The sequence below is a fragment of the Cheilinus undulatus genome, linkage group 19 (genome assembly GCF_018320785.1).
Source record: "Cheilinus undulatus linkage group 19, ASM1832078v1, whole genome shotgun sequence".
NCBI classification, from domain to species: Eukaryota; Metazoa; Chordata; class Actinopteri; order Labriformes; family Labridae; genus Cheilinus; species Cheilinus undulatus.
Genome location: NC_054883.1, coordinates 32638045 through 32692124, shown reverse-complemented (window position 1 = coordinate 32692124; position 54080 = coordinate 32638045). Strand labels below are relative to the sequence as shown.

The 54080-nt window shown below is 38.7% G+C and overlaps 2 protein-coding genes across 3 annotated transcripts in view; one reads left to right on the top strand and one right to left on the bottom strand.

Annotated features, from left to right (window-relative positions):
- The first annotated feature begins 4135 nt into the window (after nt 1-4135).
- Nucleotides 4136-43807, top strand: LOC121527211 (cullin-1). Its single transcript, XM_041814060.1, has 22 exons — nt 4136-4291; nt 24757-25168; nt 30683-30857; nt 30941-31108; nt 31347-31397; nt 31610-31700; nt 33547-33710; nt 33822-33984; nt 34206-34336; nt 34577-34684; nt 34802-34908; nt 36941-36989; nt 37527-37658; nt 37770-37887; nt 38085-38161; nt 39601-39719; nt 40907-41012; nt 41163-41210; nt 41783-41865; nt 41969-42074; nt 42219-42332; nt 42973-43807. The coding sequence occupies exons 2-22, from the start codon at nt 25029-25031 to the stop codon at nt 43051-43053; spliced, it is 2331 nt and encodes a 776-aa protein (XP_041669994.1). The 5' UTR covers nt 4136-4291; nt 24757-25028; the 3' UTR covers nt 43054-43807.
- Nucleotides 43808-50412: 6605 nt separating this feature from the next.
- ezh2 (enhancer of zeste 2 polycomb repressive complex 2 subunit) overlaps nt 50413-54080 on the bottom strand; it is a 17067-nt gene continuing 13399 nt past the window's right edge. For both annotated transcript variants that reach the window (XM_041814079.1, XM_041814080.1), the window contains exons 17-19: nt 53992-54072; nt 53819-53903; nt 50413-53466 (exon numbers count right to left, since the gene is read on the bottom strand). In XM_041814079.1, the coding sequence (XP_041670013.1) occupies nt 53406-53466; nt 53819-53903; nt 53992-54072 (227 nt within the window). In that variant the 3' untranslated portion in view covers nt 50413-53405. The remainder of the gene's footprint in view (nt 53467-53818; nt 53904-53991; nt 54073-54080) is intronic.

Below are 54080 nucleotides of genomic sequence, written 5' to 3'. Positions count from 1 at the left end.
TCAGCCTGCCAAAATGACTCAGTGCATGGATGACTCATCCAGGAGGTCCCAAAAGAACCCAGAACAACATATAAAGACCTGCAGGCCTCACTTTACTTAGTTAAGTTCAGTGGACATGATTCAAGAATAAGACTGGCAAAAATAGCATCATGGGAGAATTCCAAGACCATCATTTCAAAACTGTTTTTACTTGGGTTATCTTTGTCTAATAACAAAATTTGTCTTGGGGATCATCAGGATGCTTTTAGTCAAATGTGATATCTTGTTGTAGAATAATGAACACTGTCCTGAACTGAGTCAGGTGAGGACTGCGGGTCTTTAGAAGATGTTCTGGGTACCTTTGGGACCTCCTGGATGAATTGTGCCCTCTTGCACTCCTGGGAAGTTTCACCACTGTTCCAAGTTTTCTCCTTTAGTGGATAATGGCTATTGTCGTGGTTTGCTGGAGTCCCAAAACCTTAGAAATGGCTTTGTTGATGTATTATGCCAGGATCCTGCATGTGCCAGTACTTTTATTTCAATTTATGAATGTGGAACATTTTCCCTTGAGGGATTAATGAAGGATATTAAGTAGACAGTTTGAATTGACTGAAATATTTTTAAATATCGTCAGAATTTATCTTCGTAACAAATGATGGCTACAGGTAAGGGATGGTTAAATATCATTGAAACAATTAGAGACTATTCTTTCTTCTACTGCTGTGTTTGTTTCTGTGATTACCTTTTCCACCAGCAGAGGTCGTTGTCTGTCTGTTCTAGAGGCTGTGTAGGTGCACAGGGTGGGATAGTGATGATAAAAACAGCAGATTGTTTATAATGATGATGACAGCTATGTGTTTTGACAACATTTGGTTCCCTCTAAAGCTAGCTAATTTTAAGAATATGAATATCAGAGAGAGTATAGAACCTTTGGTGCACGGCAGTGAGATGAGGTCACATCCAAACATAAGGAACCATTTCTCTGCTGCATAAAAACATCTTTGTTTTCCTTCAAATCTCCTCATCTAATGTCTAGACAATCTTTGCATGATACAGCTACACAGATTATGAGACAGAGGGCTAAATGTCATCAGTATCGTGTGCCTGGATCGGCCATGCATAAATAAAAATGTCATATTAGGTGACTGAAACTGACAAATGCGCATGCGTGGTAGAGATTGCAATATCTACAGCAGGAGCAGCTGCAATTGTTTTGGACTGCCATGATTGTAGTCCAACAGAGGCGCCATTCGGTGACGCTCATGGCGCGTTCAATGGCTCTCTGTAAACCACAGACTTCTCAGAAGGCGTAATTTTGATGCATTCTCTTTTTAACAATTATTGTTGTGCATCTGTTAAGAGTTATAAAAACATGTAAGCGGAATGTTAAAAAAAATCTTAACTGAAGTATTTTATCATATAACATGAACCAAAGTATTTTATCATATAAAAAAACAGAATCTCGATTAATCTCACCTTTTGTTGCCTTTTGAAAATTCCACTTTATTCTTTATAAAACTGTGGTTCATTTGGGTTTTTGTACAATCTCAAACTATGTGTAACTGACTTCTTGGTTGGATTCAGACCTGCTTTTATTCTGAAAGAAAATAAGTAGCTTCAGGTAGACAGAAGATTATGACATTGTGTATACGTTAAAAGTGACTAAACTTACTTAAACATGAATTTAACAACAGAAAAAGGAACTCGTCATGGGTGGAAATGATATAATTGAAGGGTAAAAAGGTAAATGTTTGATAAAACAGAGGCCAGATGACTTCTAACTTGCCCACTACGCTTCCTGTGAGTATTCTAGAGTTTAGTGAGAAATTAAGGAGCAGTGGTGGACTTATTTTACATCACTGTGTCTGCAGGGAGATGCTGCAGCAGCTGCACCAAAGTGTGCTGGAACTGACAATAAAGCATGAGATTTAACATGATTTAAATAAAAAATAATACTTGTGTGCTGACAGGCATAGTTGAAAAATTTACCAGAAGAGTTTAGAATGCTGTATGCCTTTTCTGATGGAAAAAAACACTGTAAAAAGATCAAACACATAACATTTCACAATAGGAAACTTTTTAGGAGATGTTTTGTAGACTAGCATAGCTTGGTTTACTCCTGATAAACAAATACAATGTTACTGATAATATTAAACATGATAATGCTTGTAATATGGTAGAAAATCATCCCAAAAATATGCACGTGTGTCTTCAAACAAAGAGAGCCAAACAGTGTTAAGATAAAATTAGAAATACATTAATAGCAAAGGTTATTGACAATGTTTAAATAGCCAACAATGAGGAAAAACATAATAATTATGGGAAGGGCTGTCAGAGTTAATGCATTGATTGTGATTAATGAAGGACCATAATTTGTGTATTCTCTTTTCTAAATTCATTTGATCACATGCTTTATTGTCCCTTTCAGCACACTGGTTAATCCATGTCAGAATCTACCTGCAGCCACAGTGATTTAAAAATAATTCCACCACTGATCCTTTTAAAAACTCACAGGCAGCTCAGTAGACAAACCAGAAGTCATCTACACCTTGTGTTGTCATGATTAATATTTTTACTTTTCATTTATTTCCTTTACAGTCTATAACAAGTTAATTTTTCTTTGGTCAAATTTATGTCATAATCTATGCAATTCAGTTCAATTTATTGAACCTGACTGGCATGGAATTATGTTGGCATTGACAAAACACTGCACAAATTGATTATTACGTGTTTTCTAAAATAACAGAAACATAAAAATGCTTGTAGTTTTCCATGTTGTCATAATCTTTTATCGACTAAGAATCCCTTATCTTTTGTCAAAACAAAAGAAAGCCTTAATCCAAACAGGAGGTCAATGAGTCTTAGATAGTATGAAAAAACAAAACTGATCAAAAACACTTTTAAAGGCAAAATAATGACATTTCAAAAAGCTGCGACAAGTGGAGATTCATTTTGATTAATGACGAAAATTCTGAGATTAAAAGCAGCTTCAAAATATTGTTTGACAGCCCTTTAATATATAAATTATCAGTTTTTTATTAAAGAAATTGAGCACTGTAAAAACACTTTTGAATGAGTTTAACCATTTTTTCTATCAGAATATACATTGGTATATAAATTGTAGAATTTCTATATATTTTTGATTTAATTTTTAACATTTTTAATTTTACTCTCTAATCTGTAGATACTTTAAGTGAAAAACTTCATTTTCAGTCTGATTTTAATGTTGAGCCTATTTATAAAAAATATGTTGACCAATAATAATAATGAAGTCCTTGTTTTCTTTGATTTTATAGAATATGTCATTTGTAAATGTATTTGTACGCTGCTTTGGCAATGCTTTCACTTGTTTTCTATGCAAGTAAAGCTCACTAAATTAAAATGAATGTATAAACTAAGCATATTTTGATAATATTTACTGGATGTTGCATTTTACTAACAAGAAATAACTGTTATTAATTTAAAGAGTATATAGATAAACAATTTAAAAAAAAATCTTTAAATGATGAAAGAAAACATGACTTTGTTGTTGGCTTGTCAATGTACAACAAAACATATTGATACCTACTTTTATATCAAGGCAACACAATTAGAAGAAGATATATTTTAACAATTTCAGAGGGGATTTTTGAAATGTATTACCTACTGCTTTCCACACATGCTGCATACACATAGCAAAGCAATAAACACATATGGACAAACAGGACCCTATGGACATGCACTAATGGAGAGATGTCACAGTGAGGGCTGACTAGTTCAAGGACATCTCAGCTGTGCTTGGAAAGTTCTAGCACCTCTCCAGTAACCACACCAATTTCATGCTTTGGACTCAAACTGGCAACCCTCTGGTTTCCAACCCCAGCCCCTATTGAATCAACACCTGTCAACTTAATAGTTGCTACAATAGCAGTCCAAGACAGCCAATATTGAGTCATTATTGTGTACGTTTGGTTTTGTTTTGTGGAGGAAATAACGAATTAAGACATTATTCCCGCAAAAAAGTGAGTTTCTGTAGTAAAATTGATCTTATGGGTAGATACTTTGTGAAATTCCCAATTACAGTCTTATATTTATCACGCCATATTTTTGTGCCTGTGCACTTTTCGGTGAAGCTTCCAGTTTTCCGACGGCCGTGAACGCAGCGTGGTTCGGTGGCTGCTGAGCTGATCTTTGTGCGAACGAAGCAGAGCGGTCGCAGTTAGCAACGGACAGCAAACACTCCGAGGGACGAAAGACGGCGAAGGGGACAGCTTCTGTGTCATAAAATCTACACACATTACGATTATACAGCGACAGAGACGGCCTTAAAATGGTAAGAATACATCTCAGAGTTGTAATTGTTAGATGGAGGCGCTATTTTCTTCTGACAACCAATCTAGCCCAAAGCTAGCTAATGCTAACGCTAGCTGTTAGCGAGCTGTTTTCCTGACTCATTATTGAGCAGCCCGAGAAGCTAGGCTGCCATTTTACACCAACAACACAGCCAGCTGCTCCGTCCTGAACACTGCGGTTAACTCGACCATTGCAGATTTTATCTGAAACCTATCCTAACAATTACATATGAATATACATGAATATAGATATCAAACCAAACATAGACTTGATGTTGATTTTACTCTAGTCCACCAAAGCTAACGTAACCTAGGAGCTAAGTGGCTAATGAGGCTGAGAAGCTAATGATAGCTAGCAGTGTTGCGTAGCAGAGTCTGACACCATTCACTGCCGAGTGTAGGATAATCTCAACAAATATGTTCAAAAGCGGTCAGTGCTCAGCTTAAGTGTTTAAGTGGAAAGCCAACACAGTCTTTATGCTGTCAAAAAGTACTACAGCTCCTGAATAAACTGATCAGATCGGCCCTCTGCTTGTTCGGAGTGAGGGATAGTGATTTGAACCTGACACGGGAGGACTCCTGGATTACCTGGTGAAGACATGGGCCCTGTTATTATAGGTTAACTTGTCAGATTGATATTAACTTAAAAGGAACATGAAAGGAGAGATTTGTCTTGGGCTTTTCACCTATACTGCGGCCTTTGATAGACAACATCCAGCACCATTCACACTAAACACTGAATACTATCAAACAATGTCAATGGTCTAAGGAAAGAACATAAATCTGATTTCTTATAAATGAGAGCTAAAACGAAACATGAAATCTATGTCAAAACGTGACTAAAAAATATATTTTGTCCATATAATGCCGAATGATGATACATGATATGTATGTCGATATTTTCTCTGTAAATGGATAGCAAACGACTGTCAGAATAGCAGAATTGAAAACTTGTATATATTTTTAATTAAAATCGAATAATTATAAAGCCTGTTTGATTCCATGGCAACAAAATTAGATGTCTTAAACACCCAGTAATGGTCATTTTTTGTTTTTAATTTGGAAAAATGCAGAGAATAGCCTATATTTTGACACATATTCTCAAAATTAAAAAAAAAGCCAGTACACAGAAGTGTTTTCAATGTTTAAGTACTTAAAACACCATGTGTTTAAGCATACAATACCCATGTCTTTGTGACTGGTGGTATCAAAAGTAAAGAAAGTCAATGATCGTCATACATATTTTCCACCAAAATGGAGAGAAAAATGGAATAGGTGAGCAGCCCTTGCTCCCAGTCATGCCGCCAGCTGCCAAAATATAGTTGATCAGTTCAGACTGGGGATGTGTCAGTTTTACATCTGCTTAGGGAGTTTGTCCTGTCGACAAACATCAGTCTTTGGCCAAACTTTGTGACATAAACAAGTATTATGTGTCAATGTTTATCTGTTGTGTTTAATTAATTTTATGCTGGAATCTGGTATATTTAGCTGCTAAATGAAAACGAATGCCCAATATCTTTGTAGTCTGCGTGGTCAAAAGTACAGAAAGTTAAGGATCTTGGATCATATTTTTAGCCAAAAGAGAGAGAGACTGTCTAAATTGCACAAATATGTTGGCAAAATTTGTTGAAGTGGGTGGAACTAGTGAGCAGCCCTCGCTCCCAGGCATGCCACCAGCTGCCAACATATTTGAACCATCTAGACTAGGGATTTACAGATGCATCAGTTTTACATCTGTGTCAGTTGTTTGTCCTGTTGACAAATGTCATCCTTCGCCAAAATTATGTGGCATGTACACATGTCAGCTATCAGTGTTAATCTGTTGTGTCTAATCAATGTAATTCTGGCATCTGGTCTATCTAGCTGCTGAATCAAAATTATAAAATCTCATATTACTGATGTTAATGATCTTCAGTCATATTTGTTGCCAAAAGAGAGTGCGCTGTATAAATTGCACATCTATGTTGGCAAAATTTGTAAATGTGGGTGGAACTGGTGCGTAGCCCTTGCTCCCAGCTATGCGACCAGCTGCCAACGTATATGTGCAATTTAGACTAGAGATGCATCAGTTTTATGTCTGAATCAGCTGTTTGTCCTGTTGACAAACATCAGCCTCTGGCCAAATTATCAGTTATCAGTGTTATTTGTTGTGTCTGATTAATCTTATGATGGCCTCTGCCAGATCTACCTGCTGAGTAAAAAAAAACAAAAAAAAAACCAACTAAAATCTCCATTACTTTTGTCATCAGTGGGATCAAAAGTGCATGTGCAGTGATGTTGATGATCTTCATTCACATTCTTTGCCTAAAGAGAGAGAGCAGTCTAAATTGTAAGAATATGTCTGCATAAAATTGTAGAAGTGGGTGGAACTGTTAGTAGCCCTCCCTCCTGACCGTTTCCACCAGTTGACAACATTTATGTGCGATTTAGACTAGAGATGCACTGATGCATCAGTTTTACACCTCAATCAGCTGATGTTTATCTTGTTGACCAACACCGGCCTTCGCCCAAATTTTGTGGCATGAACACAAATCAGTAATCAATGTTAATCTGTTTTGTTCCATCAATTTTATGCTGGCATCTGGTGTAGCTGCTGAATAAAATATAGATTTTGTACAGAAACTGTGACCTGTTGGATAAACTCTGATCTGTTTTCATGGTCAAACATGAAAGAAATTGTTGGCTATAGCAGGAGTGTTGCACAATAATTACCTCCGCCAAGAAGGTTATGTGACCGGCAGGGTTTGTTAGTTTGTTTGTTAGCAACATAACTCAAAAAGTTATGGACGGATTTTGATGAAATTTTCAGGAAATGTCAGAAATGGCACAAGGAAGAACTGATTAGATTTTGGGAGTGATCCAGATCACCGTCTGGATCCACAAATTTTTTGAAGGATTCTGTACTATTGGGAGATAGGGCTAATGGCGGAGGTCTGTGCTCTCCAAGTGCTTTTCTAGTTAATACAAGAAAACATTGGCTTGCCATTGGTATGGTCCTAATTTTTATGTTAAACATTGTATTATAATTATTATAATCTAGTTTTTTTATTTAAACATCGACTCATTAGTCAACAGTTTAGTGTCTAGTTTTAGTATCGGCTCAGCTCGGTTAGAGCAAGGTACAATTCCTGATGGAAGATGGATCATGGAGGCCTATAACATTCAGTAAGGTCAAGAAGTGTTTGACTGTTATGAGATGAAAATAAAAATTGAAATCACAGTTTTTAATTTGATATTCATATACATTTTGTAGATTATGTCCTGGTAACATTTTTTTTATCAGCCCATGATTTCTTTTTTAATGAGTCATTTACAATTTGACAAAGCACAAAATATAACCAAATATTTACAGTGAATACCCCATGGTTCAAATGTTATTTTTTTCTGACAATGTTCAGCTTAGTATTACATTTTCCCTTGAAAGAGGAAAATAAAAATACATTTGCATAGTTACTAGCATTTCTTTGTTGGTAAGGTGTAGATGCCCTATTGTACATTGAAAATATTTGTATTTTTTATTACTGAGATATTGTTGATAACATATATTCTGTACATGTTCAAACAGAGGGTTCGGAGTTATTACTGAGTGTATTTGAGTATATAGTGTTTTTTTTTAGTAGTAGTCAGACCAAATCATGGATCTTTCCATGCTGTGATGCCGTTGAAGACAAACAGAATTTAACATATTTTACACAAACCTTTGTGTGGACTAGAACATTTTTAAAGAATACAGAGTCTGTTTTATGGAATAAATATAATTGTTTATTTTGTGTCCAGTATAACTTGTTGAAGTTAAAGTCTTCATATTTTTATATGCCCCCTTTTAAATCGATGCTTGGAAACTATTGATCAGACTTTAACTTTATGTCAGCCTTGAGTTTTTGAACTGTAGTTCCTTTTATGCTCATGTTGTGGTATTGTTAAAATACTGCCCTTGAGATAGCATCCAGTTTTTCTATTAGGTGTTATGAGCTGCCGTGTCTAGTTTCCTCTTTTCAAATGGTTATATTCCAGTGTTTCTATGGAGCGATAAGGTCTAACTAACTGTTCATGTGCAGACACGTCTTTCCCCCTCAGAATCAACCTGTTAGAGTGGGTGGATCTGCATGTGTTTGTACAGACCATAGGGTGGGTGTATGTTGGTATTCAGAACATCTGTAGGATGATAATTTTGCACGGAGCGGCCACAGACTGATCCATTCTAACATACATGGTTATTCAAAGGCCAGTACCCAGTAGCAAAAAAGCAGCCAAGGAAGTGTTCATACCCTCGCTTAAATCTAACACACATTGTGGAATTTAACATGCTGTAAATAGTCATTTCCTGGATGTTTCATTATGTTTTGAAAATGTTGCTGTGTTTCATTCATTAATTTCACATATTAACTTGGTTTACAAACTGTAAATCCAAAATACAAGTCTCTCTGGTATGCAAGGGGTTTATTCTGACTAGGCATTATCAGGGAGTAATGATCCATTTTGGGCATTCAGATGCAGTTTAGTACATGTCCTCACTATGCAGTAATGGTACATATTCTGTGACAACCTGATATCAAAACTCACTTGCCAGCTTCTTCTGCAAACAACAGCCCATACATCACTTCCATGGCTGTCTTACCATGGCTTGGTGTCCCTACATGCAGTGTGCAGTTAAACTGCTAGTCATAAGAATGAATGGATTAATGAATTAGCCACAAGCTAAGAGGCAACTGGGTACTCTTTAACATCCTTTCTCCCTTATGTTGACATAAAAAATCTTTCAAAGGACACAGAGATGTACTGTTTAGCAATAAACCTTGTCGGTTGACTGGTTAAGTTAAAATGACACCTCAAACAGGAATTACATGTTGTAATTGAGAAGTCTGTTCCATCAGATCAGTCCTCTACAAGGTTTATTTCCTGAACATTATGCCACTGTGTTCATTTAATGCAGGATTATGAACTAATGAGGGAGAAAAGATGTTAAAAAGCAGTGCCCTCAGCCTGTTCTGTGTGACTTTGTATCCCATAAATCTTGAGCAGGGAAAAAAGGCTGCTTCCAATACAAAATAAATGGAGGCGAATTTTCAATGGCATCAGGTCAATACATTTGATTTGATTTTCTGTAATGACTGATTATATCTCAACATTTTATGCTGTTACATTTGTCACATAGGACACAGCCAACTTTTTAGATAAAAAATAGGTATTAAAAGTTGGTCTGTACACTGGATTTTACAGTATTCAGTCTAATGGATTTTATCTATTTAAGGAGTTTTCCCGAGTGACTTTGTACTACATGGAGCACATGTCGCACCTGACCTGCCCTTTCACAACAGCTCTCTCACACATGCTGAGTTTTGCAGACTGATCCTCTCTGCTCACCATCATGTTGGCATGCATGACTGAAATCAGTCTCCATCAATGTTTGGAAGCAGAAAATGACTCATACTTCTTCTATGGCAGCAATATTTGGCAAATCAGCAAAACGTAAACATTAAGGGTGTCAGTGTCAACTTTCTAAATAGGAAAATTAATCCAAGTAAGCTTTCATTATCAATCATCAACCTCAAAAGTATTCCCTCCCCTCATTCCCCTCATGTACATTTTGTAAGAAAACAAAGAAAATAAATCAAAGATGACACAAGGTAGATCTGTTAGCCAGCAGCAGCACCCCAGGATACATGATGGTCACTACCAGGGCTGCATCTAACAGAAAAACAAAGTTTTGACACAGGGTAGTAATGCGCTCAGAGTTTAATGCTCACAGTATTTTTCAGAAAGTACTATACTTAATTGTTTGCATTTTCTGTTGTTCTCTTTCTGCTGTGAGTGGTTTTCTATCTGTTCGAAATAAAGATAAATTCAAACTTAAAAGAAAATACTTCATGATGTTCCTGTTAGGGATGCGCACGGTGAATCGGTGAAACGGTTAAAATCGTTTACCAAATTAGCCGGCACGGGATTTACTAGTCGGTTAAACTAATTACCTATCATTTTTTATGAACGCAGGCTTGAAATCCCGCTCTATAATGCTCTTTTAAACTGTGATGAACCTACTGCCACTAGAGGCCGCAGTAGCTTCAGTTAATGGCCGCTGCCTTCCTCTCTGTCACTGCACTGGATATAAACATGAGAAGCTCAGCGGTGGCTTAGCGTGTTGTAGGAGGACTGCAGTACGACAGTTTTTCTAAAGTGGTATGTAGGCTGTCGAGGGTTGAACTCATGTATCACTACTCACCCAAAGTGCAGAGGCCAAATATCAAAGCACACTATTAATCTGCAAAGAGGAACAAAGACAGGTGGGGCTAGCTTTTAATGCTAGCCATGCTGTAAAGAGTGTATCAGGCTAACATCACACCTGCTGACACAATGACCCTGTGAGGAATTTGACTGTTTTCTAAGGGTTTTCTCCTCTTTAGACTAGTCAGTTAAACGAAATGTAAATGAGCGTTTAGCCTAATAGGGAAATGATCCTTAGGAACATCCTTGGTTCCTGTTCACATCCAAGTATACACACTAATTTATCAAAACCTTGTAACTTTTGGCTTTTTCTTGTTTACACACAGAAAAATAACTGAAAAAGCAAGAGGCCGCGTAACACAAACTTCCTCAAAAATCCCAGTTAGACACAATTCAGTTTTTTTTTTTACAAATGTTCAAAATCTTAAAAACGGGGCTATTGAGGGTTCGACTTGACGCCACAGCAGCATGAGTCTCTGCCATCTCAGCCACTGAGTGGTAAGAGGATGTGCTGGTGACAGAACTCAGTAGGTAGTGAACAGTATGCAGAGTTATTATTTCAGCTTTTTAATAACTACATCTTTAAGATGTCACCATGGTCAGTGCACACCCTCAGCGGATGGAATATGTTTATGAAAATGTTTGGAGCCGTAACGTATGTTGATAAAGACACAAGATGAAGCTGGACAGTAGCTTGGCCACAACAAGCATACAGACAGTGATGAATATTAGCTTAAACTCGCTCCATTTCCCTTCTTCTTATCTTTAAGGAAAATTAAGACCAAAATAATATCAAAGATAACAAAGCTTGTAATAAGAGCACATTATGTCTTCTAGCTGTATACATAGTCATGTCCGATTGACACGGCTGGTTTTCTAGGGAAAGACCGAAACGGGTTGCCTAGTCATGGGTATTCATCACAGATTAAATGAAGGATGAAACTAGACACTCTGCTGCTATTGTGCATGTGTGCTAGGGCTAAACGATTTGGGAAAATAATCTAATTGGGATTTTGTTTAATCAATATTGCGATTGCGATTTAATATGCAATTAATTCTTAAGTTCCTCATGTCATGCATTTTACAACAAAAATGAGCAATAATTTATTCTTTACTATATAACAACACAATACTCAATTAAACTAGGCAGAACAATTTTTAAAAAATATTGAAATTAGATTTTTTTTTACTCATTTTGCAAATTTGATATGAACTATTGTATTAAAGGGAATGGCATTTTTTATATATTTTTCATATTTAATAAGAAAAAAATACAAAAATGAAGAAAATTACTTTTTTGTACACTATTTTAAAAATTTGTCACCAGAATGATTGCATGGTATGTTATGGATAACATCTCTGCTGCAAAAAACATTCCAAACTGGTATTTAGACACAAATTTCAGGTTAAAGAAATATTGCACCTTCTGCGATTTGAAAATTGCAGCAGGCCATATTGCGATTTAATCTAATTTGCAATTAATTGCCCAGCCCTAATTTGTGCAATATTTGATTGCTTTCTGTTATTGAATTAGTGCAGAATAGTCCATGCCCACATGGTGATGCATTGTTGGAATGACTGATATAAACCCACCTTTAAGATTGTATAACTCAAATCATAACTTGGAAATGAGGTTCAATTAAAGGAAGCTTTCTGTGCTTTTGATAAAACTCAGGTTAAAATGGTATCTGTCTCAACAGTCTATCCTAACCCATCTTTTACCTGGTCTGACCCATTCAGATCTGTATGTTTAACATGTTAAAGATGCTGTGAAGTGATGGCGCAGACAGCAGTCACTGTAAAGTCAATCCAAAGGGACTGAAAGTCTGCTTGGCTGCTCCTCTGAATGCTGAGCAGAGCAGGAGAAATCAAAAGCTGCTTACGCTAATGAAATGTCCTCCCCCGCTGCCCAACCCGGCACATGATGGGTTTGCGTCCACACAAACACATGTGTCAGTGTCCAAGAAGAAGAAGTGCTCGTCGCTGTGATTCATAATCAGCAGAAGCTTCAGAGCTCCTCATGACTCACAGTCAGAGTTTTTGTTTTGGTCAACAAAATTTAGGTAGGAGATAAAACACTGAAATCAAAGCAATGGGTGTGTTTTGGTGTTGTGACTGTGTGTTCTGTGAAAATGCAGAAGTGATAAGTTTCTCTTTGTGTATTTAACTTTGGTTTGTATTGTTTGTGTTTTTAAATGTAGGGTATTAGGTTGTTGAGTCTGGTCAGGACACACACTTGACACACTCTGGTTACAGAGTTGTGGTAACACTGTACTACATACAGCAGGGAAGACTTCTGTAGCATCTACCAGCTAAATGCAGCTCTCTCTCTCTCTCTTCTCTCTCTCTCTCTCTCTCTCTCTCTCTCTCCAAGAAATCCTGCTGGGATTTTGGAGGCATGGTGCAGCAGAGAGCAGGGTAAGAGCTTCATTTTTGGGTCATTTATTCAAAGTTCAAAAAGAGCACTCCCAGTCAGAAATTTTTAGGAATGATTTAAGAAGTTTGCACATGCTGCAAGCTACCTGCCAGTTTGTTGGCATCTTTGTCCCCTTTTTATTCTCAGTTCGTCTCTTCCATCTCTCCATGGGCAGTTATTTTAATGATGCTGGTTGTTTTTGGTGGCGCCAGTAATCGGTAGGCCCCAGGCTGTGTAATCAGTCATATCAGGAATTCCTTTCTTCTCCTACAACACAGTTTAAAAATGCACTAATGTTGTGGCATATGACATTAGTTGACAAAATAAAGCTTTTCATGATTTCAGTATTTGGTTGGAAAACGGAATACAAGAACAATAACTGCACTTTGAGGTGCACACACTTTTGTTTTTTTTTTTTCTAAATGCAGATTGTGATACATAAATTTTGGCTTGTTGTTTCCACTTGTCTGCAGTGCTCGCTCAGGGCCTGTGTCTATAGCTGCTGTTTTTTGTGCTGGCTGTGCTTATTTTCAATACTAAACTGATGAAGCCCCAGAATTTGAGTTAGGGCTATCGTTTATAAATTCAGACTCAAATTCTTGGTCACACAACATCCTGAGCGCAAAAACGGCCCACCTGTCAGCTGTTTTTTTTGCTGCACTCACAGCACTCTGACTTGATAACTGTTCAACTTTCGGAACACTTCACACTCACACCAATCAAAATCAAGTTTGGGCAAGACTTGTAACACCATCTGTATCAACATTGATGTCAAAGGAGAAATTGATCTGACTTGTCTTTTTGAAGGTACAGTTTCTAGGTGTACAGCTGCTGCAAAAGCCTGGGCAGAATATCCTGAAATGGTTTTCATATGGTGCATTTCCACGAAAGTTGTAACAATAGACAGGCTGAGGGCAGGATTTAGCTGATTTTGAGTCTGCTCAGCCATGACTGGTGATCTTCTGGTCTTCTTTGTCACTGATCCCAGATGCAAGCACATGAACCGTTTCATGCCATGCACACAGTGGACAAACAGCTCCCAAGTGTGCAGCACGGATAAAGTTGTACAGACAGGCCCTCTCTTTCCACTAAACTTAATGGGAGCGCATCTCACCAGTTTAGTTATTAGAGACATCACTTTTCCTGCTCACAGCTGACTTCCTGCATGTGTAACAGACAGCTTTTAATATGACTGTGGTGTTTACTATAGCTGCTGTAAAGCAGTTGTTATTGCTGCAATCCAGCTTGCTGTGCAAATAAAGCCAAAGCCATGGCTGTATGTTTCTATTTTTACTTCTCATTAAGTATATTCAGTTTTGTAAACCCAGAAAATTTGGTTAAACATGTAACTCTAAATGAATGAAACTATAGTAACCTAAAACGATCTGTGCATAGTGCCTAAGCAATGAAATATTACTCAAGTTAGGACTTACACAAAGACTACTCGTGTACCCCAATACTAAAGCCCATCCCTAAAGGTTCAGGTCTCACCAAACTAATAGAATATATGCCCTAACAGTCTCAGAGTTTCAGCTTTGACCCTTAATAGTGCTCATAATTTTCAGACTAAATATAGTGTTGAGGAGTAAAGTGGCTAAGTGACAGCATCATAAATGCAAACAGGCCCACTAGACTGTCAACAGCACTATAGGGCAGACACTTCAAGGCTTGTTGTACCCTGAAAAGAACATGCTCCCTGAAACCAGTTGTGATCTTTGACCTTTGCTGCTTTCCCGCCACGTGTGAATGGGGAACGTGGCATCCACAGCACCGCTGTTGGCGACCTGGCATAGGATTCTAGTTTTAAAACAGACTCTCTAGAAACTGTTGCCACTCAACAAGCGGTCCACATCCTGCTACTCCTGGTTGCACAGCAGTCGAGCTGATTCCAGGTCAGATACTATAGAGCGGCAAACATCTGATGCCTTCTAGTGTGGGAATCTGAAATCTGATTCCGGAACTGCTGTAGAGGCCACCTTTCTTTATTGCTATTGAATAGATGCACAGGAGAGAATAAATACTAACCTCTGTTGTCAAATGGCCACTCTTGAGGTATTGTCTGCCTCAGTTGCCATGGCAACTGCAGGAACACCTCAGGTAGGGCTTCCTGTCTGACTTAAGCAAGGATCTGCCAAACAGCAGTGGAAGGTGGAACAGGTCTAGAGTTCAAGCAGAGCTGTGTGAGCTCTCTGCCGACAGATCAAACCCTGCATCTGACAGTCATCTTACTAACAGGCATCCTCATCCTGAGAGCTGCTGATGGTGAACACCTAAGAGAGAGCTGGGGACTGGCTATTGGAAGATGTTTTTGAGTGTTTTTACTCCAGCACTGGGTTTCAACCTTATGTGATGCTTATGAGTCATCTTAACAAGACACATCTGTCCTGTACTTTTAATTTTTTTCCTTTTACTGGTTTGTCACTTTTGGAGATCAACTCTAAATGCCACATGTGTAATTGTTGTATACATCAGATAGAAACAAGCTGTAAAGTTGGGAATAGAAGTTGCACTGGTATACCAGACATGGCTTATGTTTTGGTCTTACAGAGCAGAAGGTCTTTATGCACAGTGATGTCCATTGTGTTTTCAGCATGCAGTTTTTGTGTACCTCTAAAATGTGATGAGTTTGCAATCCTGCTGGCTCCAGGTATGATTGTGGGGTTCTCAGTCCACAGTGATTGCCTGGGAGTGGCTGTGCTCACCTCCTCTGGGTATGTTGTCTTTAATTGTGGAGTCTTTTAATCAAACCAGTACTCAACAAGGTACCTTAAAATCTGTAGAAATAAATCACCCTGGTGTACAGGTACATCTCAAAAAATTAGAATATCATGAAGAAGTTCAATATTTTTTGTCACTCATTTCAGAAACTGAAACCCATATATTACATACACTCATTACACATAGAGTGAAATATTTCACGCCTTTATTTCTTGAAATGTTGATGATTATGGCTTACAAATAATGAAACCTAAAATTCAATGTCTCAGAAAATTAGAATATTACATAAGATCAATTAAAAAAAGTAACCTGACATGCCAGACGGATTTGTTTCAGACATCCATCTGGAAAACCACTGATAGACAGCCGCTACCAAGGAATAAACTCCATATAGAGCTGCATTACGCGAACTATGGTGACTATAGACATGCCAGTACTCAACTTTTGTCGTTTTTGAATAGAAAACAACTCACTACCGTTCTTTGTTCTTATTTTAACGAAGAAATATTGTCAAGTTCTGATAAAACTGGCACTTTCGCAGCATCCATGCTAATCTCTTCCGCCATAATTGCACCGACTTCTTGTTGCTGCTTGCTTACATCACGACTCCACCTCGCCCAAAAGCACTACCCCTCATCACTGATGGGTCCTGTCACTTTCTAACCGGGCCAAACAGTTCAGACAGGGAGCTTTGCAAGATGGATTCACCAGTGAGAAACACGGAAACAGGCGTATTCATCTGCTTTGCAAGGTTATTAAAAAAAGGATATTTTAAACAGAAATGTCAGGCTTCTGAAAAGTATGTTCATTTCTATGCTCTCAATACTTGGTTGGGCCTCCTTTGCATAAATTAATGCATCAATGCGGCGTGGCATGGAGGCGATCAGCCTGCGGCACTACTCAGGTGTAATGGATGCCCAGGTTGCATTGATAGCGGCCTTCATGTTGTCTGCATTGTTGGGTCTGGTGTCTCTCACCTTCCTCTTGACAATACCTTTTCTAGTTACAGCAGACATAAGACAATCATTGGTTAACTTTACGGTCGGACCTTTGAAGCCAAAACCACTTCCAGACCACTTTTTGGAAATTTACATTTCATACACTTCAATTTTATGATCCACAGTGACATCATGAAACAGTGGCTGCTCTCCTCTGTACTATGTTAGTATTGCTCCAGAGAATATCAGTTCACCTCAGCAGTCAAGATTAATTTTAAAATGTACAGTGCTTAACAGATTTATTCGACCACCTGTCATATTTGTCTCAAAGACCATCCAGCATCATGAAGTGCTTTAATGCGGACTCTTTCATTTTCAGTGAGCTCTCCACATTTTACCATTTTGAACAGAAATGAGGGATTTCAAACTGAATTCACCTTTTTATACCCAAATTTGAGCCGGCTTACTGGGCTTCTCTGAGAAGTCAGAAATTAATCAAGCATAACATTCAACCACTAAAACTATTTATCTGTTCAGGAATGCCAGGAAATAACTATAATTTGACATATTAATCAAGAAAATAATAATGTGCTTTACTATTTTTACAGTTTTTTTGTAAATCAGTAAATTTGAAAATTCATGGATAACAATAATAATTATATTTTAGCATTGAAAATATCATTTGGGTTAAAGAGCTTCTACATATTGGTGTATTAACCATTGCAGAAACATAAAAAATGATTTTGGTAATTACCAGTGCTGCTAATTTAGGGCAGCTGTGGCATAAACCTTTCTTTGGTTAGGGTTAGGGTGGTCTTATAAATTTGTTAAGCACTGTATGTGTAGCCCAGATCAAGCCTTACCTAGTACACAACCTAGGAATGAACCTAGGTCACCATCTGACATTGTTGACTTAAAGTTTGCTAAAACTGGTGTTGATAATACATGTCTCATTCCATGGATATCTTAATGAAGTTTGCCAAAATTAAATGTCCAATTAGGACTTTAAACTGACCTTAGAGTTTTTAGATCAACCAGCTCGTGTGACTTCTGCATGCTAGTGGAAACTGGACCAAATGTGTTGTTTTGATTAATCCTGCTGGGGAATATGAAAATGCCTTGCTGTTTCTTTGAAGGAAAACTCGTGCAAAGATGTTGAGTCATTCTAACCACAAAGAACCACTTATTGTTATCACAATTAGGAATCAAGCTTTGGCTGGATATTGGCACAAAAATCGATGTAACCTATAACCCCCATTTAGCATCCAAATAGTCCTAAATGTCCCTCAGCAGGAGGGGTAGTTTATTATGGCTGTAATTGAGTGTTAGCAGACTGCAGCTGCAGTACTGTGGTCAGTCTGTGGGAGAGGGGGAAGGGAAACTGAAGACGGTGGCTGGGCGTGGAGAGGACAGCAGATTTTTAGTGACTGATGAAGGCCGAATCGAAGTCCTGATGTGACTGGAGCTGGGTCACAGCCCTGTGAGGCTAAATTCTTTTTCTTTGTTTCTTTGTTCATCCTTTAATGATACTTTTCTGTAAACTTTAAAAGACTGAAGTTTTAGGTCTGAAACACATTTATATGTCCATATTCATATGGGTATCAGCTGAAATGAATTTCTAATTATATGCATTTCTTCAAATATCAAATGTAATGCTTCCCTTGCTGTAATGGCTCAACTCTGTCATTTTATCCTTGCACGGTATGCATTTCGTTTAGGTGTCTACCTGCTGACTGTGTGATTAAACTAATGTCTCACTCGTCTCATGTCCATGTTGGTTATAAGATGTGGACTGTGACATGTGGTCAAAGAAGCAGGGGTAAATACTCTAACTTCTGACGGCGTTAAAAGAAATTGCACCTAATTTGACACCTCTGCTAAAGTTAAGCTAATTCAGCGATAAACGATGCATTTCTGATAAGCACAGCCCCCCCCCCCCCCCCCCACACACACACACACACAGAGATCTTTCTATGGTTATGTGGATGTTCAGTATCTGCCAGCAGTCAAAGCAGGGATCATTATTGCATGTAGGCTTAATGTCCATATACCTTGGTGGGTTTTGTTGTGGTGTGGGTATTCCTGCTTTTTTGTTCAATCCTGATCACATCCCTGCTTAATCCTGTTGAAAATGTTGCCAGTACTTTTTAAATGTCATGGCTCAACATTACAAGCTTGCTTAAGGAAGTTATTTCTGCATCTTTGTGAGCATTCAAAATAAATATCTAAATATAGTAAGCTGTATATAAAAGGAGCATGAGCAACTTGCTTCAAACACCTACACACTGTATATTGTTTTATTAAAAGAAGCAAACTGCGGTTTTGTTTTCCCACGTCTTTGAAAGCAGGAGCAGATCATCCTTGCAGATCTTCATACATTCATGACGTTCATACATCAGGTGTTCATTCATTGTCAGCAGGGACAGGAAGTACACAAACAGGGTCAATCAGCTTCCTCTCCTCTTCCACTAACTGACCATTGCTCTTGGGTCACGTCCTGAGTCTCTGGCCCTAATAGCTGTGAATGGCCAGAGACGGGCAGCGCTGCATGCCTGCTCCTTCTAAATATAGCAGCACTGCCTACATGTACACAGCAGTTTCTGCCCGCACAGCCTCCCTTTAGTCTCTGATTCTCTCACGCTGCATTTACACAACAAGGCCCTGTTTGGTTGTGGGATATCAGTGCTGATCTTTCTGTAATTACTGCAACGTCTTATCTCTGTTTGGTACCTGGGTATCCAAAGTAGAACCCTGATGTGTTTATTTGTACCTTATTAGTTTCATCAGTAATTTCTCTCTCTTCCATTTTTGTTTACATGCAAATTAACTAGAAAATCAATGTTTGCCCCAAGCTGGAGATATTAAATCTTATGTGGCAGGATTGAATTGTGGCTGCAACTAATGATAATTTTCTTTGTCGATGAATCTGCCAATTATATTTTTAAACTCAAAACACCATGTTTGGTCTAGCTAACAGTTCAGCACCTGATCATCTAAAGACATTCAACTTAAAATGCAGATAAAAATAGGCTGGAACACACAAGCTTAAAGCAGGTTTGATATTTAAGATTCTGGCTGCCTCTCGTAGAGATTTATGATTCTAGGTCTGGCTGCCTCTCGTGGAGTACCCACAATTACCACTGAGAAAAGCAAAATGGTCATCATTACCAACCAGCACTTTCACAGCTCACAGACATGGTAGGGGTTGTGAATGCAACCATGCTGTCTTCTTAACCAGGATTACCCATATTCTTTTTCTCGCTTTTTCGGATACAAAACATGAGACATGCCAGGACAGCCAGCCTTTAATGCTGATCACCCTCCAAGTTTTTCTTCTAAGGTCAAGTTTGATTTAGCAGGTGTCTGTAAGATCTTGTGGATGTGCAGTCACTAGGGGTGTGAACCACTCCTTCTCAAGACAATTCGAATCTCGATTCACAGCCTACAATTCGATTCACTGACAGTTTATTAAAAGACAGAACGATTTGGTCCAATCCGATTCGGTTTTGTTCGATCCGGTACAAACTGATTATAAATTGATTTGATCTTATTTATAAATCAGACTAAATCCCTGGCCTCCCAAGCGAACTTTCTGAAATTATGTTTTAAAAGATTCCATCATGTATGCCCATGTGTCTTACTTTGACAGTAAGTTGGGAGGTAAATATTAAAATGGGTTTTTAGTGGTACATGTAGGTCTTTCTGTACTTGTCACTTCCTTGGCTTTATTGATACCAATAAAATAAATAGGCAGAGGTTTCACAGCACTGCAGTGCAGTTTAATGGCACATGACCTAAAAATTCTTGTCTAGCTCACTCATGTCATAATGAAGATAACTGCTGAAAGCTATTATTTTTTCCTGAACAAGTCAGGCTTCTACACATGGATTTCTCATGGTTTATCACATGAAGCGCAGCGCTTCCTGCATACAGACGCAGCTGGAGAAAAAGGGACTTTTTAAAAGGGTTGTTTCTATGTCCCTTTATCATATGTCTGCTCCTTGGAAATGACTATATATTCTTTTTTTTTTTAGTTTTCACCTTTAAATCTCAGTCTGAAAACTCTGCCTTCTCCTCCATCAGCTGTTAAGCCGGATGACAGCTGATGAAGGAGACAGGAGTTTGGCAGGCTAAAGTTTCTGTATCATTAAAAAGATCAATGTTTGCCTATTATTTCCAAGAAGCAGATAAATGTGAAAAATTGAAATAGAAACATTGTTTAGAAAAGGTTTTCCTTCACTTTGTTTGGCTGTGCTCATAAGTAGGAAGCGCTGTGCTTTACTGGATAATCCATGTGAAATTCAAGGCTGTAGGAGCTGAATATGTCAGTAGAATATTAATTATTCTCAGTGGATGTCTTTGTTATAGAAAGACTGAGCTAGTAAAGCATTGTAGTGTCTATATGTGCCGTGAAATTTTGTTGCGTGCTGCAGTGGGCATATATAGCCTTTCAAAACGAGATTTATATTTCCCTTTTCACATTTCTCTGCTTGCTGCGTTCCTCAACTCACTCTCTACAACTTAACAGGCTGAATTGCTGGTGGTTCCATCAGATGGCTTCATTTGAGCTGCAACGCTCAGTTCAGACTGCTGTGACTCATTCTAGAACCGTCTTGCGTTACGAATCTTTGGTCTGAACTGGGCTTTAACTGTGTTTCGGCGCATTGATGATGATGATGTCTCCAACATGATGACATCAGCTTGACTAACCAGAGGAAAAAATGGGAAAGGAGTCACTTGCCGATTGTTAGCGGGTTTACCCGCGTTTAAGAAAACCCGCTTTTACATGCTAATTTTAGTGGGAAAGCGGTATAACAGTCACAGTGAAATTGTTGCAATCAGCATGAGTGTGGTCTCACAGCCTGGCCCACCACATAGTGTGTGCTTAGGGGGGACAATGATGTTGAAAATCAGTTGCAGCTGTCCTTTTATTCATGGTCATGTTTTTAAAATCAATTAAGATTGAAAAATCTGGCCACTTACACATAAGGCTAGCCACCGTTTTAAATGTTTTTTCATCATATAACTCTCTGAATAGACACACTTAATGACTTGGCCAGACCGTCAGACCCCATTATTGCTGTCTTTAGATACCATTTTACATTGAGGATTCCCCATACATAAGATCTCACTGAATCTTATATGATCAAATGGTACTTTAGAAGAAAAACAAATATGGAGAACACATGCATTACAGATGCAGAAAAAAATAAAGAAACGTTGACACATATATGGTGAAATCAAGGGATGAAATGAAGGCGTAGTTTAGTTTTGTTTATGTTTGTGTTAACGTCCGATTGGTGACGCTAACCCGTTTGCTTGCTCTCATTGGTAATCGTAGGTGTTCTGTGAAAGGCAGTTTCACCTCAAGTTATACATCTCAAATTTTCAAATTTAAAAAGAAAATGTTGGTGTGGTTTGTTTTATTGAATATTATGCTATGCTATTTTATAGTTGCAATTATCTTTGATTTGATTTAGTGAATTCTCAATCCAATTGCTTGCTTTGACCTTTCACAATAACATGTTTAAATCCTTGCCAGATATTTTGGAAATGAAATTATGTCCCATTTTTTTCTTAACATTATTGTCACATGAATAGAAAAAGAATGTTAATCTTTTTCATGTGTGTTATAATGACAGAATAACAGAATAGAATTAAATATTATTTACCCATTAAGTACTCTGCAATTTTCTGTTTTGTCCAAAAAAAAACAAAATCCCATATGAGTTTAGCATTTAGTACATACAGTGATGAAATGGATCCAAAATCGTTGGTAGACATTTACATCAGGGGTTTCCAAACTTTTTCCACATACAAAAGAATGTAAAGATGACTGGGCCACTTTGATATACATCATCTTAAGTTTGTAGGATAGCTAGGCTTAGTGATTGAATATGCTTTAAAACAGCCTATATCACAGGTTCCCATTAATGTCTGACAGGACAAAGTGCCTATTATTATGAACGTCCTCCCCTGGTCTGAATGTGAGCAGAGATGGGAGACACTGATTGCTCACCTCCACATTGATCTCTACATTCAGATGAACACAGCAAAATTGCCTAGTGTGGAAACTTAAAGTAAAATTCAATCAAGCACTAGGTTCAGATACTGTTGAAGGCCAATTGAAGATTGGGCCATAGTTTGGACATCCTTGCATTTGTACTGCTATATCAGTATTCATATATTTAGCTTTTTGTCTGTTCTTTTTATTCATTTTTTTGTAGATCTTTTTCCAATATACCGCTTGCCTCCACTTTGCCTCTTTGTGTAAAACAACAAAAACAGGAAATGTCTAGGTTTGCCCAATAATTGTCACAAGTATTCATTTTAAGACATTTTATTCACTAGTTTTTCTTCTGTGTCAATGCTCAGTCTTTGTATCTTTTTCTCTCTGTGGCATAAAGATGTTGACGCTGCAAGCTGTGGCATTCATTCACCTTCTCCTCTTGTCCTTTCAGTGCGGATGAAATTACAGCTTTAGGTCTGTCTATTAGCCTTAATGATGTGGTCACCATGGACAGACATCAGTGTCACTGTCAAACCAGCTGAAATTACTCTTGTGATAGTGTTGCAGTCCTGACCTGCTATCGAGCAGGGAGAAGAACAGATCAATTTGTGTTGGAAGTTTGATTCTTGTTCTTATGCATTTTATATTTAGGGCCTTACAGTGGTGTGGTTAGTAGTGCTGTTGCCTTAAAGCAGGAAAATTCCTGGTTTGAGTTTTGGTTGGACAGGGCATTTCTGTGTGGAGTTTGCATATTCTTCCTGCGCATTTATGGGTTTTCTTCAGGAACAGTGGCTTTCCCCAATAGTCCAAATAAATCGTGTTATGTTAAATGATGACTAATGTGTGAATGTGACTGTGCCTGGTTGTTTGTTGGTTACACCTGTGTTTGACTTGGGACCAGTCTAGGGTCTACCCTTCCTCTTGCCAAATAGCAGCTGGAAAGGACTCAATAATGGTCAGATTTTGGATTTAAAAATGTTTCTCTTTATCAAGTTTGCATGATAAAAATTGAATATTTTGCAGATACTGAATGCTCCATTCTGATACTGGCTAGAATGAATGGAGAGCAGCACCAAACCCTTGCAGAAACATCCTAAAGCTCACATTTAAAACGCACAGTTAGCTGGCAGAGTGGTTGAAATCTGCACTAAAATTACAAGTCTGTTAACACAATTATTATTTTTTGTCAGTTCAGGTCTAGCACCGCTGTGATCTTGAAGAGGGGAATAAATGCACACAGAAATGTGTAAGTCTATGCTCACTCAGAGTTCTAGATAAGGTGTTTGCCAAATGTGAAAAAGTAAAATTTAGCTTTTTATGTCATATAAAGAAATGTAGTACAGCAGGAGGCTGGGCGCTGTCTTCATCGGACTGTTAAGCGAAATCAGGGAGGCGTTAAAGTGGACTAATCTGTTATTATCTGAGTGACGTCAGGGTCTGTCAGCAGCATGTCTCTAGGGATCAGAGCCAGGTGTCAGTAGATAAATCCATATTACCTCCCCCGAGTGACTACTAAGACAGCACTGAGGAAACTGAGACTTGAATTACATTGTGATTTTAGACGAGGCAAGTTTATTTATCCAACTGAACATTTGATTATGAAACATGTTAAGATCTAAGATAAATAAGCAAATATGACATCAAGCAAAACATACAACATTTATGAAAGTGTCCCTAAACATGGCATTTAATTGCCCTTTTCATACTGCCAGTGGTAGATATTTATGCCTTCACCACTGTTTTAAAGACTTTAAGTGGAAATACCCTGTTTGAATTAGCAGAATAAGTTCTCTTCAGTTTCGTCATGCATCAGATAGGAACTCAGAGATGTCTGATGTCAGGTGCTGATACCTTTCTTATTATGTAAGAGTAATCAATATAAAGAAAATGGTGATAACACTATTCAATAAAAAAAATCTGTAGGGGGAATGTGTAAATTTATATCTACAAGTCATTTGTAGTAGCCAAGTCATTTATTGGAGATAAGAGTGACTTTATTTACACCTAGCTGGTGCTCACCTGGATTTTAGGATTCAAAATGAATCCAAGGATTACTTTTTGTTGCTTGTGTCTGTAGTGAAGCACAGCTAAATCAAATATCGCTAATCAGAAAGTATTTTTCTCCTTCTTTTTCCCCTGAAGGTCATCTGGTGAGGAGTGCCAAAGCTTCTAGGAGGAGGAGTGGCAGACAGCGCCACCCAGTTGTGCAGAGTGGGACGGCATCCCGCCTCACAGCTCGTCAGCTAGTTTCCTGAAGCGCCTCAGCCTCCGCCGCCAGATGGACCTCGCACTCTGAGAGCAGAGCCAGTTAGGACAGAAACCATCCGAGGAGAGGAGCCGGGGGACAGCACCCACCGGAGCAGGAAAGGGAGGGCATTGTTCGCAAGGGAGAGGAGAGGACGAGGGGCTTCACCATGTCGTCAAACAGGACCCAGAACCCCCATGGACTGAAACAGATAGGCCTGGACCAGATATGGGACGACCTGCGGGCTGGCATCCAGCAGGTGTACACGCGGCAGAGCATGGCCAAGTCACGCTACATGGAACTCTACACGTATCCTGAACAAACAGGGAGGGTTTCTCTGCAGAGCTGTGGTTTTAGTTTTTAATCTGAAGTCTTGTTTAGGCCCTCTTTATGCGTGAAAATAGAGCTATATTTAAATGATAAAACCGGGGCTTTCACTTCTCCTCAGCAACAGTCCAACTGATATTCATTTCCTATCTGATCTCCATCCTGCTGTTAGTTGTAGTCATCTGTCCCTGCATCCAGATGAGCTAACACCACATATATATGTTTATAAATTCTTACAATCTTACACAATCTTTTCCTAAATGTTCTGCAATTTTTTGATGAGATATATTTTTGGGCTTTTTATGCCGTCACTGGTAGAGGAGGGCAGTGGATAGAATTGGAAACAGGGATGCAAGAGTGGCTTTAACTTTTTGCTGCTTTGCTTGACACTGCACCCTTTCCAGTAGTATTGTAACATTTGGTTAGTAGATTTTTATAGCCAAAACAGTGGTTGTAAATATCGGCAGAAATTATTCATTTTTGCTGCAAGACTGGGATATTGGATTTATGCTACGACAGGAAAGTGATTGACAACAAGATAATAAAATTTTTAAGGTCAAATTCAAATATATGGTTTCCAACTTAACATTATGAATATTAAAGTAAAGATATTGGTTTTTTTTATGGATATCTTGTAATATTGGCTTCCATTTTTAAAGACCAAGTAAATTTGAGTAAATATCATCAGATCTCGAGAGCCATGTTGGTTAAATCTACAAAAACAAAATGTTGAAAGCTGTATATATTTAATTATAAAGCATGACTAATCTTTAACTAAACCCTCAGACTACTTTTTCCAGATGGAAATTTACGTATATTTTGATTTTGTAGCACTGTTTCCACAGAGGGCCACATACAGACATACATTAGGATGGTGGGGCCACTTTCATATTCCTTTCTTTGAGGACTTTAAAGTTAGTAAGACTAATCCAATGTAAGTTAATACATGCTTAGTGATTGAGTATGCCTAAATGGCTAGTTGATGACTGACAGGAAAATAGACAGTCATTTTCAGGTTTTTGGAAAGCCAGTCAGATTTGGCTCTGCCCCTGAAAAGTTATTGATGCTGCTATCTGCTGTGATAATCCATCAGGATGTTATTAATCAAGATGTCTTCTTGTCAAAATGTTTGTTTACAGATTTAACATGGTAGCACCACCTTGTGCTGAAAACAAGAAGTACAATACAGTTAAGCACAAGCTTCATGTTTTAATGTGGGCCGTATTTCATTTTATCTCTAGAATTTGCTGCGGGCCAATTAAAAATGGGCCACGGGTCGCATTTGGTCCACAGACCATAGTTTGGACACCTCTGGTCTAAAGTATTTAAATTAAACATTTTGTAGTAAAAACAAAAGATGCTTTCTACAAGTGGAAATCATTTCCTGCAATGTAATTTTTCTGAAAATTGTCTCTATTTAGTACTGTCTGTTGTCACCTCAGAGCTCAACAGTTACTGTCCACTTTTTTTCCCGACCCTAACATCACTTAAGCAGCCACAGTCAAAATTTGTGACTCCACCAATCAGGGACAATGCTGTGACCATGCCTCGATGAAAAACGACTGGTAAACTCACTAGTAGTGGCAAAAACAGACAGAATGTGGATTTTTTTGTGTGTAAAGGCAAGGTAAACCAGTCAGAAAAGCACCTTGACTCATAGGATTGTGGGTAATGTAGTGCTGTTGCCGGAGATGACGATTAAATCATGTTTTTCTTAAAATGAGATTGATTACATGGAGAATTGTGTCTTCTGCGTGACTCTATATCATTGTTTCACACCTGGGTAGCTTGTGGTAAGTCTGCCACATTTTTGCTAATAATCAAATCTAAAAAGCAGCTTAGCCTGAATGATGTTGTGGCTGATAAGGGATAGTAGGAAGGGGGAAGTGGGCGAATTAATCCCCCTCCTCCCAGCCCTGTTCATGGTTCTTAAGGCATTTTTAGAAATTCCAGGGTAGTTGAAGCTCATGTGAGATTCATGGGTTTGAATATTCTTTGAATTACTTCACTTAAACATGATGCATCTTTTACGTTGCATGCTATACGATATCAACAAGGCTGAAGCCCCTAAGATGAATGTTCTGTAATGTTCCCCAGACAGTGGCAAATATTTACCTGAAATTAACCTCTTGTTAAGTGAGTAGTCACCCTTGTTGGGTTGCATATTCCTGCTACTTCCTTCTTCCCGTAACACCAAATATGTTCTATTAATGTTTGCTTCGGCAATGAGTTAAACCAAAGAAACAGAATCCTGAAGAGAGTAACAAACCCCTCCATTAAAATACTGTTTCATACGTGAAGTTATAAAGTTTTAAACAATTTTCAAGGCCAATATTTTCTTTAAAACCTAACAGTCCAGTAACCTTGCAAAGCAGATGGATACACCTGTTTCCTTGTTTCTCACTGGTGAATCCATCTTGCAAAGCTCTCATCTGAACCGTTTGGGCCTGGTCAGAAAGTGACAAGACCAATCGGCGACGAGGGGCAATACTTTCGGGCGCAGCGGAGTCATGATGTAAGCAAGCAGCAACAAGAGGCCGGTGCAGTTATGGCGGAAGACATTAGTGTGGATGTTGCTAAAGTGCCAGTTTTATCAAAACTTAACGACATTTCTTTGTTAAAAAAAGAACAGAGAACAGCATTGAGTTGTTTTCTTTTCAAAAACGACAAAAGTTGTGTACTATGTTTTGCGTTATTCCTTGGTAGCTGCGCATGTTCAGCTCGCTGGAGGCTACGTCACGTGTTTTGTTGCTCTGATTGGCCCGTAAAGACGTGACAGACAGAACGTTCATCCAGTCACACTCTGAGTTTTTTCAAAGGCTCTGCCCTTTCCCAAACGCTTAGTATTGAAGGTTCCCAGATGGACTTTTTTCACAAGTCCATCTGGTGTGTCAGGTTAACAGTCCAGAGTTTAAAAGTATAATACAAAAATATAAAGACTGGATTATTCTATATATTTATGTTTTGTTACGGACATGATCAGTAAGTCTCATGATTGAATGTAGCTAAAGTATTAGAGTTGATGTATAAAGATGCCTTTTACCTTCCCTTTAAAATACAAAGCCTGCATGATGTGACTGTAACACACTCGCAGATGATTTCCTCTGAGGGCTAATTTTGTTGTTTGACAGCTTCATTTCCTCTTGTGCACCTTTCCAGCTCTTAAGGTTGTCACTATTTCTCTCAAGTGTGAAATACACAGAGCCATGTCACCTCAGAGATGTAAAACCATCCTGTCTGGAAGAGCCTGACGAATTTAACTTGTTGTGTGGTAGATTTGCCTTTTGGAACCTATTTAGCCCAAAACTGCATCAGTGGTAACCAGTTAAAGAGAACTTTATTGAGATTAAAGAGGGATATTCAGGTTTTTTTAAAAGGAAAAAAATCATACCTCATGACATTGCAAGCAAACAAACTTGAAGGGAAAACCTCCTGCATTAGTTAATATCAGCTACATTGGAGATAAATATATTTAACCTTTAATTTTACCTTAGACTTCAGTTATCGCTAGAACAATGGAAAGTTTGTTCATGTGCTTTGCAAAGTCGAGCAACAGCTTTATATTGATCAAGCAATTTAGCAGAATGACTCTCTTTAGCCTAATTCACATTGCCATTTGAAGCCATGATATTTATGCCCCTGTTGAGTTTTGTCTTCACTATGAAAGTTGCAGAGGTTTAAAGGGGGGATGAGGTGATCCCCAACTTTGTGTCAGCTTCAGAGGTAGTAACTGAGGCAATAAAGAGGCAGAAACTGGACAAGTGGAGCCAGTGGAGGGAGCGCACCACCCTGTGTGTGCATATCTGACTACATGTATATGGAGCTCCTGTTGTGCCATGCTGTAGACATGTAATAGTACCCTGTATTAGTAGTAGGTCTCCAAAAGGTAAAGATTGCAGAGCAGTCACCTTTTGTCACAGTATGCAGGCACCAGGGAGAATAGATTTTATTATTGGAAGCAGCCACATCCCCAGCAATAGGTGGCCAGAATTTTCTATTTAGTTGAAATGAAATGATAATGGCAATGAAATAATTCTCAATTGTCCAGCCCACCAAACTAGTGCACGCATTTATTTATCTTAAATTTTCAACCTGCACATAAAAAGGATTTGACACATTGTTTATAGTAATTAAAGGCCAAATTAGATTTTCCTTTAAAGAAATTTTAATATTAAGGGTCTAAAATCAAACATTTCCTCTTAATTATAACTGATAAAACAGAGGAAGTGTCTACAGTGATTCAGCTCTGTGTAATTTCTATATTTTCTTTCATATTTAGGTCTTTTTATGGATGTCAGTGTTTGTGCAGGGCTGTGAGGCTGTCATCAGTCTGCAGGTTGGGATGTAAAGGAAAACTGTTATGGACCAGGAGACATTGCTGTCTCGCTCCTCTGCTCGCTATCTGTCTGTAATAGGCATTAACATTCATTCATTCATAAAAAATACTTTCCTAACAATGAAACAAACATTTAGTGGGAATAGAGGCTGAGACAGAGTGGAGCAGCGAGTCACATGGTGGACAGAGAGAGACATGTCTTCAGAGACAACTTGCTCCTCAGCTTGTCGATATGATGCTCTCTCTGTTGACCTTGCTACCAAGTCAGCCAAGGGCTTACTCCTGTGTCAAACAGGACATTCTTAGTGAAATCTTACTGCTATGCATATTTCATAAATACTCCTTGCTTTACTTTTGGTACAAATGCAGTGTGCTTTTCCTCATGTGAAGGGTGATATACAATGGTAGACAACAGCCGATTATTGGCCTGGTAGATTATTGAGGCCAGCATTTGACCAATTATCTGTATTGGCATTTTATTTTACAGATTATTGATATAATTGTTCAAACAGTTTTCTATTTTGGTGTGTCTTCCCATTTGGCTTTATTTTTACTTTCCACAGTCTCACCAAATGTCCTGTATACAGCAGAGTATATCTGGCTATATGTCACATGACTCTTAGCCAATCAATATTAATCCTGGGTACCAATGACACAGTGAGCCTATCACATCACTTCCTGTTTGCTGCTGCTACTGTTACTGTGTATTTCCTCATATTGGTAGAGTTGGGACTACAGTATTAATTTTTATTCATTTTTTGATCATGCAATTTTACTTTTTCCACATTGAGTACATTTTTTAGCTCAAAATTAATACATGTCTGTTCCAGATATCGTTTATCTGTCTCATGAACTACTAAAAATCTGTATTGGCCCTGACAAAGCTAAATAAGTTGACCGCAACAACTTATGCAATGCTATGCATTTTTGCTCATCATCTTTTGGGTCAAAGATTCTCCAAAAACCTCGACCAGTTTGGGACTAATTGAGGTGAAATCCATCTGCTGCATCGTACCTGTCTATCTGACTAGCATGTTTACATTCCTTTTAAATGTCTTGTTTTGTCTGACTATAACAATAATTCAACTCTTTCTAACTTCATGTAAATGTACTGTTTAACATACAGAATCTCTGTTTTAGATCCTTAACTTCTCCTTCAGACATGTATATAACTATTGTACCAGCGTCCATCAGTCCAGCCAGGGCAGGGGCTCCGTGCCTCCAACCAAGCCCTCCAAAAAGTCCACCACTCCAGGCGGGGCTCAGTTTGTAGGCCTGGAGCTCTACAAGCGGCTCAAAGAGTTCCTGAAGAATTATTTGACCAGCCTGCTCAAGGTGAGGCCCAAATCAAACTTTTCTATGATTTCCAGACAGTTTTGAATTCTTTAACTTCTTCTGCATCTTTCTCGATCCTCCAGGATGGCGAGGATCTAATGGACGAGTGTGTGTTGAAGTTTTACACCCAGCAGTGGGAGGATTACCGTTTTTCTAGTAAGGTCCTCAACGGGATCTGCGCCTACCTCAACCGCCACTGGGTCAGACGAGAGTGTGACGAGGGACGCAAAGGAATCTATGAGATATACTCGGTACACCAGCACAGATGCTTATGCAAAGTTGTTTTTTACTTGTAGTCTATGTATGCCTGTATTTTGGTGTCTCAATGACTACATTAATAGATAAAGAAATTCAAGGCCTTAAAATTCAATATAACAATCATTAAAGTGGATTGATGATAAGAAGTTTAGACAAGCAACATGAAGTTTTGACCTTTTGTAAATGTTCTCACTCTCTCCTCCCCCTTCTCACACGTTTGCTTCCTCCCAGCTGGCACTCGTGACCTGGAGGGAATGTTTATTCCGACCCCTCAATAAACAGGTGTGTTTATTTTCTTTTCATTGAAGTGGAGTGACAAATGAGTCGTCTCACAGCAAAGTGGTTTACGAAAGACAAACACATCATACTTTATTTCTTGTTTAGTTTACGTGTCTTAATCCAGCCTGGTGTGCTCTCTTTGTACTTAATTTGTCATCTTTGTTTTATCAGTGTACAAACACTGAACAAGCACTTAACAAATCTTTTTATTTTAGGTAACAAACGCCGTGCTGAAGCTGATAGAGCGAGAGAGGAACGGCGAGACCATCAACACCAGACTGATCAGCGGTGTGGTTCAGTCGTATGGTAGGTCTATAAATGCAGTAGAAAGGAAAATAAAAAATTAACCACTTGTTCTTGGCAAGAGTGAGAGAAAGAAAAAAGCTTAACATTTGCTTCTTGGTAGAAAAAAGGTAGTTTGCACTGTAAAATGTGCAATCAATTTTCTCTTTTCAGGTTCGTTTTTAGTAACTCTGAAGATTGAACATCATTCTTGCCTCTAACATGATTCTTAATCTTTTATTTTAGGTATTATCAAACTTTACTAGCAACTTTGGTCACTGTAAACAAGCAGCTTCATTTCAGTGCCAGTGACACTCATTTTGAAACCATCTTCTGTCTTAAATGTCTCCTAAATCCACTTGAAGACTTTCAACCCAGCTGTAATAAAGTGTCAGCATGATAGAACTCACAGGAACTGTTTTGCCATATTTCAGCACACACGTAGGCCCACGGGTGATTCTAATCCTGTATGAATGGGCATCTCTGTAATTTAGGGTGGTAATTGTTTTTTCACTGCCCATACGGCTTTTTCTGCTTCTTTTTTCTGATAAAAAAGTAATAGAGGCTTCGCTGGACATTGTTAGCAAAGTTTAGACACATATAAGTTATAAATAGTGCTTCTCTTTCTCTCTCTTGCTGTCCAAATGTGCGTGCACAGCGCTGCTCTCTTCATATGCACAGCTCTTCTGCTCTTTCTCTTACAAGTGCCTGATCTAATATCAGTATTATTCTGCTTAGGGCTGTAGTCAGACAAAGAAAATCTTTGTCGATCGAAATTACACCCACATGCCAACGAATCGATTGGTCATACAGGTAAAAAAAAAAAAAAAAAAAAAAAAAAAATCAAATCTGCTTAATCCATCACAGGCTCCCCATTGCACCCTCTGGTAGCCTGGATGACCTTAAAAACCAACATAACAGCTGACTCAGAGACGATCAGCGTGCACCTACCTTAACCATATAATTTCCATGATCACGGCATGATATTTGTAAGGCGTCATAGCATATCACATATCCTCAGACAGTTGTTTGTATTAACTCACAATGATAACTATTAACAGGATCATGTCTGTAAATTTGGGTACATTACAGGCTTATCCTGTGCAAATTCACCACACCAAAAGCGACCGTCAGGTGGTAATTCATAAATTACCAGACGCTCCTAGGTAATATCTACTCTGTACGAATAGGGTATTTGGAAAAATTTGTGTCATATTACAAAAAATTACCTACATACAGGAGGAATCCATGTTGAGGTCCTGAAGCAATGTGACATTGGGGGCATTTGTGCGACTCAGCCTGGTGTGAGGGCACCTTTAACCAGATGTATACTTCTGTGTCAAATCTACATTGTAACATATGCCATAGGTCCACACAGCTTTGGAGCTGAATGCACCAGCCAGGCATAAATAAAGTTGGTCTTATGTCCCATGTCTGACTTGGAAATGACCAACCTCTACACTGAAGTCACCAAGGGTAACAAAGAAATGGTCGTAGCTACACCCAGTCTTATCATGCGCTTTCATGAATATTAACATGCCTCTCATAGGGTTTAAAATGCTGCGTGTGTCTGCCCTGCTCTGCTGTCATAGAGTCTTTTCAATAAAATCAGTACAACACACGTTTATTTACTAAATAGTACATCAGTGTTTTCTTTAATTAAATGATTCTTACATACCCTATTGATAGAGAAAAGTTGTTTTTGTTTAGCTTACACAAGAAAAAAAACAAGTTCGATTTTTTTTTTCATTAATTCAATGAGATTTAACTTTCAGCAAACTCACAGGACTGTCATTTGATGGCTTTTCTGTTGATGTCATTGTGTTCATTTGTTTTTATATTAATGCCTGGTTTTCTTCTTCCGTTTCAGTTGAGCTTGGTCTGAACGAAGAAGATGCCTTCGCCAAAGGCCCCACGCTGTCCGTGTACAAAGAGTACTTTGAATGTCAGTTCCTCACTGACACAGAGCGTTTCTACACACGTGAGAGCACAGAGTTCCTGCAGCAGAACCCTGTCACCGAGTACATGAAGAAGGTAGACCCGCATTTAATCAGAAAACACAGCCACAAATAAGAAATCCATGGCTTTTATGTTACGTTGAAGTATATGAAGTAAAAGTTGTTTTTTGTGTGCTTTTTTCTTCAGGCGGAGGCTCGTCTGCTGGAGGAGCAGCGGCGTGTGCAGGTTTACCTCCACGAATCCACCCAGGATGAGCTGGCCAGGAAGTGTGAGCAGGTCCTCATAGAGAAACACCTGGAAATCTTCCACACAGAGTTCCAGAACCTTCTGGATGCAGATAAAAATGAAGGTAAACCTGTGATTTCTACTCTGTGTTCTCTCACATTGCTGTTGTGCCTGCTGGCCCTGCAATAGTTTCATTAAGTTCATACTGTCTGAACACCAACACTGGGCCCATTTAAAAGCCAGAAAAGTTTCTTACTTGTCCTCTTATATTCACTTTTTTTCTGGATATTATACCTATTCCTGAGTCCTGCTTTTAACCCCCATTGCTACTCTGTGTCATCTCAGATCTCGGCCGGATGTATAACCTGGTTTCACGGATCACAGATGGTCTAGGAGAGCTGAAAAAACTTCTGGAGACTCACATCCACAACCAGGGCCTGGCTGCCATTGAGAAGTGTGGAGAGGCAGCACTCAATGTACACACAGCTTTCTTACCTTCTTCACTGTGCCATTTTCTTTTGACTGGTTATTTAGGCTTAAATGAATGAACAGGAATGTGTTTTTAAGTGCACTGATACATTTTTTTAGAACCTTGATGTTTGTTTTGTGTGTCTCAGCCATATGTAGGAAAGTGAGGGTAGTATAAAAGAAAAATAAATAAAATGTACAAAATTTTTAATCCCGATTGGTACCAAACTCTTGTATGTTTCTTCCAGGACCCCAAAGTGTATGTTCAGACCACCCTGGACGTCCATAAGAAATACAACGCCTTGGTCATGTCTGCCTTTAACAACGACGCCGGCTTTGTAGCGGCTCTGGATAAGGTATGAAAATCTCCCTGAGAGGTCAATTTAACCAGAAAAGATAAAAAAAACCAGTACCACATTACTATAAGTTTGTCATTATCAGAACTTATCTTAATTTTTGTCATCTTTTCACAGGCCTGTGGTCGTTTCATCAACAACAACGCCGTCACCAGGATGGCTCAGTCATCCAGCAAATCCCCAGAGCTGCTGGCCAGATACTGCGACTCTTTACTGAAGAAGAGGTTTGTGGTTTGTCCATTTTTGTTTGATATCACGACGTGTAGAAGCTGTTTTAGAACAACCCCGGCAATGGTAGCAGCCGTCTGAACTGAGCTGTTGCATCTCGAACCAGACTGTCTGATGGTGTTGCCTGCAGTTAACTTTGCAAGTTGCAGACTTGAGCTGGATGCAGGATGTTGTAGGCAGATAAATGCTATAAATGCTAATTTCATTGGATAAAGTCATGCTGTGAATTTTGGAAATGATTACATCTATCTTTTTTTTCCCTAAGTTTTCACATGGAAACTTCAGCCTGTCAAACTCCTCTCTCTCTGAGTTGAAATTTCTATGTGAAAACTTCAATAAAAGATAGATGTAATCATTTTCAAGAGGCAGATGAATGTTGAAGGGGGAAATACAAGTATCCCTTTGGAAAGGCTCTTGTTTTGCTTCTTTGCAGGACGCGCTGCTCGATAAGAGAGTAAATATGAAATTGAAGGCTGTAAGAGTTAAATTTGTCCCTGGACAATTTATTATTTTTAGTGGTCATATTCATTATAACAAGAGTGAGCTGGCAAAGCTTTTTTGTTTTTATATGTGCTGTGAAATCAACTGCTGCGCTACAATGACAAGAAAGATTTAGTAACGAATCACTCTGGTGCACCTGCATTTGATATAAATGTTAAGCATAATCATGATGGCAAAACACACACAGAACAATGTTAATCTGTAGTACTGTTCAGCTTTAGGGACAGATTTAATGCACAGTAACTTCAGAAATAAATCCCCTTGGGGCACAGATGGCTTAGTGGTTAGGTCGCGTCCCATATACTCAGGCAGCTGTTTCTCTTTCCCCGCATGTCATTCCCCACTCTCTCATCCCTGTTTCTGGCTCTATCTACTGTCTTGTCTCTCTAATGAAGACAAAAAGCCCCCAAATAAATCTTTAAAAAAGCAAGGCAGTGTTACAAAAATGATGCAGTGTCCTTTTCAGTTACAGCGATGTGAATTAACAGCTGTTTAGAACGTCGCAGAGCAGCACGTCGCAAGTAATTGCAAGTTTCAACTCATCTTGGCTGCATGACAGTTTTTCTCTGAATGTGATCATTAAAATACCTTCCAGACCGGTGTTGTCGTACATGACAAGAAGTGACACAGTTTATCAAAAGTTAAATAACTTTTGAACCATAAATCGTTGCCTCTTGCTTATTTTTCCTCTTGAAGCTTGCCGTTATGCCTCCCCATTGACACTATTGGTGCCTTTATTGGTGCCTGGAACTCGTGTGACTTTCTGGGACTGCAATGATTAAATCAACACCAGTAAACCTGATAATGAACGTCTTTTTTATCCATTTTAATTCAATTAAAATCGTTTCTTACAGCTAGCTTGAATGATATTGTTTACCCTTTGTGAGGGTCTGTCAGCCAATAGCAGACTGTTCCGTAATCACTTGATGCTTCCTGAATAGAGCATAATGAAGAGAGATTTGTATTATATTTAGCAGTAAAGCTCAATAATCAGCAGAAGAACAACTCTAGGGTCACAGAGATGCTGTACATTATGATTATATTTGTTGAGCCATGTTCTGAGTCAAATATAGGTTTAAAGTAATTTGCTAGTCTGCACAGTCAGTTCAGAAAGTTCACACTCGTATCGGCCAATATCCAACACCTTGGTATCGGAATCAGTATTAGGAAGGATAAAATGGTATCAGAACATCTCTATTTTCAAGTACTACTATTTCATTAGTGTATTGTAGATGTTTAAAGTGTCGTTATTCATATTGGTGTCATACTGAGGTTGCATTTTCTGTATTGTGACAATTCCACTAGATAAAAGAGCATGTGGATCTTGGTTTTAGTTGTTTCCGGAAAAAGGCTTTTTTGAGGTTAACAGTAAAAAGGTGAATTTCGAGGTACACTGACTTTTTTATATCAAACACTAGAGCAGTTTTTTTCCTTTTTGACCCTCTGCTGTTGAACAAACTTTAATCTTTGTCAGCGATCTCGCTACCAGAGGATAAAATCTAAACTCTTGTGTCTTTTCTCTCTTAGCTCTAAAAACCCTGAGGAGGCAGAGCTGGAGGACACACTCAACCAAGTGGTGAGACACTCCGACCTTTGTGTTTGCACTAATGTAACCAAACACGCCATGTTTGTGTTCATATGAACGAGTCCAGCTGAACTACTGACCTAGTTAGGCTCATGTTGAAGGCTCAGAACTGTATCGGACTTTAGCAGCACAGATCACATGTTTGACTCAAAAGAGGAGCAGAAATCACAACATGTCACGAACATCTGTTTATTTTCTCTCTTGTTTCTTTGTGGTAAAGTCTTAAATTGCCTGTTTTCACTGCTTTCCAAATCTATTAGCTAATTCTGCTCCTATGTAGTTTATGTAAATGATTAAAGAACTTTCATTTATTTATAGATTGATGAATGAAACATCCCCTTCAGTGCCCTGAGGGAAATGTGTCCTGCACCAATCACATGAAAACATAAAAACATGGCCAAAGATAGCAACAGACACCCAGGAAATAAACAATAAACTTGAGACTTGAATATTTTTATTTAGAAAAACTGAAACATGGGTTAGATATAAAAATATCCCAACACTTTAATGTTGTCTCTCCTCTTCTAGATGGTTGTTTTTAAGTACATCGAGGACAAAGATGTTTTCCAGAAGTTTTATGCCAAGATGCTGGCTAAACGTCTGGTCCACCAGAACAGTGCCAGCGACGACGCCGAGGCCAGCATGATCTCGAAACTCAAGGTGAAACTCAAACCTTTACTGCGCCTTCAGACTAATATGATGCCCCCCGTTCTTCAGGTTTTGCTTTCAAACCTCAGACTCCAACACGGTTGTTTATTTGTTCCCATGCAGCAAGCGTGTGGGTTCGAGTACACGTCCAAACTGCAGCGGATGTTCCAGGACATCGGGGTCAGTAAAGACCTGAACGAACAGTTCAAGAAACACCTGACCAACTCTGAGCCTCTAGACTGTGAGTGAACACACCAACATGATCCAATCATTGACAAATATCTGTACTTCAATCTGAATCCTCAGATTTGTGATTAATTGATCTGTAAGCTTGTGTCAGACATTACAGAGATTTAAACTATCTTAAATCTACTGAGCTCAAGTGTAGTAAAGCAAAACTATCACACTGGATTTTCTGTCTTTGTGTGTCTCTCACAGTGGACTTCAGTATCCAGGTTCTGAGCTCCGGGTCCTGGCCTTTCCAGCAGTCCTGCACCTTTGCTCTGCCCTCTGAGGTAACTCACACGCAAGCAACACATTACTTTTGAAAGTAGAATATCAATCTGTTGGTTGGAAAGTTGCTTAAGCATCCAGGAGTCTTAGGTCCTGTTTACACGACAACAGTCTGCCTTGTTTTCAGTCTACATTTTCAAATAGTTCCATGTGCAGACGGCAACGTTTTAATGACAATCCCCGTGCACACGAGACCACAAGAAACCCTCACAATGCTCTAGTATTCATGCTGCTGGTGGAGTTTTTCAGTAAAAACAACCATTTTTGAGGTTGTTTTCAAACAATACTTGAGATTTAGAGGGTGTTTTTTTAGGCTGACTTCAGTCCAAATGGATTAAAAGAAGATGGCTGCAGACCAGATTCTTTCAGAGCTCTTAATTACAGCGTTTTTGTAATTAAACCTCATAATGAGTGCTTATTGTTGGAGGGTTTTAGTAGAACCCTTTATTCTTTTAACAAGGATAACTTACACTTAACTTTGATTCCATACTGGGTTCAGTGCTCCTTCAAAGGCATCGTCTCATCGCCACGGTTTTTCATGTAATAACCACTCTTATCAGAGCAACGTTTTAGTTATCTATGCTGTAGTATAAAGCCTTCTTCAAAATGGCAACTCCTTTTCTCAAAAAAGAATAAAAATGGGTAAGATGTGGCTGATATGACTTAAACGTGGCAAAATGGGCAGAAAAAGTGGTGGAAAAGTGGCCAAATGGCTTAACCCTTTAACTCCTGAGTTTCTGGACTGTTTTTCTTGTTTTAACCATAAAAGGCCCAGAAAATGTCTAGCACCAATGCTGCTGATCCTGCACACGTACATTAATATCATCAATAATCACTACTGGAGGGGTCTATTCTCTGGGGTTGTCAGGGGCCCAGCAAACACTGTGAGCTGGCCTGCAAGTAAAAATCCAAAAATAGCAAAAGAAATAGAAGTATTTCTGCACTAATATTGGGAAATTTCTTATTTTCAGTTTGTAAAAAATGCAGGTATGCTCGTAAACATTTATGCAATTGAGTTAGTGTTCCAGAGCTTGCAATCTATGATTGAGTTTATATCCCTATCTGACATGCTGATTTTATGAAATGGATGTTTTTCTCTTTTTAAGCATTCTCACTTATCAATACTGTGGTTAATTGAAATGAAAAAGAATTTAGGTATCAAAATTTCTGACAACCTTAAGCAGAGATAACACTATTTCTACATCATAGTCCGTGCTCTTGGATGCAGATGACCTCGTGGTTAGGTTGCTCCCCATGCACACAGGCCGTTCAAAACTGGTCTGTGGCTCCTTACCAGCTCGTCTTCCCCCACTCTCTCATCCCTGAGTCCAACTCTGTCCACTGTCCTCCTCTATAAAATAAAAGCACAAAAATCCCCAAAATCTATCTTAAAAATGTCTGTGCTCTGATCCCTTCGCTTTCTTCTGTCTTTGTGTTCCAGCTGGAGCGAAGCTATCAGCGCTTTACAGCGTTTTATGCCAGCAGACACAGCGGCAGGAAGCTGACCTGGCTCTATCACCTGTCCAAAGGAGAGCTGGTCACCAACTGCTTCAAGAACAGGTACAGTGTGACGGTAAAATGAGCAGATTCATGGCTCGTTGGAGTGAATTATTTGTCCAGATAATCCTCAAGTGTGTGGTGTCAGTATGATTACTTCACTGCCTCCAATCAAGTTAGATCCTCCTGATATTAAATTTGCAAATATCAAACATGTTTGATATTTTGATTCCAGATTGAGCTGCCTTAGACAGAATGCGCTTGATAGCGGATAAAGCAGCATCAGTAACAGGAGTTTGCATACTTTTCTAGCTCACAAGAAACAAGGCAAATGGCAAGAAACACAAATGGGCCCGGTGACGAGTTTCTGTGAGATCTCATGTCTGTGGGACCACCTCTTACCCCTTTTGTCCACCAAGCCAGTTCCAGAGCTGGTTCAGAGCCCGTTCTTTATTTAGCTCCAATTCCTCCTCGTCCAGGTTTTGCGTCAGGGCCTATATGCTTACGTTGGGGGCTGTGTGCTTACGTCTGTGGCTGGAGGCCAGATTGGAGTGTACAAATAACCAGGAAGAGCGTCGTTTGTAAACAACACACTTTCAAACACATGCAGAACAAATATGGTCGTAAAAACAAGGGAGCAGCAGTGATCCGAGGAGACGAGCTTTCTCTACTCCAGAGCACAAGGAAAGTTGGAGGGAGCTATGAGCACAGAGGAGACAGAGACATATGCTGATATTTACATATTTACCTAATGACATGGCTCTGACCGCTGCAGTACTATAAAATGAAAGCCAGTTATCTGACTGTTGTTGGCTTGAACCAACAGCTTTTTTTTTTTTTAAGCTTTTTTTAGCCAGGTAAAACCCACTGAGATCGAGATCTCTTTCACAAGGGTGACCTGAACAGCTAACCAGCTCCAGCTCAAGCCCAGCACCAACCCTGGAACTAGCTTCCAAAAGGGGTAGCTGTGAAATCATCGGTACAAACTGCAGCTGTAAGGTTTCACAGTTTGGCTGAATCACAGAGTGTGAGCGTTTTAGTGATTATAATGCTAAAAATATCAGTTTAAACTGTCCTCATGTCTGCGGTTTTCCATGTTTTTAGAATGGGTTAAGATTTGAAAATCTTGTGCGCAGCCAGCCTTGAAGCGTGAGCTGATGTTTGTTGTCATCCTGGTAGAATATGTGCAGCTTGTTCCCGCAGATTTCACACTGAACTTGTTGTTGATGTTTGTTGTTGTTTGTTTTCAGGTACACACTGCAGGCCTCCACCTTCCAGATGGCCATCCTGCTGCAGTACAACACAGAGGACAGCTATACCGTCCAGCAGCTCACCGACAGCACACAGATCAAAACTGTAAGGGCATTTTAACAGTGCTTTATCACATCCATGATCAGTTTAATTGCAACTATTTCTACTCATGACGGCTTCATGTGCAGCCTTGTAGAAGTAGAAATGTTTGGAGTTTCAAGCAAAGTGATTGATTTCTCTTCTGTCTTTTTTCAGGACATTCTGGTTCAAGTTCTGCAGATTTTGTTAAAATCAAAGCTGCTGGTGAGTAAAACAAACCTCCACCTGTTTCTTTTGTGCCAGGTTTACAATGCTCATCCTGTAAAGGCAGAAACTTGTGATCATGTCAAAAGTTCTGGAAGTTATTCCAGGATTTATCAAATTGTTTGTAGCCTTTATTGTAGGGGTGTGATGATCCTTTTGTTTTGGAACTGTACATCATGGCGTTGATCAAATTTCCCATATGGATCGATGGAAAGTTAAAACATTGATTTACACTGTCTGTCCAGCTGTGTGTTGTCCTAAACTTTCAAACAAGCCAGCTGGCCTCCTACCTTAATTTGCCAATCAAATGTGCACTTTTTTACAAGGTTCGTGCAGATCCTTGGAAAGTTTTGAATAGTCTTAAATTGCACATTTGAAATTTAAGGTCTAAAAGTCTTATAAAGTCTGATTTTTACAAGTTAGAGGTCTTAAATTTTGAAGGCACTTTGACTAGGATATTTACTTATTAAATCATCCTTTCCTAGCCAACTGTATATGATTTTAACTGTCTTCTTTCACAGATTTTTGCATAAATATTCCCCATAATTCAGAGAATGTTGTTTGTCTGTCAGGTGATGGAGGACGAGAACGCCAACGTGGACGAGGTGGAGTTCAAACCGGACACCGTCATCAAACTTTTCCTCGGATACAAGAAGTAAGAACCATTACTATCACCTCTAGGCCAATGCACAAATCAAAAAGGAATCTGATGTTTAGAATCTGAAATTTGACCTTTTTACTGCATCTCTCTTTTTCAGTAAAAAACTTCGGGTGAACATCAACGTCCCGATGAAAACGGAGCAGAAACAGGAGCAGGAGACAACTCACAAGAACATTGAGGAGGATCGGAAGCTCCTCATTCAGGTGGCTGCTGACAGTGAAGGAATAAAATTAAGATCTTTAAATGTGTCAAATGTTAGGTTTCTCTTTAGTCTTCATTTATTGAGACACTATTTGGGGTTCTGGGTTTGAATAAGCACTGATGGTGTCCCATTTGTGTGTTTTTAGGCTGCTATCGTGAGGATCATGAAGATGAGGAAGGTCCTGAAGCACCAGCAGCTCCTGGCTGAAGTCCTGAACCAGCTGTCGTCTCGATTCAAACCCCGAGTCCCCGTCATCAAGGTATCACTCGCATCTTATAGTTAAGATTTAAGAATAAAATATGTATGGTTTTAAATCCAGAACGATCATAACTTTGGCACAGACGCTGTTTTCTTTTTACTCATTTATCTTTGCGGTGAGACCATTTTTGCCTTTTTTTTTTGGCCATGAAGAGGAAAATAAATGTATTGGTTTTGTTGTGCACGGTTTGAGTGTGTGACTTTGGACCCAAAAAATGCATCTAAAAAAAAAATAATGAAATAAAATAAAAACTGATTAATACTGGTGAAACTATGAAATAAATTGATTAGAACCCAGTGCCAAGACCAGAGTAAGACTGCTTCAGAACAGCTAGGATCAAGTTTTATGACCAGCTTAACGCCACACACAAATCTAGTAAACCTTGTGATTTTATTCTAAAATGCATTTGTGACTTTGAAGTTGCTTGAGATGTTAAAAGGGAACCAATCAGCTCAGAGTTTAGAGCCCTGGGTAGAAAACAAATAAGAGTATTGAAGGATGAATTTGCACATTTTTTATTTTATTTCTGACTGACTTAAGAAACCCCTCCAGAAAAAAACTGTGAAAACCTGCATGTGACTGTTGTAGTGATGTGTGAATGTTTCCTCATGTTGGTGTTTTGTCTCCCCCTTGTGGACAGAAATGCATCGACATCCTGATAGAGAAGGAGTACCTGGAGCGAGTGGATGGAGAGAAGGACACGTACAGCTACCTGGCCTGAGCTCCGCCTCCCTCCCACCGCCGGCTCCCCTCAGTTTTTATTTTTATTTTTGTTATCTTCTTCTTCTTTTTTAATTTTATGTCTGAGTAATAAAGTGAGGATCCCTCTGACGGCGGTCATGTTTGTGAGTGTGACCTCCTCCTGAAACCCCCCCCAATGGGGAGGAGGCTGAACTCTCTGCTCTCCCTTCAGCCATGAAGGACACAAACGCCCCTCCTGTTGAGACTGGGAAACCCCGTCTACACCTGTCCCGTCCCATCTGTAGGACTCCACACAGACACGCCCACACGCTCACACTTCCTTGTTGTCATCTTGTAAATACCAACCACGGACTCTAAGAGGAAAAACAAACCCTACCCTTCTCTACATAGCGCAAACGTAACGAATTAGCCTTCAGCCAATCAGAGGAGAGCCGCATCCAAAGGTTTCTGCATGCTACTGCCTCCCTGCTCCACAGTGACCACAGAAATTAAAAAAATAAAAGTCGAGTCACTGGGCAGCCGAGCAGTCCACCGTACGACAAATCCAAGCCGCTCCTGTTATTTAAAAGTCTGCGACTGAACCGGGCGAGGACGAGGAGGTGAGTTATGAGCCGCCATGACGCTTCTTTATCGGCTGACGTCGTCTCAGTTTAGCTTTGAGGTCGGTCGGGTTCGTGCAGGAGGCCTGTTTCATTACTGAACGGTGGACATTTGTATAGTGTGGTTCATTTTCTAAATGTGTGATAAATAAAAACAAGGAAAGATTTCTCTAACGCTCTTCTCCTCAGACTCTCTGTACACCCTCATCAGTGTTGCCATCATTCCTGTTCTCCAAAAAAAAACAACCAGTCAGAGGATAGCTTCAGTGTGAGGAGAGGCTTAATTTCACCTCGCCTTTAATCCGTTGGTCCTTTTTCCACCTCTGTTAAAGCCCAAATGCACGACAGAGAATAAACTCCACTTTACGTTTTTTCACAAAAGCAAAGGCCCTTTTCTTCACACCATCCTCTTTTCTCTAAACTGTGACAAAAAAAACTCAGTTTTCAAGCTACAATTAAGAAACCTCAGATTCTTCCAAATCAATCACGTTAGTAAACATTGCAATCAGAATTTTCTCCCATTTATTTGGGATAAGAAGGGCTTAGTAGGTCAAACTCAGCCTTGGGAATTTCTTGAAAATTTTCCATTCTAAAATCCACAAAAATTCCTTAAATTGCTTCAAAATTTCTTCATGTAGTCCCCAAATATTTAAATTCCTGACAATTTCCAAGCAAATTTATAACAAATGTCCCTCTAAAATTTCATAGCAAATTCCCCAAAAAAATTCTAGGAAAAAAAGACAAAAAAAATCTCCAAATATCCAAAAAAATCTCCTGAAATTTCCATAAAAACCCTTTGAAATTTCAAAGATTAATCACCCAAATTCCCAAATACATTATATTTCTGAAATTTTTATGAAAATGTCTAAAAAACTTCCCCCCAAAACATCTTTAAATGTCTTAACAAATTTCCCAAATTCCCATGAAAATGCCAAAACAAATTAGAATCAAATTTCCCAGAAATATATAAAAGTACACAAGTACAAAATTATAAGCCCCCTAATGAAAATTTCATTGATTTAAACATATTTTGCAAATCTCACCTATAAAAAACAACCGTATAGATTCATATTCTTGTAGTAATTTCACACATAGAAAAGATCATATTTTACTGCATAACTTCCTCAGGTATCAAAAGTAGCCACTCAGTAGTAAAGTAAATTTTAATTGGCTTGTTTTTACTTGAGAAGATTTACAGATTGCTTCTTTTACTTCTATTTAAGTAAATTTGATCCAAAGTAACTTTATTTTTACTTGAGTACAATAGTCTGGTCCTTTGTCCATCTCTGCTTATTTGTTATTTAAAACATTCAAACGTCATTACTTTGATTTCCAGATGTCTAATTTAGAGTCTATTGGACATTTCTGTACAAAAACTGCTTAACAGTCATTTTTAGTTTGTTTTACACCAAATTTAAAGGTGAAGTTGTGTAGGCATGTCATGACTTCTCTATGTTTTAAAGCTAAAATATCACAGCTATAACTTTATAATTTACAATTAAAATGTTTAGTTTTTTGTTAAGAATAAAATTGAAATTTTATTTGAGCCAAGTTTAAAGGTAAGATTCTTGATGTGGGGCTGTGAATGATTAATCGAACTTAATACCAAGACATTTCTACACCCATACACGTCAATGCTGCTGCCACTGAGTGTGGATTGTTGAAACACCTCTAGCTCTAAAGAAGATCATTCAGTTAGTTTTGCTTGCATTAAGAACTATTTGAAGAGCAATTAAAGTGTATTCAAGAATGTTTGAAGCGCATGCTGTTTCTCTACAGCTAGCTACATGTAAAAGGTGAAAATGACAGTCTGCTATCGAGGAAACATTTATATAGATAGGAAATAACACAGGGCCCAGGACAGAGCCCTGTGGGACACCATTTGGTAAAGATAAAAGCTGACTGATTATTTCCAGCCTTTACACACTGATGTCTATTAAAAAGATGTCAATAAAATCCAGGAAAATATTACAAAATATCTGAATAAGTGATGAACTGTACTGATAAATCAATGAAAACAGCATCACAATACCTCTGATCAATGTCAGAAATGATTTCATTAATAATCAAAGTAGCAGCAGAGATGGTTCTGTGCTGAGCTCTGTAACAGGTGAGACTGATGAGAGCTTAAAATAGAATGATTGACAGACATGATGGAGTTGTTAACCAATGATTCCAGGATTTTTGACAATGATGGTAATTGCTTGGTTTGCTAGTTTCTCCATCTTCAAATAGAGGAGTCACTTCAGCAGATCACCAGAACAAGGTTATAATAGTTTGGATAGTTTTCACCTTTATTTCACTTTTACTTTTTGTTTTAAATTTCAGTTTAGTTTTTATTATTTTTTTCTTCTGGTTTGTTAGTTTCGTCTAGTTTTCATTTTGCAAAAATGCTGTTTTAGTTTAGTTTTAGTCTTATTGGCAATATGGAAAACTTGTCAGGGGCGAGACCCAACAGACTTTTCACTTTTTATTTATTCAATTTTTATGTTTGTATACAATTCAGGACCCCAAATTACCACTGTATTAAGTATTTCCAATCAAAATCAGATGATTTTACTGTTTCCAGGCTTAGGTGTTCATGTCAGTCTGCTGTCAAGACTAAAACTAAGGAGATTTTGTCTCTAAATTTATTTTGTTTTAGTTTTGTTAGCACAGAATTAAGTTTCAGTTTTTGTTTTTTTGTAGAGCTTAGTTTTTATTAACTTTCAGTTAACTAAAATGATTTCTACATGTAAGTTTTAGTTATTTAGTTACCTATAATAACCTTGCAAAAGAAAGTGGACGATTAAAAAAGAAAAACTACATGTTTTTACAGTGTTTACCAGCCTGCAGTCAAAGAACAAGGGTATCAAACTGAAGCTTTGGGAGATGGATCTGTCTGATGACGGACATGGAATCTGGACATCCACCGACTGGCCTGTGGCTCCTTTTCCACTTCTTTACCAGCTCTATCCACCATCCTCAACTACAAACACAAGCATTAAAAGGCCTCCAAAAATCTTAAATCTTAAATGTATATCAGGGCTTAATTCTCCGAACTTTTAACTCCTTTCTTTAATTACAACTTAATTCTTGATATATTGCTTCTTTATTCTCAGAATATTGGTACGCTTTTCCCTGAAATATACTCTAAACTTATGCCTTCATTCTGTAATCACCACTTTATTTTTAAAATCTGATTTAAATGTCAAAATCTAACTTTATTCTTGAACAGCCCTACTCAAAGTAATGTGACATTCTCATACTATAACAACTTTTTTTTTTTTTTAATGTTCTGACTTGACGTCTTAAGTAAGAAGTTCAGACATAACTAAAATGCAGCTTCTTTATTCTCTAAATGACCATGTTCCTGACATTATTCTCATTTTACAGGATTTTATCTCCATTTTTTTCAAAGGAGTTTTGTGGTTTGGCAGAAATTTACCATAAAAAGGCCAGACTAAGAGTTTTTGGTAAAATTACAGTTTCTTATTTATTTATAATAAAAATATGAAAAAGAAAATAGGGACAACAATCTTAAGCCCAGTATTTCCTTTCCTTTGTCCCAAATTTAGATCTCAAAATGAGGACCCAGTCTTCAGCAGTGACACCTTCCTGTGGATCAAGTGTTTAAATAAAGACAGAACATGAGGAGCATTTAGAATATTTTAATCTGCATCACTTAAAACAACAAAATCCCTGTAAACATTACAAAAATCAGCACCTGTGTCATCAGAGGAAAAACCTGGTCCTGGTTTGACAAAAAGGGGAGAATTTAACAGCAGGTGGGCGTCTGAGACGATAAATATCCTGCCACTTGTACAAAGGGCCGTCTGCCATTGTAGACGTACAGTGTCGTGAAGAAGTATTTGCCCCCTTACTAATTCCTGACGTTTTTGCATATTTATCACACTTTAATCTTTCAGATCATCAAACTAATTTTTATATCTCATAAAGACAACCCAAGTAAAAACAAAATGCAGTTTCTAAATGATGATTTTATTTATTAAGGGGGAAAAAAAAAAAAAAATCCAAACCTATCTGGTCCTATGTGAAAAAGCAATTGCCCCCCAGAATCTACTAACTGGTTGTGCCACCCTTGGCTGCAATAACTGAAATCAAGCGTTTGTGTTAACTGGTGATGAGTCTTTTTGCATTGCTGTGGAGGAATTTTGGCCGACTTTTCTTTGCAGAATAGTTTTAACGCAGCCATATTGGAGGGTTTTTAAATAAAATCATCATTTAGAAACTGCATTTTGTGTTTACTTGGGTTGTCTTTGTGAGACATTTAAATTGGTTTGATGATCCGAAAGATTTAAGTGTGATAAATATGCAAAAAAAAAAAAAAAGGAATTAGGAATCAGAAAGGGGGCAGATACTTTTTACGGTACTGTATTTATAGAATGAATAGTTCACACTACATGGCGTTTAGAAGCAAACAGGAACACTTTTAGGAACACGTAGGTACTTCAGGGGTTTGTTTTGTGTCTGATTGGCTCTTTATCTCTCATGCCCTCGCTGAGGAGCATGGGAGGGCTGCTGGTTTTTTATCCGCTAAATAAAACACACGGGGACATGAGGAACATTCAAGGCTCCATTCAAACGGCAGTGACGGTGTACAACCTCGGGAACTTTATGAAAAGAAAAACACATTTAGGCTGGGAATATTCACATAAAAGAGTCACCGATCTGTGGTCAGAACATTGGATTTGCACAAAGACATCATAAAATATGTGAAGAACTCCCAGAGATGGTCTTCAGACCAGTGTGGTAGGGCTGGGTAATATATCCAGATTTTAAAATACATCCATAGATTTTGAAAATAACAAGTAAGAAAATGATTATATTGATGTAGGTTATACTTATTTTGAAAGAAAGCCTGATGTTTGGTAAAAAGGTTGTTTTTCAGTATTAATTTGCCTGTTTGATACCACAGTAACCCAAATATAAGTCCTAGACACCCAGTAATGGGGGATTTAATGTTATAGCATCAAAAAGTTCAGGTAAAGTCTTGCACAATGTCAGTGACTCGACTTTCAGAGTTGTGTCAGTTGAGGACTAGCAACATCTAATGGCTTATGAAGTATAGTGGATCTCTGCGGCCGCCATGCTCTGTCTATAGCACCGTGGATACCCTGTTCAGGAAAGTAGAGCGACTTTTCTTCCCTGTCTGGCATTTCAACAGGCATCCCAGACAGCTGTGGTCAGCCATATTCTAGGTTTTAACCCAGTCCTGTTTCCACAAAAATCCTTAGAACTCTAATATATCAGAGAACGGTCTAGACCAGCCCTCTTTGTTGAGTGTCTTTAGATAATTTTGGTTATGACTTGGTGCTTTACAAATAAAGTTTGATCGACACCTAAATGACTGATCTCCTCCTACTTGTGAGAAATCATGACCCAAACTTCTGTAAATTTTCAATCGCTACAATGGATCAAAGGAAAAGTGTTGCAGTTTTAACTTTCATAGAGCAAAACATGGACTAAGAATGAGCATCAAATCAAAATTTAGATTAAATCACAGTTTGTCCTACTGACATTTTAAAATCATATAAAGTGCAATATTTCTTCACTGAAATATTTTTTATCAACACGTTTTGACTGGGGTGAGATTTTCACATTTTTAAAGGGTGCTTTGACAGAAAAAGGCTGAGAAATGCTTCCCCATCTGTCCTCCACCCAGCTGTTGATTTTAGGTGAACTAACATCAGAAATACTTTAGTAGTTTCTAACAAGTCAAAAAATATTCATCATTTCCTCAGAAAGTTCAATTAAGTTTAACCATTTATAAAATCATTCTTCTTCTTTGTTTTCTGCTGCTGACTACGTTACTCAACACTGCCCAAACAATCGTCAGTGGTACTGCAGCGTTTGGTTCGTATCCGTAAGGTTCAAGAAAACGACATTCGGACAAAATTATTTCAGGGTACAGACAGAAAGCTCAGTCGGTTACTATAGACATTTAAATGGGATTAAATGGAGCATTAATGAGTCTTGAAGGCTTCCATACATTCATAGATTGGCTTTTTACCTATTTTCCTGAAGCAAATATGACACCCCACTGGAAAGAGCTTCCTGACCTACCAGTAGTGAACCACTGCTTAAGGGGGTAGTTTTAGTACAACTTCTTGGGTGTCTAGGACTTCTTTTTGGTTGCTGTGGTGTCACACAAGCTTCCCTATGGTTGATTTTTTACCTCGATCATATAAAAGTTTACCACTTGTATTGTGACATGTGTTTGGTTTCTGTTTACTGACAAAATAGATACATGTGTATTTCCATCGAGTTAAGAGATATCCAGGTCTTATTTTTGCCCAGCCCTAAAATGTAGTAACCCTGTGAGAGAAGCACCAGGTTTGAGAGCCCCCTGAAGTCTTAAATTTATCGACTACAGACATCACAGCAGCATGAAGACGTCCGTCTGCCCGACTCTGGAGAGTGAAATAAGAAAAGAAAAAGGAAAAAAAGAGGCTGGTATTGCTTCAAGTCGAGTCTGTTTCAAAGCACCAGAGTTCACAGAAAGAGTCAGTGTGATTGTTGGTACGATATCAAAAAGGCTTTTCAACACGAGGAATCAAGATCACATCAAGCTGATTGGATTTCACGGGGAGGAGGCAGTACAGAGAAGTCGGAGGTCCCCTGAACTTAGCACCAGACAGATATGAAAATGCTTCTTTTGTTTTGAAAAACTTCACCATGCAGAAATCGGACATTTAAGTGACACACATAGCCGAGGAGTGATGGGTGGGGGATAATCTGTTCAGGACTGAAGGCACGACAGAGACGGAGGGAGGAACTGAGAGGTTAAAACAACTCAGGAAAATTTAATAGTTTCAGTTAAGTGTTTTGTGTGCTCTACTCAGACCGCCGCGTTACTATTTTAACAACTCTAAATCAATCTGCGGAGTTTTTAAGTAATAAATCAGAGAAAATTGACCTTTTAAAGGTGTCACTTTCTGCTGCAGCGTTTGATAAAAACATCCTCAAGAAAGAGCAGAGTCAGCATGAGTAGAGCATGGTGCTGCTGAGAGCATCAGGGAGGAACATGAATAAATGAATGAAAAAAGCCTTCATATGTTTGTTTGGGTTTTTGGTTGAGTTTGGTAAAAGCAGAGCTGCTCACAGAGGAGAGCAGCGAGTTTTCACCGCAGGAAACTCCAACGACACGCAGACACACCACTTAAAAACTGTGGGGAGTTTCCTGCGATGTTGAAGCAGTGCTGGTTCTGTAGTTTAGCACCTGAAGAGGAGGCAGCGTCACAGAGCAGAGTCACCATCACATCCAAAATAGAGGATTTTTTCTCAACTTGACCTCTATCAAAGAGCAAATAATGAATTTCCTGCCAACCTGGGTGACATGTTTGTGGTGTTTTTACATGAGAAAAACACTCAGGGGAGTCAGGAAGCATCATGACATTAATATGAAGAAAAATTCCAAGAATATAACATTTTCAACTTCTATGAAAGAAAGCTTCTCTCAGGTGAAATCTTTAGGGTTTGGATCATTCCTCAAACAAACGGCAAACTTAAAACATTCAAATTTTGTTCTCTGCCTTAGTTTATGCTTTACTGTTAGACTACTATTGACATTTTATAGCTGGAAGTAAAATCAAATGCATGCAGATCAAACTGAGAGCAAAAGGCAGAGACATTCAGACAGCTTTGAATCTCAAGGCGCTGAAATTCACAATTCAAGAGTAATAAGTTGAAAAAAAATTTACTGTTATGAGGCATAAATGCAAATGACCCTGATTCCAGCTTCTTTATCTCAGCTGTTCTTTGTTAACACTGTACAGACTTGTAATGATCAGTACCTTCCATGTATTTAAGAGGACATCTAACGACTTAACTTAAACAATCAGCACATTAATCCAGTGTGATGACATGTAGCGCCTTATTCGAGTTCAGGACTACTACTGATTTTTAAAGCAAAGACATAAAAACTTGAAGGTCTCACAGCTCAGTCAGCGGGTTTAATAGAGGGACGTATCAGCGGACTTTCTTCTCGTCTTTTCTGTCCTCTCTCGTGCACACTAAATAGTGATTATCTATGGACAAAGCAATAAAAGGGGAAAGTTTTCCAGCGTCTAGCGTCACAGAAAGGTCCATGGAGGAAGGCTGAGAGTTACACTTTCTTACTATGGCTTTGCATTGTTTGACTTAGCTGAACAAAACGAAAAATGATAATGCAGAACACTCGAAACCATCTTCACTTGCACACCTGGTCTGCGTAAAGATTTGATTGGCTGAATAGGATCATGTGTAACAGCCTCTAAAGTTAAGAAAAGCCTGGCATACACTGCGATTTTCATCCAATTCAGACAGGAATTTTGAGTAGCATAACTCACTTGGAAGTCGTGCCGACTTTATCTGAGTGTGCATCATTTGTTGAGCAGTGTATTTGGAGACACGACAGCCGACCATGACCTGACTGCAGCCTGACCAACTGCTTCTGACTGGTCAGATGGATTTCTGCCATGTTTAAAGCATTGAAAGCTTTGCTGTTTTAAATAAAATCATACAGGAATTAGCATGTTAACTACTGATAACACCCTGGACAATAAAAGGGGTCGACCTTTATTTCATCCTTTTTTTAAGATTTTTTTCTGGCCTTTATTTTTCTTTAAGAGAAAGAGATAGGACAGTAGATGGAGCCAGAACCAGAGATGAGAGAGTAGGGAATGCCATGCAGTGAAAGAGCCACATGGCGGATTTGAACCCAGGCCACTCGGTACACGGGGTGCAATCTAACCCCTAGGCCATCTGTGCCCCAGCCCTTTTTTCTTAATGCAAACCATGACCCTGGTTGTAATATGTGGTCTGGCTGTAAACTGACAACCTGCCTTTCTTTGAGAATTGATGATGTCTAACATTGGGTGCTCAGGACCCCTAATTTAGTTGCCATACTATCAAAACACTAATTAATATAGTTAGGTTTTTTAAACCAGGATTTTGGCTGAACAATTGTGGTTATTTCAATCGATACTGAGATCAGTTTCATAGAGGCTCATGAGGAGTTTCCTCTCATTTTCATCAGCAACACATTAATATTGAAGTACCAGATTTGCAACAGCCGTAGCGGTGATTGGCATGAGGGAAGAATAAGTCGTTGAGAATAAGGGACAAGCTGATTGCATAAAAATGATTTTGATTTACACCAACAAAATAAGGACCGATTGAATTTTGTCTGCAGCGTTTCCAAATTGGGCCCACTACTTTTGCTGCCTTCAAACTTAAACATAACCATTTAGTTGCAGCCCTTACTGGATGTGAAAATAAAAGCTGATTTGGTGACACTGCTGTGTACGCGGCCTCCTGTGTTACAGACAGTGATGTGGCACTCTGAAGTGTGCAGCTGCTTCACTTCAAGCCGTGTAAAACCACACCGTTAACATGAGTCCGGTCGGTGTGATAGAGAGCGGCTGGTGGAGGATTTTTGGTCCCTGAAGAGTGAACAGACTGTCGGGGGTTTGTCTCCTCTCGCCGTTCAGATATTTAAGAAAACACTAAAGCAGTTCATCAGTGATGTTCACCACCAGCTGAGGAAGATTCATGAATCCGAGGAGAGGAAGATTTGTCGACAGAAGAAAAATCACAAGAAGAAAATTCAGAAACGGATATGAAAAGTGTTTATAGAAAAAAAGCATCAAAACTCTGCTTCAAATATTCCCAGATTTCCTGAAGCTCTCGAACGTGTTGACGAGTCGTCTGGATTTCCTGAAGTGAACGTGTGAGTGTTTGAGTGTGTAAGGCCTTTGTGTTGTTGATCCACAGGAGGTAGAAGTCAGAGTCAAGCAATCTCCATCTCTCGTTCAATCCCCACGTACTTCAGAGCGTCCGCCTGGCTGTACCTGCAAACAAAGTGGAAAAAAAAGACAGTGAATACTGAGTCAAAGTACACTTCTGTTTAGTTAATGCTGCTGTGACAATAAATGCATGAAACTGTAAAATGCTTGTTTTTGCACATCTTGTATACTGCATGACTTTTGGTACCACAAGCATATCATTCATCAGTATTTAAATACAGGCCGACTGTGTTTTATTTAAAAATTGACAAAGTTTCATGATAATATTCATATCAGCCGGACACTGACATGCTGAAGATGCTGCAGCAGCGGCAGCAGCATTTCCCCCCCTTTAGTGACTGATTTTTTAGTTGGTGTTATTTTTCATTCATATCACAACTTAGTTGGTGTGACTGACCTGTAGTCAAAGAAGAGCTCCTCTCCGGTCTGGATGGCTCTCTTAGCAAAGATTCCTATTCTGTGATCGCCATTCACCATCATCACTGTACAGCACAGAGATGTTAGTACAGTCACAATAACAAAAGGATAATTAATTCATCTCAAGATGCTGCAGAACCTCCATCTCTTTACCTTTTGCATAGCAGTTGGGGTTTACAGAATGATTGGCGAAGCGGATCTTGTTTCCTTTCCTCGTGGCATCAACAACAAAATCTGCAGGA

What these genes read in the sequence shown, in the direction of transcription:
- LOC121527211 (XM_041814060.1), top strand. Translation starts at nt 25,029, where the DNA reads ATGTCGTCAAACAGGACCCAGAACCCCCATGGACTGAAACAGATAGGC. An exon ending in GAATCTATGAGATATACTCG is followed by an intron (nt 31,109 to 31,346) that starts GTACACCAGCAC and finishes GCTTCCTCCCAG; the next exon opens with CTGGCACTCGTGACCTGGAG. An exon ending in CGGTGTGGTTCAGTCGTATG is followed by an intron (nt 31,701 to 33,546) that starts GTAGGTCTATAA and finishes CTTCCGTTTCAG; the next exon opens with TTGAGCTTGGTCTGAACGAA.